This window comes from Vicia villosa, linkage group LG3 (genome assembly GCF_029867415.1).
Source record: "Vicia villosa cultivar HV-30 ecotype Madison, WI linkage group LG3, Vvil1.0, whole genome shotgun sequence".
NCBI lineage: Eukaryota > Viridiplantae > Streptophyta > Magnoliopsida > Fabales > Fabaceae > Vicia > Vicia villosa.
In genome coordinates, this window is record NC_081182.1 from 17,545,310 (window position 1) to 17,617,398 (window position 72,089).

Below are 72,089 nucleotides of genomic sequence, written 5' to 3' on the forward strand. Positions count from 1 at the left end.
AAAGCTTCTCCCATAAGTTGAAATAGTTTTTCTATTAGATTGTGGTTTGTTTCCCTTTGTCTTTTGAAAACAAGCTTGTGTGCATTGATGGTAAGGATTTGAAGCATTTCCACAATTACTACCGTTAGTTGACATCACCTGAACATCGATAATAATTATGTGTTCAATCTAATAAGTAATCCAGATGAAAAAATAAGCAATAAAAAGAAATAATAAAAAGCAATAAACTCACATCCATAGGAATTATGATAAGAAGAATGAGAGAAAGTGAAAGCAGCAATGAATGAGAAAAGAGAATTGAGAAAGATTGAAAAGGATGAAGCGTCCATTTATTGGACTGTGTGGGGGGGTAGGCGTGGCGGGTCTCACATTGCAGCAACGTTGACGAATGGAGTTTCCATGGTGACCATTTGACAAGTTTAGACTTTTGAATTTTTGTATGAAATGAATCATCATGGTATACGTATACTTGTCAAACTTCTTTGTCTTCTAGACACCCGTGTGAATCTCTTCTTTTTATAGCTGAATATTCCTTACAAACGGGTACTACTAGAAACCGTTGAATCAAAATAACCAACCAACATCACTTGAACTTCGTAATCTTGTTGCTTCTATTTTACTAGATCAGAATTCAAGCATGGAGAGATGAGAATCAATCTAATACAAAAGAGACCAACATATTCTTGCATTGATTTTGTATTAAGTGGCCCAACCAATCAACCAAAAGATTTCCTTCTAATTTTAAAAAGTATAATTTAATAATTAAAAATAAAACATAAAAAATATAATCATATATTAATAAAAAAAATTAATTATAATTATTTTGATTTTTAATCAATTTTATTTTTTAATGTATTGAATTTTTATCATAGTATTTTTTCAATTTATTAAATTTTTATTATAATATTTTTATATCTATTAATATTAATAAAAAAATTAGACTTTTCAAAACTTTATGCGTCTCAAAATTTGGGGCATGTACGGTAGAGTTTGTTGTTCTTGCACAGGGATCAGAGAGTTATGATTTAGAGACACGGAGGTGTTGTCAGATGAATTGGAGACTCCCTTTAAAAAGGAAGATCAATTGGCGCCTCCTCTAGGCCTAGCCAATCCAATTCACCCCTGGGTTTACAGAAGAAGAGTTGGTGCTAATTCTTCTAGTGCCTCAGTGTTTTCCGAAGATAGGTATTTATACGACCTATGACAAACCACTTACACACAAGAAACTTCAATGTCTAATCCCCTATAAAATTACCAGACCACTTACTTACAACCCCCTATCCAATAAAATTATCGACCCACAAACACTTAAACCCACAACCAATACATGTCAGACACTCAAGCACAAAACCAAGAGCATATACTCCATACCACTACCGAAGATGCTTATTATCAAAACATCCAACATCAATATGCCCCCAACATATCATTCTATCATAGCCAAAATACGCAAGGAACATATAACAGCAACACTTTCTTCTACCATAGTCAAAACGCCCAAACATTACAACACCAAAACATGCAACAAACATATGCCTACCAAACACCGCAAAAACCATTTTTTCCTTTCCACGGCGAATCATTCACACCAACATCAACATTCAATTCACTAGACCGCTCACTAGTAACCCCATCAATACAACCAACTACATTGACATGGGTCACAAAATCAGTTACAACAGCGCGTCAATGCATTCACAAAACTACTTAGAAATGTAAAGATTTATTAGGGAATATGGTGATGATGATGTTCCTGGGACCTCAAATCCTTAAACACCTGGGGTGAATCAACGACTCAAACAAGTTAGGGTACTTAGAGGGTGTGAAACATGTGGCATGTATGACAATCTAGGTCGTCATCATTAATGTTAAAAATATTATCGTATGTAATCATATTTAAATTAAATATTTTTATTTTTATTCATTTTATCATATAATTTATTATTTTAATTAAAAAAATGCACTAAGGCGCCAAATGAAATGGAACCATCTTTTCTTCTTTAAACCCATGCGCCAATTGAATTGGCTAGGCCAATATAAGGCACCAATTGGATTTGCTAGGCCTATAGGAGGCCCCAATTCGATTGGCGTCAACTCTTCTTTTTTAAGATAGTCGCCAATTCATATGGCAACACCTCTATGTTCCAATTTTTTATATTTGAAAGTGGGTTACTTTGGGAATTATTTTGGAAAGTTGGTTACTTGGGGAAAATTATTGTTAAAAACTAGGTTATTTAGATAAAAAAAATCCATGATTTACATTTATACTAGTTAGCTTGAGTAGTTAGTTACATTCCTCTAACTTCCTAAATAGCTTTATTAACTTCCTAATAACCTTTCCAAATTTAGTATAATTAACTTTGGTTGAGACTTCTCTAATACTCCCCTACAAACTCATTGGGATTAGAGTACAATAACTTTGAGTTTAGATCAAAAACCAGTAAACAAATTAGTAGGAAATAACTTAGTGAGCATGCTTGAGATCTAAGCATATTCCATAGCATGTTGGATATGCAGCTTGCTTGCTACTATTCTCTCATGAACAAAATATATCTCAAGTTCGATATGTTTAGTTCTAGCATGTAAAACTCGATTATGTGATAACAAAACCGCACTAAGATAATCACAAAGTAATGTGGGGTGAGATAGTTGATGTGAAGTTTAAAGAAGATGGATTTGAGCCACAAAATTTCAGAGGTTGTGTGTGCCAAGACCAAGTATTCAACTTTAGTTCACTACCTTGCTACAAGAGACTACTTCTTTTAGTTCCAAGCAACCAAGTTAGGGCTAGAGTATACACGGGAACCTAAGGTTGATCTCATATCATATGGATTTCTCACCTAATCAAAGTCACAATAGGCTCTAAAGGAGACTTGTTGCAACGCATTGATAGGTGCAAGCAATAGACCATATGTGATTATCCCACTTAGATACCTTAGTATTATTTTAACCAAGCTCCAACGAAATTCAATTAAATTAGCCATAAAATGGCAAGCTTTGTTTATGCAAAAAGCCATGTCTGGTCGTGTCAAAGTAACATAATACAAAGCTTATAGTGTTGATATGTACATGGTTGGATTAGGTAACACGTCAGTACCATGTTTGCTTAACTTGTAGTGACAGGACATATGGGTGTTCACACCACTAGCACTATCATATTGACTTTACCAAGCAAATCCTTGATATAGTTTGTATGTGTTAGCAGCCTTGAGCCATTAGGTTGACAATGCACTTTTATGCCAAGAAAATATTTTGAGGTACTAAGCTTTTTCAAAGCAAATTCGTCATGCAATTTGGTGGGGAGATCATGGATTAATGTAAAGAATGTTCTAGTCAGTAGGATATCATCAACATATACTAAAGTAGACAAACTAATCCCTTGATGGTTGTATACAAAGAGATGAAGGCCACACTTACTAGATGAGAACCCAAACTGAACCAAAATTGATGTAACTTCTAATACCAAGCCCTTGGTGCCTATTTTAGACCATAGATGGACCTTGAATCTATTTTTTATAGGTAGATATACCAATACAAATGGGCACTAGAAACCATTAAATGAAAATAATAATATAAGCAACTAACAAGAGTTTGATTTCGTACAATGGATTATCTCATGCAAGGTGAACAATATTTTGAAATTTGCAGTCTTGGTCATGACTCATCGTTGGCGAGGTATAATCTCAATTTCACTTCAAGAACATTTAATGTTCATCGTAGGGCCACAATGAAATTACTCTTTGTCACACTTAGCTTACAATCAATAGTCCCCACATCCTAATGACAAGAATGAAATCCTCACTAAAACTCATTTCGTTGTACAAGACTTGTGACATTAGAACGACACTCTGCAATCACAGGTACCCACTATTCAAGTAGATCGACACATCTTAGAAGATTATGTTATTAGTTTAGAAGACGCTCGACCTTTTTTGTCATAACATTTTAGATCGTTCAAACCTTCATCCCTTTTCATTATCTTTATTTGCTTATTATTAGACTCATCAATCCTTGACAAGTTAGTATCACACTTGTCTCCTTGAACATCAACTCCAACATGCATAATAAATTTTATGATTACATCATTATAGGGTAACCATGAGTCATTTCTTCGAGAGTCTAAAATATGTCGAGTTACACCACTAACCTAATTAGTTTGGACATTTCTCTGTCGAAGTCATAAGACCATAACATCTTATTATAGTAATCGATTGTGATTGAACTTCTTTAAAAAGGGAACATTTGTGATGATATAGAGGAGTAGACGACAACTCACGGTTAGTTAACCAATAATTAGAGGTACTTTATGACCAATAGAAAGATCCACCAAAAAAAATACTGAGTAGTAGATTGAATATCAAACTCATCCTCCAAGTTATTAGGACCATTAGAAAAAAATAGATTATTTCACTTGGCAGATCAAGAATATCACCAAAATCATCAACACAAAGTGAGGTGGGAGTTTTGCATACCAGTGATGAAATGACCACATATTTATATCTGAGGTTGATGTAAAAGACTTTCACTAGCTTAGGATAGACAACTTCAGGCTTATTATAGATGAAACCTACTTCATCAAAAAAATCATGAACTTGAACCACTCATCATTAAAAATGTCTTATTGATAAACTTTGGCTTAAGGAAAGAGCGGTCACAGAAGTGCACATCATAGGTTTTTTTCTTAAGCAGAGAGGTTGAGAAGTAAAAAAATATGTAGCTTGTTGAAGCAGAATAATCAATTTGAATACGCTTTAAATCCATTAGAACTTTAGAATGGATGATGATTTGGATGCAAGAATAGAGTAAAAGGAGATAGTAGAAGAAAGAGATTCGAATGAAGAGAAAGGTGAATAAAATTATCTTTTGTAAACACTTAGTAATTGATTATGATGGAGCAAATATTACTATTATGTAATCAATTAAGGGCTACTTCTAATTGATTATGCCTTTTTCAAACTGCAATCGATTATCATGGAGGATGAAATCAATTATTTTGCTCGCTCATCTAATTTGAACTCATGTAATTGATTATGTTTAGGGCATAAACGACTATGAGGCAAGATCTTATGAATTTCATATATTATGGCTTGTTTTGTGCACTTTGGCCCAATTTATTTATGCACACCCTTTTTATTTTATGTATAATATTTTATCTTAATAAAACTTGTAGAAACATTATTAATTTCAAACGAAAAAAATATTTTACTTAAAAGAAAAAAATTAAATGGAACAAATAACATTTGTCGAAGGGACATAAGAATATTACACTTTGATTTTTCCTTAACAAATTATTTATATATTCTTATCTATGTTTTAAGTAAAGAAAATTCTTTGGATTACATATTTTCTCCCCTTTCTATCTATCCTTTTGTTTGCTTTTTAATGAGACATTGAATCTTTTTTATTTTATTTTTCTTTTCTGAGAAATATTTTGAAAGTATCATCATAAGAGATGTTGAAGTATATATGTCATAAAACTTTAAGTGATGAAGAGATAAAAAATATGTTTCGAGATAGGCAAAATCATAAAATCGAAAAAAATAGTCCGATGTGAACGGTTCACGGATATCAGATTTAGTCGATTAGGTTTGCAGATCCATTAATTAATTTTAAAATATTGAATATATATTTTATATCAATTTATAGATACTATAAATTAATATAAAGATATTATAAAATATTTTGAATATTTTAAAATATATTCTAAGATATACTATATGATTATTATAATATTTTTTATTCTAACAATTATTGAGATATATTTGGAATTTGTTATGGATCAGTTGAATTTTAGGAATTATAAATATGTATCTCTTTTGTTATTGTATTGTGACAATTTTAGAAATTTAGAGCAAAAGAGAGAAATAAGGATTTAAGGAAACATTTAGAGTTATCTAGGAGGACTAAACAATACTTCTAAATATTTTAGGTTAATGTGATTATTATATTGAGAGTTAGAGAGATCGAGAAATATTTGGATAGAAAATAGAGTTTGTTCTTGAGAACTTTGAAGGCTATTTTCTTGTAGTTCATTTGTAGTCTCTTGTAACAACTTTTGAAGTATAGTGAACGAGAGAGTTGTTCTCTACCCCAGACGTAGTTCATTTGATCGAACTAGGTAAACAAACCTTTTGTGTTTCTTGCATAATTTTATCTTCTTTTGCCAAGTTAATTCACTCTATTATTGCATTGAGAGTTATTATTGTTGAAGGCCGTTATTTTGGTTGTCATTATTTTTTGCCTCAAACATCAAACTTCTCTATAAAAGATGCATCTACTTTGTTATTATTTTTATTTCTAGGTGCCTTCTTCTTATAATTCTTTTGAAAATTTCTCTATAAAAGACGCATTCTCCCCTTTTTAGCTCATGCAAAATTTCTTATTAACTTCATTTTTTAACCTACCAAAAACATGTTTATTCCAATATTTCTTGTAGTTCATTTGTAGTTTCTTGTAACAACTTTTGGAGTATAGTGAATGGGAGAGTTGTTTTCTCCCCCAGACGTAGATCATTTGATCGAACTAGGTAATCAAACCTTTTGTTTCTTGCATTATTTTGTCTTCTTCTGCCAAGTTAATTCACTGTATTATTGCATTGAGAGTTATTATTGTTGAAGGCCATTATTTTGGTTGTCATTATTCTTTGTCTCAAACATCAAAGTTCTCTATAAAAGATGCATATACTTTCTTATTATTTTTACTTCTAGGTGCCTTTTTCTTAGAATTATTTTGAAAAATTCTCTATAAAAGACACATTCTCCCCTTTTTAGCTCATGCAAAATTTCCTATTAACTTCATTTTTTAACCTACTAAAAACATTTTTATTCTAATATTTTTATGACCACTTTGAGGGCTTTAAGCCTATCCAATAGAACAAAAGCTTTCCAACCATGAAACTCAGTAGTGTTTCGGAAAGTAGTTACTAACTCGTGAAGAATATTGTGAGCTAACTAGTGATTATTAAATCTAAAAGATTTGAGACCCCACAACTGATTACCATACTTCACGATAATAGGACAATGATTACAAACATCCATCTGGAAAGCCCATCGAGATGCCTCCCCTAATTGTCCCACTTCCTATTGGAAATCAAAATACAATCAATCCTACTACCTGCCCTCCTTTAGATTAAAACCAACTAAAATTTCTACCAAAGAGAGGTAAATCCATAATCTCCATTTCAGAGATAAAAATTGAAAAATCTAGACAATCCAATCTCTCATAAAACTAAAAGAAACCCGCACACCTTTTCTGTCAATAAAAGAACATATGGAATTAAAACCCCTCACAATACATCTAATAGTACCTCAAAAATTGCTTTTCCTAGTATACGAGTCTATCCATATGGCTCTTTTATCAGCTATAGAACATTTTGAGTACATGTTAACCACAAGACACATTGAATCAAACGACCCCCACTCTAAAAAGAGCCATAAGAATCTTAATTCCCACCCTTTTCTTAAAAGCATAAAAAACCTACTAAATATGGAACTAGAGTCACAAAGATAGGAGAAAGCAGAAAAGAAAAGTCATGAAGACCTTCAGATAAAGAAAATCTCTTTGAACTCAAGCCTCATTCTGGTAAGGGCATAGGAACACTATCCTACAAACAAAAACCAATAGAGGTACAAGGTTTCACAATACCTGTTTCAAGGGGAGTAAAGGAGAAAACTGACGAGACCTAATCCAGAAGAAAATCTAATTTAAAGTCTGGCGCCCAAACTTTACAAGGAGAAACTAAAGCAGTAAGGTTCATATCATGAAGATCTAATGAAGATTGAGAAACAATTCCAATAGGCATAAATTCCACATGATAATGTTCTAGCATATTAGAAACAAAAGAGATAGTGATAATCCCCAAACGTTGAGGTAAGAATGCCAAACTACTTCCAATAACTAAGAAAAGGTAAGGGAGATGTCCATCCTATTTTAGAATCTCTTATAAAAACTGAAGATACTAAAAAAGCAATCAGGAGAACCAAAAGAGTTACCGACAATTATAGAAAAAGACTTACAATCTAAGGGGGTGGCAATATACAAATCGAGGGGATGGGGTCATTAAGTAATTATTATCCAAAGGGGGGAAGAAATAACACGACCCAAAGGAATATCTAAATCCATACACTTTAAAAGATGATGATCCAAGGGTGATGAGACAACAGAGCGACCCAAATCAAAATAAGTCTACTTAAAACCACCCTTAAACCTTTTTTATTAGACTCTCAAACATAACATGGACTGTGTCGCACGCTCGCGAAAAATAAACAGAGTCGCCACCAATATACTTATCCCATAAGGGAAAGGAATATCAGAAAACCTAACAAAGAATAAGAACAAGGTCTTGCGACCAGAGATCAAGGTACGGGAGTCGGTTACGCAAGGGGAAGGTATTAGCACCCCTCGCGCCCATCGTACTCGATGGTATCCACCTATGTTTGTTTCTATCTAAAGGGTGTGTACTATGTCTGAACCTAAATGTGAATGAATGCAAAAGAAATACGGGGAAAAGAAGGAATTATTTACAAGTGTGCTCGTTCAAGCCCCGCGACTTGATGCCCACGTATCCTTTTCAGGAATCAGAGCGTCGTAGTTCGGCTCAAGATTTTCTGTTTGTTTTTGTGTTTTTTAGTTGGGAGGAGTTAACGCTCGTGCTCTTGCATAAGGGGACAGCCTAGGATGCAATGGAGCGGAGATAACAATGCCCTTAAGAAAAGAGAGAAGAGAGAGAGAGTTTGAGTGTTTCGAGGAAATCCCTAAAGCAAGGGAAGCTCGAGTTACTCATTAGTTTGTATTTTTTAAGAGTGGGAACTTACGCCCGAATGGTTCCCTAAAGCAAGGGAGATCCAAGCACTCGAATGATTCCCTAAAGCAAGGGAGATTCAAGCTTCCATTCCCTTTTTAATGATTTTCACTTTTTTATTAATGTTTTTAAGTGTTTTCTTTGTATTTTTTAAAGGGGATTTTATTTGAGTATTTATTAGATGTTTTATGTTGTAAAAGAACAAGAATGAAAAGGTGGGGGACTAGCCTAATCTCTAAGCCTAATTGTTGATTACTTCTAATAGAAATGAGGAAGAAGTTATTTAAGTTGATTAAAATCAACTTTAACAACTAGGGGTATTTTTGTCATTTCACAAGATATTGAAAATATTCACAAAAATAAAAGAAATAAAATCTAAACTATTCATGAAAATTATTCACAAGCAATTTCATTTTTATCATGTATTAGAAACTATTTTGGAGTATTAACAAAGAAAACAACTATTTATTTTTTATGAGTTATCAACCAATTAGAAATCAAGAAAAATACCAATTAAAATTCAATTAAAAGAAAACAAAAGTTCAAAAAGAAAAATTCTAATTGGATGCAAAAATGTTTTTTTGTCATTTTTTATTTGCATGGAAATCGAATTAATAAGCAAAAGGTAAAAAGGAAAACTATTTTTATTGTTTTTTATTAGCGGGGGGGCGAAAGTATTTTCATGTGAACTAGAAATCAGTTAAAGGTAAAACAGGGCCTAAAATGGGGGTGTGGGAATAGCAAGGCGTCCAGGCCTGGTCCAATAACGAGTGGTGCATTAGCAAAACAAAGGTGTAGCGTGGAAGAGAGGAGAAGGCCCAAAGGGGCGTGGCCCAACTAGCAAAACCAACCATTTCCATTCTTTTATTATTCCAGATTTTATTATGACTCAGCATGTGGTTTGCTTTCTTTGATTTTACTATATGTTTTTTTATTTGAATAAAACGTAACAGCAAAAGAAATATATGTGGAATGTGATATCAGTTGGGTCAAGTGTGTTTAAGTGAGATAAGACAAAAAATTGCATGGCCCAATCATACGCTGCCAACACATGATCTAATGATTTGGATATTAACAAAATAGGGATATTTGCATGGACAAGAAGCCACTAGGGTTGTGCCACGTATGCGGTCTGGAATGTCATCACAAAAATCAGTCCGGCGCCAGATATGCTCCGGTCATCTCCCTCGGCCGTGACAGCCGCCGGCACAAAAAAATTCGCCCAGAAAAATGAAGATTCACCACTACTCCACTCGGATTTTCGTGCTGAGCACGAATCCGGGCTCCGTTTTTGCTAAAACTCCCTCTAATCTCGAAACCGAGCACAAATACGAAGCCCTAATCTACCAAAACTTCCGTGAAATCACAAGCCATGGCATCGAGAAAATCCTTATGCCACGTAGAACTCGATTATGCAATTCAAACTCACAAAAAGCAATTATATCATACAAACCAGATCAAATTTTAAAGAGCTACGAATTAAAGGCATACACCATACATCAGAATGCTCTTATCATATCACTATCATGCTAAGAGAGTTTCTTAGGCTTACTTGCTCATATTTTGAATGGAGAAAGGTTAAAGAAGCTCCATGGATCTTGAAGTCCCGTGATGATGATGATGACGTGCGTTGATGAAGATTGATAGAGATGCTTGATGATGATGATGGATTCGTAAAGAGCTTGCTGATGATGATCGATTCAGATAAGAGTGGAGGTTGGAGAGGTCTGGGGCCGAGGATGAAGGTTGAAAGATGTTTGAGATTGTCGCTCAAGATGAGAGAGGAGATTGAAGTTGTGTTGTGAAGATGATAGACGGAGGTGGTTATGGTGGTTAGTGGTGGCCGGAGTTTGTTACATGGTAGTTAGGGAAACGGTTATGGTGGAGAGAGGAACGGTTAGGAATGAGAAAGGTGATTGGGAAGAAGAGAGAATGACGAGAGTGATGAGAGGAGAAAGGGAGAGTGAATGAAGAAAAATGAAGTGGAAGTGGATTTGTGAAAAGTGGAAGTGTGTGTTCATGGAGGGAGGTTGTGGCTGCTCCTATTTATATGGTTAGTGTGAGATGAATGGAGGTGATTTCTTGAATATGGGACTTGGAGCATAGGCTTGCAACGAGTTCTTTTAGTTTTTCTTGGTGTGGGACATGGCTTATGGTGTGGTTTTAAATGAATGAAGTGCTGCAACAAGTTCCTCTTCCTTTGCATGGATATGCATGGAGTTTTGGCAAGCAAACTGGCCCCATATACTCTCTTCATGCATAGATATCTCTTGCCATGGGTCATCAATGGACTTGTTCTTGGGCTCATTAAGAAGTGCACATGGAGTGGATGAGGTTTGATGTTGGGAGGATTGATAGACAAAGCCTATAACTCATTCAAAAGCTGCTGGCAAGATGATGAGATGCCCTTGAGTACTATCTGCGCGCATGCCTCATGCTTTTGGCGAAAGTGCAGTCTTGGTGGTGGAGTGACTTTGCAGCTTTGTAAGTTGCTCCACACATGTCCAAAATTAATGATACTGGGCTCAATAGATAGAGGACATGGCAAAGAGTACCTCAATACCGAGCTCATGCAAAATGAAGACTTGTGGGGGAAGAAAAATGCCTTGAGGTTTGGCACACCATGTGTTTGCTGAAATGCATGCGTGTGCCCTGGAAATCTGCCTTGGCTGCATGCAGGATTTGGTCAGTGTTGGGGCACAACTTTGGAAGTTTGCATCTCACTCAATATTTGTTCAATTGTCCCAATTCTTGTTTCAATGGATAGAGGAGATGGCAAAGAAGGGAATGATACCAAGTTTGCATTCATGGCACTTTTGTAGAGCTCTAAAATTGGCTTGAGATTTGGCATGCCACATGTTTGATGAAATGCCAGGTCATGACCTGGCCCATGACCTGAATTGTGACTTGGCTCAAATGACTTTCCAGCAACTTCAAACCATTTTAACTCTTCAACCAAGCTTCAAATGAAAAAGTTTCCAACTACAAAGTTATTCTCCACCATGAGAGGAACAACTTTGATGTTGGAAATTTCTTCAAAAAATGTCATTTGCCACGTGTAAGCTAGGGCTGAAGTGGACTGCTCATCAAGATTTTAAGAGCCAAAATTTTTCTAAGTGTTGGAAATTTCCAATTTTGTCTTTTTGCTATTTTTGGCAACTTTTTGTCAAACTCCTGATTTTATCCATTCTTTGACTTTTCTTGACTGATTTTCCACCAAAAGTCCATATTTGAATAATTCTCCTGATTTTGACCCAAAAGTCAACTGTCCTGATTTTCCTGATTATTGATGGAATTCTTGATTAAATCTCCTCCAGTCAAATCCAGTCAAATGAGCACAGCCACATAGCCAGTATGAAAGCTTCTCACTCATAAAATCCCTCCCTGATTAAATGTTGACCAGAAAGTCAATTGGTTGACTTTGGTCAAAGAAACCCTGTTTAAGAGGATCAGGTAACTTCTAAGCTTGTACATTCTTGCCAATGCTATGAACTGGATGAAAACCTTGATTTCAAGAGGTCTTGGGCAAGATGATGACACCCCACATTAGGCTTCAAGTCTCTCTTTCTGACCAAGGACCAATGATACAGATGCATGTAATGATATGACCTAGATGGATGTATGTTTATGAGTTGCAAGCCAGATGAATAGGGTAGGACAAATTTGGGGTATGACAGCTGCCCCTATTTAATCGTCTTATACTCGAAGGTGAGATTGGCGCCATCCTTTCGAACATTCGAAGTAGAAGAAGATTAAATACCAAAGACCTGAAATTTGTCCCGAGGAGATGGAGTGGTGTAAGTGTTATCCTTATTTTTGGTTTTGATATCTGCTGGGGAAAGAGAATTTTTGTTTTTTCTGGTGGAAAAGTTTATGGTAAGCAATGGTTGAATGGTGATAGCTTGTAACGTAGCCAAGGTGCCAATACAAGGTTCTCAAAGGGAATGGTTGTATGAAACAATGACTGAAAAGATAAGATCTCGTACGATCTATGACTCGACATCGGGAGAAGATCTCGTACGAACTTCAGGACTGAAAGGAAAAAGATCTCGTGCGATCTATGACTCAACATCGGGAGAAGATCTCGTACGAACTTCAGGACTGAAAGGAAAAAGATCTCGTGCGATCTATGACTCAACAACAACTTGACATCAGGAGAGGATCTCGTACGATCTTCAGGACTGAAAGGAAAAGATCTCGTGCGATCTATGACTCAACATCGGGAGAAGATCTCGTACGAACTTCAGGACTGAAGGGAAAAAGATCTCGTGCGATCTATGACTCAACATCGGGAGAAGATCTCGTACGAACTTCAGGACTGAAAGGAAAAAGATCTCATGCGATCTATGACTCAACATCGGGAGAAGATCTCGTACAAACTTCAGGACTGAAAGGAAAAAGATCTCGTGCGATCTATGACTCAACATCGGGAGAAGATCTCGTACGAACTTCAGGACTGAAAGGAAAAAGATCTCGTGCGATCTATGACTCAACAACAACTCGACATCAGGAGAGGATCTCGTACGATCTTCAGGACTGAAAGGAAAAGATCTCGTGCGATCTATGACTCAACATCGAGGTTTGGAGAAGGAAATTGGTTCTGAAATGGCTTGCCAGGTTGGAAACTGGGCTTTGAAAGGGTTTGCCAGGTTGGGAACTGGGCTTTGAAAGGGTTTGCCAGGTTGGAAACTGGGCTTTGAAAGGGTTTGCTAGGTTGGGAACTGGGCTTTGAAAGGGTTTGCCAGGTTGGGAACTGGGCTTTGAAAGGGTTCGAAGGTCGGAAGGCGAATGATTCACAACACGGGGGTTGAACCTGAAAAGTTTTCCCATACGGGGGAAGGGACCACGGAGACTAGTGACGACTAGACTCGATCAAAAGACATAATCACGAAGATGTTGATGCTTGCGAAGCATAAGAATTACATTAATCCCTCAGGCCAAAGGCGGGGTGTAACTCTTCAAGAGTGGCAATCGTTCGAATTGCCACACACCAAGTATGGTTATCCAAACGATTGAAAAATGAGATGGGTTGAATGCCCACCCTCATTCGCACTCTAATTTGCACGCAACACGCGAGAAATAACCACGACAAGACTAGTAACGACTAGACTCGACAAGAAGATGATAGTAACCATTGGAGATTACGGAGATATTGATGTTCGCGAAGCATAAGAATTACATTGATCCCTCAGGCCAAAGGCGGGGTGTAACTCTTCAAGAGCGGCAATCGTTCGAATTGCCACACACCAAGTATGGTTATTCAAACGATTGAAAAATGAGATGGGTTGAATGCCCACCCTCATTCACGCTCTAATCTGCACGCAGCATACGGGAAATATCCTCGGAGACAACGATTCTGACGAAGAAATACATTGCATCTGATCCATGTTGGAGAGAGAAAACGAGACTTCTTTTGGAGATTTAGGACACCGGGTATCGGCACCGTGGCTGGAGGAGATTTGTAATGTAGTAGGAGATGTCAATCGGAGTTTGTAAGGACAACTTTTTTATGTGGGGAAGTATCATCGTCTTGATTGAGTGCTGATTTGTATTATCTGGCTTATGCTTTGTATGCATGTTTGAATTTTTCTATGGCGTAATGATCCGCTTTGACGGATATGCTACGCTTTTGAGGATGCAATGTTATATGCAGTGAACACTATATGCAGGATGCCAAATAAAGGCATTGGTGAGGTAAACACCAGGGAGAATCCCCTTAGTGTTAAGGACCATGTGGAGGTGCCAATAAATATTGGACTTTGACTTGCAGGATGCCCCTTCTGGTTGTTGGCTTGTAGAGTGTAGAATAACTTCTGACCTCTCACCATGTGCCACTGCTTGGAAGATTTTCAACTTGAGGAGATTCCCTTGATTCACCATGTTGGGGATGAGAGATCCTGATAAGGAGCCTTGATTAGGGAAGTAGAACCTCTCCTAGGAGAAATAAACTCCTACGCTTGAGGAATGGAATATACTCTCAGGAGAAATAAACTCCTATGCTTGGGGAGAGACCAAGGTTCCAGGAGAAATAAACTCCTATGATTGGGGAGAGAACGAAATAACTCAAGAGATTGTGCCCCAAGCTTCACGACCCATGAAGGAATTTGCACTAAAGGATTCTGGGAGAGATTTGTCGAATCTCGACGTAACTGCCCCAGATTGGTTGAACTCAAGAGAGATTCCTCGACATGATTGCCCCAGATTGATCAAAGTTTGAAGAGATTTATCGACATGATTGCCCCAGATATGTTGAATTTGAGAGGTCAAACCTCGATTCAATTGCCCCTGATTAGGTACATCTTACTAGAATCCTCAGGCTTTCTTTGTTTTGAAGTCAAACAATCATGGGACAACTTTACCACACTCAACGGAGTCTTCAGACTCTTCCCCTCGGGGTAATCAAAGAAAGCATTAACTGTTCATGCCCAACGGAGTTTTTAGAGAACCTGCCCCTTAATGGTCAACACTTGAAATGATTATCTTTTACTCCTCAGAGTTCTCAAGTCTCTCGTACTTTGACATGATCAAGTTACTCACTGATTCTCATCATGGTAACTTCCTTGATGTTAAGCACATATTATGTATGCAAAAGAATGTTAATTCTAAGAATGATAATTCTAATGCAAAGCCTATGTTAGTCTTGAAGTTGTAAAAACTTTTTTTTTTGTGAAATGAGGTTGCGACCTTTTGCGACTGAGTCACTAGTTGACACAACCTTGATTTTGCATATGGAAGATAAAGCAAACGTACGATACCGACATGGATATGAGTCTCGCTTCATTGGGAGTCAGTTACATGCTATCTCATCGAAGTGCGCTTTCAAAATAAACCCCACTTCAATTAGGACTTTTAAGGGTTGTAATTTGGCTAGGTTCACGGTTTTCAGAAGACAAAGGATTTTTAGGCTCAAAATTATTTGTACCCATCCCCTTCGTGGTGTTCTCCATTCCTATATTCAGTTAACTCGACGCGAGTGTTCATCCCTCACAAGGAATTTGAAATGGTTGAGGAATCAATGAGGTTCTTTGGACATGGCGGTCGCTCACCTTTTATTCTTCTGATTCATTGTCACACGACTTTGTTCTTGCTTGGAAATTTCATCGTCCTTTTTTTTTCATGCTTCTTTTGTCATTTTTCTTTTCATCCTTTTCTTCTTATTATTTTTTGCCATTTCTTTTTTTTTTAACAAGTCGTGTGACCTCACATTATCTTTGATTCATTGGAGGTGATTGCGACCGCCTCACTCATTTGATTTGTTGAAGGATTACCATTGTGGTATCGTCATCTCTTGATCTTTCGATAAAATAAGGATAATCATTGCGGTTTTGTCATTCCTCAACTGTTTGAAGGATAACCATTGTTGTATCCTTAGATGCATACCCTTTTGGTGAGTTTTGAACACTCGATCAAGTTAAATGAACGCTACCCTGCCCCAAGGTTAAAATAAGGGTCTTTATGATTAAAAAAGAAACTCCTACTTCAAGGCTCAAAGGGGTTATCGAGGGTCTATCTCCCTTATATCTCCAGTGTTTAGGGATTTGAAACAATGCCTGTACATCCTCAGTAGGGTTTTTTATTCAAAAACACATGATTAGAGATTTTTGCGTTTTTTATTTTTCATCATTCTCCCTCAGCTTTTTGCCTAAGCAAACAATTAGTAAAGTTGGTATCGTAATGCCAAAACATTTTATGAGTGGAAACAAATGAGTTTCTTCAAGACAAACATAAACAATGTATTTTTATTCTCATTCAAAAATTAACAAGCTTTTACATGCTATAAATGCTTAAACAAACAATGAAATGTTGCGAATGAGAATGCAATGAAGAACTGAATGGCTGCCATTGTTGAGGAGACTTGACTCCGTCTGGACTTATTGATCTTGAATACTTTTTGCAGTTCCTTCCAAATACTTCAGATTACTTCAAAAGAAAACTCCAACGAAGTCACCCAAGAGTCGTAAACTTTTGCCTTGCTTTAGGGATTCGAGCAATGCGAGTGATGCAATGCTCAAGATAAGAGTATGTCTTGCTTATCCCTCGTGCGGGAGCCCCAAGCATAGTTGCTAGAATAGTAATTGCCATCATAAGTGGAAAGAATCTTGTATGGTCATCAAGCTCAGAAAAGCCATTTGTTGTAAGGAGAGCTCAAACACCAACTGAAATGCCAACCTCCACGGATACAACTGAGCACAAGAACCTTGAAAATGAGAGATGTTTCTACAGAACAATCTTGATTACCCTTTTCGAAAAAGATTCTGACAAAGTTGCACAAGGACTTGTGGTGTTTTTATTATTATCCTACCAACGAGTTTAAACAGGGAATTTGTTGATTTTGGAGATTTTCTGAAATCTGAGCTTTCACTCTAGCAAAGGAATTCCATTCACCCACATGTTTCCTCCTTGAAGGATTACATGCCTCTCATCAATCAACTGTTGTACTTTGGCTTTGAAAGCGTTGCAGTCCTCAGTTGAGTGCCCTACTGATCCAGCGTGATACCCACATTGCACATTAGGGTCATACCCAGGTGGAAACGGACGTGGTGGAGGCTTCAGAGATTTGGGAACCACCAATGAGCTTTGAACTAGATATGGCAGAAGTTTACTGTATGTCATAGGAATTTGGTCCAGAGGAGCATTTCTTCGTCCCAAATTACTTCTAGGTGGACACTGATTCATATGGCCTTGTTGATGTGGAACATATTGCTTTTGTGGCGAATACTGAATCGGTTGTGGTTGGATCATGTGGGGTTGTTGATGATTCAAATACTCAATCTGCTCAGGTGTTTTCCCCTTTTGACTTGGTTGTGAAACAATCAAAGACTGATAAAATGGAGAATTCGGAATCCAAGATAGTGTGTTGTGCTTCTGACTTGAAGTAGATCCGACATAGAAGTATGAATCAACCTTTTCTTCCGCCCCAGGTGGAACTCTATTTCCTTGAACACTCATACCCTTGGGGGTAAACAAAATCACTTTTGAGTCAATGAGATCTTGAATTTGATGCTTTAGCGCCCTACAATTCTCAATATCATGGCCAGGTGCCCCAGAATGGAACTCGCATCGAGCGTTGGCATCAAAATTGGGGGGAAGCTTTTCAGGCATGGATAAATCGCGTAGCTCAACCAACCGAAGTTCCAGCAAGCGGGGAAGTAACTGAGCATAAGGCATGGGGATCAGATCAAGAACCCTCTGAGGCATCTTAGGTTTTTTCCCACACATTTGGCCTCCTTGATTCATTCTAGGGACATGAACAGATTGACGTAGAGGTAATGGCACTTGAAGTTGAGGGAGATCTCCCTGAGGCATCCCATGAATGGAGAGAGATCCTATTGAAGAGAATGAGTCAACAATTTCTGTTGCAGCAGCAGGGACAACATCACCTTCTTTTCTTAGTACCGTCTTCAGAACTTCCATGACCAGGCTCAACTGAGTCTTCAACTGATTGTTTTCCTCTTTTAGTGCACCCTGATTATGGATCAAGTCTTGCATCTCCAACATAAGATGACCCATTTGTTCCCTCATCTCATCCATTTCCTCACGGAGTTGTTCCATAGTTGATCTTGGAGTTGTGGCAGTGAGAAGTCAAATCTGTTGTTGATCTTGAAATCTGAATAGGAAGGGTCCCATAAGTCTTTGAAAGAACCATGAAATGCATGATAGTATGAATGCATGTTCCATTTATGAGAGATCCTAAAGTCTTTTCATACACTTTTGTTCTTCTTTTTTTTCTCTTTTGGAATCTAAGCTTTATTTTGTATAGAGTATCTTTTCTTTATTTTTTTCGCTCTTCTATTTCCCTTTTTTTTTTTAAATATACTTTAGGATCCCCATAAATGAAGTGGATAGAACAATGATGTTATGCAATGCAACAACATGGGATCAAGGTCCATATAATCTTAGTAGCATATGTACAATCCTCTGAATGACTGATATAAAACCTCCTTGCAGGCCAAATGTCACAGGATCAAAGGTTCGACGCCTTTTTGAATACCAGAATATCAAGCACTATGAGAACAGACCAAATAAAGGTCCGACCTCAAATATGAAGAAGCAATGGTATGTAGGAGTCAAGGTTTCCTGTCCCACCCCAATCTCACGGGTATGTAGTCTAGACACGGACAAGTGGTCCCTAGTGGTCACTAGGGTCTACAGTTCCCATGGGGTACAAAGTGTTTGAGGCAACAAGCGTGCCAGACACAGTGTTCCATGAAAGAACCTCGCCCAGTTGTGGTACCCCATGTCAAGCTCGATCGTAGCAAGAGCCACAGGAGTCAACATGAGCATCCACGCTAATCCTATGTGTCACTGGCCTGGGTAGTGGGCCTTTTACCTCACAAAAACCCCCCACCTGCAAAACAAAGCAGAAAAATATGTGGCCCCCACGGGGACCCATAATATAGTCCAGATGCATGCGGAAAGTAAACATGATATGCAAGCAGGAAAATAAACATGATATGCAAACATATATACAAGATGTAAACATATAAACAAATAAATAAACACCCAATAAAAGAAACAACAAACAAAGGCTAGGATCGACTTGCTTAGGTATCCCCAGCAGAGTCGCCAGCTGTCGCACGCTCGCGAAAAATGAACAGAGTCGCCACCAATATATTTATCCCATAAGGGAAAGGAATATCAGAAAACCTAACAAAGAATAAGAACAAGGTCTTGCGACCAGAGATCAAGGTACGAGAGTCGGTTACGCAAGGGGAAGGTATTAGCACCCCTCGCGCCCATCGTACTCGATGGTATCCACCTATGTTTGTTTCTATCTAAAGGGTGTGTACTATGTCTGAACCTAAATGTGAATGAATGCAAAAGAAATACGGGGAAAAGAAGGAATTATTTACAAGTGTGCTCGTTCAAGCCCCGCGACTTGATGCCTACGTATCCTTTTCAGGAATCAGAGCGTCGTAGTTCGGCTCAAGATTTTCTGTTTGTTTTTGTGTTTTTTAGTTGGGAGGAGTTAACGCTCGTGCTCTTGCATAAGGGGACAGCCTAGGATGCAATGGAGCGGAGATAACAATGCCCTTAAGAAAAGAGAGAAGAGAGAGAGTTTGAGTGTTTCGAGGAAATCCCTAAAGCAAGGGAAGCTCGAGTTACTCATTGGTTTGTATTTTTTAAGAGTGGGAACTTACGCCCGAATGGTTCCCTAAAGCAAGGGAGATCCAAGCACTCGAATGATTCCCTAAAGCAAGGGAGATTCAAGCTTCCATTCCCTTTTTAATGATTTTCACTTTTTTATTAATGTTTTTAAGTGTTTTCTTTGTATTTTTTAAAGGGGATTTTATTTGAGTATTTATTAGATGTTTTATGTTGTAAAAGAACAAGAATGAAAAGGTGGGGGACTAGCCTAATCTCTAAGCCTAATTGTTGATTACTTCTAATAGAAATGAGGAAGAAGTTATTTAAGTTGATTAAAATCAACTTTAACAACTAGGGGTATTTTTGTCATTTCACAAGATATTGAAAATATTCACAAAAATAAAAGAAATAAAATCTAAACTATTCATGAAAATTATTCACAAGCAATTTCATTTTTATCATGTATTAGAAACTATTTTGGAGTATTAACAAAGAAAACAACTATTTATTTTTTATGAGTTATCAACCAATTAGAAATCAAGAAAAATACCAATTAAAATTCAATTAAAAGAAAACAAAAGTTCAAAAAGAAAAATTCTAATTGGATGCAAAAATGTTTTTTTGTCATTTTTTATTTGCATGGAAATCGAATTAATAAGCAAAAGGTAAAAAGGAAAACTATTTTTATTGTTTTTTATTAGCGGGGGGGCGAAAGTATTTTCATGTGAACTAGAAATCAGTTAAAGGTAAAACAGGGCCTAAAATGGGGGTGTGGGAATAGCAAGGCGTCCAGGCCTGGTCCAATAACGAGTGGTGCATTAGCAAAACAAAGGTGTAGCGTGGAAGAGAGGAGAAGGCCCAAAGGGGCGTGGCCCAACTAGCAAAACCAACCATTTCCATTCTTTTATTATTCCAGATTTTATTATGACTCAGCATGTGGTTTGCTTTCTTTGATTTTACTATATGTTTTTTTATTTGAATAAAACGTAACAGCAAAAGAAATATATGTGGAATGTGATATCAGTTGGGTCAAGTGTGTTTAAGTGAGATAAGACAAAAAATTGCATGGCCCAATCATACGCTGCCAACACATGATCTAATGATTTGGATATTAACAAAATAGGGATATTTGCATGGACAAGAAGCCACTAGGGTTGTGCCACGTATGCGGTCTGGAATGTCATCACAAAAATCAGTCCGGCGCCAGATATGCTCCGGTCATCTCCCTCGGCCGTGACAGCCGCCGGCACAAAAAAATTCGCCCAGAAAAACGAAGATTCACCACTACTCCACTCGGATTTTCGTGCTGAGCACGAATCCGGGCTCCGTTTTTGCTAAAACTCCCTCTAATCTCGAAACCGAGCACAAATACGAAGCCCTAATCTACCAAAACTTCCGTGAAATCACAAGCCATGGCATCGAGAAAATCCTTATGCCACGTAGAACTCGATTATGCAATTCAAACTCACAAAAAGCAATTATATCATACAAACCAGATCAAATTTTAAAGAGCTACGAATTAAAGGCATACACCATACATCAGAATGCTCTTATCATATCACTATCATGCTAAGAGAGTTTCTTAGGCTTACTTGCTCATATTTTGAATGGAGAAAGGTTAAAGAAGCTCCATGGATCTTGAAGTCCCGTGATGATGATGATGACGTGCGTTGATGAAGATTGATAGAGATGCTTGATGATGATGATGGATTCGTAAAGAGCTTGCTGATGATGATCGATTCAGATAAGAGTGGAGGTTGGAGAGGTCTGGGGCCGAGGATGAAGGTTGAAAGATGTTTGAGATTGTCGCTCAAGATGAGAGAGGAGATTGAAGTTGTGTTGTGAAGATGATAGACGGAGGTGGTTATGGTGGTTAGTGGTGGCCGGAGTTTGTTACATGGTAGTTAGGGAAACGGTTATGGTGGAGAGAGGAACGGTTAGGAATGAGAGAGGTGATTGGGAAGAAGAGAGAATGACGAGAGTGATGAGAGGAGAAAGGGAGAGTGAATGAAGAAAAATGAAGTGGAAGTGGATTTGTGAAAAGTGGAAGTGTGTGTTCATGGAGGGAGGTTGTGGCTGCTCCTATTTATATGGTTAGTGTGAGATGAATGGAGGTGATTTCTTGAATATGGGACTTGGAGCATAGGCTTGCAACGAGTTCTTTTAGTTTTTCTTGGTGTGGGACATGGCTTATGGTGTGGTTTTAAATGAATGAAGTGCTGCAACAAGTTCCTCTTCCTTTGCATGGATATGCATGGAGTTTTGGCAAGCAAACTGGCCCCATATACTCTCTTCATGCATAGATATCTCTTGCCATGGGTCATCAATGGACTTGTTCTTGGGCTCATTAAGAAGTGCACATGGAGTGGATGAGGTTTGATGTTGGGAGGATTGATAGACAAAGCCTATAACTCATTCAAAAGCTGCTGGCAAGATGATGAGATGCCCTTGAGTACTATCTGCGCGCATGCCTCATGCTTTTGGCGAAAGTGCAGTCTTGGTGGTGGAGTGACTTTGCAGCTTTGTAATTTGCTCCACACATGTCCAAAATTAATGATACTGGGCTCAATAGATAGAGGACATGGCAAAGAGTACCTCAATACCGAGCTCATGCAAAATGAAGACTTGTGGGGGAAGAAAAATGCCTTGAGATTTGGCACACCATGTGTTTGCTGAAATGCATGCGTGTGCCCTGGAAATCTGCCTTGGCTGCATGCAGGATTTGGTCAGTGTTGGGGCACAACTTTGGAAGCTTGCATCTCACTCAATATTTGTTCAATTGTCCCAATTCTTGTTTCAATGGATAGAGGAGATGGCAAAGAAGGGAATGATACCAAGTTTGCATTCATGGCACTTTTGTAGAGCTCTAAAATTGGCTTGAGATTTTAAATGCCACATGTTTGATGAAATGCCAGGTCATGACCTGGCCCATGACCTGAATTGTGACTTGGCTCAAATGACTTTCCAGCAACTTCAAACCATTTTAACTCTTCAACCAAGCTTCAAATGAAAAAGTTTTCAACTACAAAGTTGTTCTCCTCCATGAGAGGAACAACTTTGATGTTGGAAATTTCTTCAAAAAATGTCATTTGCCACGTGTAAACTAGGGCTGAAGTAGACTGCTCATCAAGATTTTAAGAGCCAAAATTTTTCTAAGTGTTGGAAATTTCCAATTTTGTCTTTTTGCTATTTTTGGCAACTTTTTGTCAAACTCCTGATTTTATCCATTCTTTGACTTTTCTTGACTGATTTTCCACCAAAAGTCCATATTTGAATAATTCTCCTGATTTTGACCCAAAAGTCAACTGTCCTGATTTTCCTGATTATTGATGGAATTCTTGATTAAATCTCCTCCAGTCAAATCCAGTCAAATGAGCACAGCCACATAGCCAGTATGAAAGCTTCTCACTCATAAAATCCCTCCCTGATTAAATGTTGACCAGAAAGTCAACTGGTTGACTTTGGTCAAAGAAACCCTGATTAAGAGGATCAGGTAACTTCTAAGCTTGTACATTCTTGCCAATGCTATGAACTAGATGAAAACCTTGATTTCAAGAGGTCTTGGGCAAGATGATGACACCCCACATTAGGCTTCAAGTCTCTCTTTCTGACCAAGGACCAATGATACAGATGCATGTAATGATATGACCTAGATGGATGTATGTTTATGAGTTGCAAGCCAGATGAATAGGGTAGGACAAATTTGGGGTATGACAGATTGGAATTTAAATTAAACACAAACTTCATAACATTCCTCTGTCCAAGAGACATCGATTGGTATAATTGGGAACATATTTGATGTCATTCTTGTGATTTTGGAAGACATAGTAAGTGTACAACTTCTATTGAAAAAAATAAAACCCTTCAATGACCTTAACACACTGAAAAATGACAACATGAATAACTTTTCAAAGGCTTGACATGAAATGATCTTTTTTTTTTCTTTCCATTTTTCTTCCTTCTACCTTACACGTGTCTAACACCAAAGAGGATTTGACTTGCAATGATATTGCATCATTTTTCGCATTTTCCTCTACCAAAGAAAAATGACAAGGACTTGTCAATTGAACTTGTACTTTATCACCTGCACCCTAAACCTCTAAATAGGGGATTCTATCATTTCTAATCACACATAGGTACGTATAAATATCTATCTACCCTTTTGCAAGTGGAAACATTTTTCGCACTTCTTCTTCCTCTTTCCCATCATCTTCATCATCTTTTTCTATGAAACCACACACTGCCACCATTGATGAGGTCACCGCTATAAAGACTCGATCTGAAATAAGGATTGGAAAAGTTCATACTCCACAAATCTGATCTTGATTCAACCACTCCCATACATTCAAGTACATTTGATTATTCAACATGACAATAACAATTGATCTCTTCGACCACCCAGACATCAAACATAAAAAATCCAATATCCAATTATATTTTTCACATGTTAGTGGTTTTATATCAAGAAAAGCTTTCACCTCCCTTTATCGAAATGTAAAGATGATCCCAATTACTGTAAAGATTTCACTTATCCAAGCATGAATAGGGATATCAGAACAAGTGTGCCAAACCTTATTCTTAAAGAAGAATAAGGAATAAGGACGGAAACCAAACATAGAGACAGAGAGAGGGAAAGAAAGAGAGAGAAAGAAAGAAAGTTAACTACAAAACATTTCTTCATTTTTCTTAAACTCATCCAAGCTCTCCCCATTTGAAGCACTCAAGATTATATAATCTCCACCTAACTTAGATAGCTTGAGATGTGAGAAACCAAATATGAAGAAATTATGCGTTGAACTAATTTTCTTATTTTCATATTTAACAACAACCACTATTTCGTTTATTATTTCCTTATTTTTCTACTATAAAAAGATTCTCATCCTTATTCATCATTTTAAAGAGAATGAAATTCATTTTTCTATTCTAACCTACTTTATATTTTTTATTCAGTACAATTATTATTTAAGTTAGTTTAATTAATACCCATTTTATTTTGTTATTATTTCTCTTATTTTTGTGTCACACAAGCATTAATGGTTCATAAATATTGGATTCCTCATCATTGAATGATCCACATAACTAATTATCCATTCTATTAACATCTTCATTATTAATCACTGTCGATTCTTGATCACCAGTCATATTTTCGTTAGAGAATCTTCGGCGATATGTTTCACTATCTTGATATACAACATTGACACTCCATTTTCCCAAATTTGTTCCATATTCATTACAATGTTCATACTTTTTCTCACACAAGCAGCAACTTTATGGCCATCCTAACCACAAAAAACATATTAGGTGCAAGCCCTCATACCCCAAGTTTAAAATTTATCCTCTAATCAAGGTTTGAGGAACAATATTCTTGTCCACGCCCATTTACAAAAATATTCTTGCAAACTAACCTTTAGAATATAACGATGATAAACGATCAACGATGATAAACGATCAACGCTAAACACATTATTTGCCCACCTTTTGCCAATGGTATGCCTTTGTAAACTTTCAAATAAAAAGATACAAAATAATTTTTTGAGCAATTAAGTAACAAAATTCTCTCATATTTTTAGTGCATTATACTAAGCAAGTTTCGAAAATAAATTTCAAGACACATTCATATAAAAAAATTTCTTTACATAAATAAATATTTTGTTTATTTCAAAATTAAATTTATGATTTTTTTTTATAAATAACAAAAAAGAAAAGGAAGGTGAAAACGGAAAAACAACACAAAAAACTAATCTCTTGTAAACTATCACAATTGCATTCACACGAAAATATTAGTCGGGAATAACACATAAAGAAGCACGAAGCAGAAACAAAATAAAAAAAGAAACCAATATTTTGAAGTTATCATAATTGTGTTCACACGAAAATATTAATCGGGGGTAACAAATAAAGAAGCACAAAGCAGAAACAAAATAAAAAAAAAGAGAAACCAATATTTTGAAGTTATCATAATTGCATTCACACAAAAAAAAGTTCGCCGAAATAACACAAAGAAGCGCGAAACATAAATAAAACAAAAAAAGTGACTAATCTTTTGAAGTCATCACAATTGTGTTCACACGAAAAAAATTCACCGAAATAACATATAAAAAAGTGCGAAACAGAAACAAAATAAAATAAAAAGTAACATTGTAAAGTTATCACAACTACGTCCACACAAAAAAGTTCGCCAAAATAACTCATAAAAAAGCGCGAAACAAAAATAAAATAAAAATTTTAATATTTCAAATTCAACTTTTACAATTATAGAAACCGATTATATCTCACAAAATCTACACTAAAAAAAAATCAACTTTTCAAAAAACATTTTATCTCAAAACTTTTCTTTACATAATTTTTACAAACTTTAACGGTATACAAATCTAATAAATATACAAAATATTTTTTATTTACATAATTAACTTGTATAAATAACTTTGGTTTTAGAAGATTTGATTTGATTTGTTAAAAGATATCAATTTGTTTTACAATGATTAGATTTTGGTTGAACGTTTATTATTTAAGGTGAAGTAATATTTGTTCTTTCAAGGTCAATTCATGGCATTGTAAAATTAAAAAAAAAAAAAAAAGTAAAAAATAATTACACGGCCTTTGAAGAAAAGAAAAGAAAAAAAAACCTCGAGAGCATATTTATATAGGCTATTTTGACGAGGGGCGCATTACACAGACTAGAAGTGGAAAATGCAAAAATCGTCTCAACCAAGAAAAACAAATTGAAGAAAGCGATTGTGAAAACCTAGATAGATCAACAACGCCAATTTTCTTATTCTCTATTGCCATTGCGATTCGAGAACCGAATCACCGTCGTCGTCTCGCGGCCACCACCGCCTTGCTGTTCTGTTCCAATCGCGATTGTAATCGGTAGTTTGTTGAGCGATGGAGTTGGCGCAACTGGAAGCATTGTGTGAGAGGCTTTACAATTCTCAGGACTCAGTTGAACGTGCTCATGCGGAGAATACACTGAAATGCTTCTCTATGAACACTGAATACATTTCTCAATGCCAATATATTCTTGATCATGCTTTGACACCTTATGCATTGATGCTTGCTAGTTCTAGTTTGTTGAAACAAGTTACCGAACATAGTCTTGATTTGAAGCTCCGTCTCGATATATGTAATCTCTTTTTTTTTTAATTCTCTTTTCATTCTTCATCGATGACTCTTAAGTATCTGAATTCATGGATTTTGTTGTTGTTGTTGTTGTTGTAATGCATATCTTAGGGACCTACCTGATCAACTATCTAGGGACCAGAGGACCTGAGTTACAGCCGTTTGTGACTGCTTCTCTGATCCAACTTTTGTGTCGAGTAACGAAATTCGGATGGTTTGATGATGATAGATTTCGGGACTTGGTCAAAGAATCAATGAACTTCTTGAGTCAGGTGATTTTAATGGATTTGATCTTAATTGATTTACCGGACTTAAATATAAGAATGATTTGCGGCAGGTTGTTTCACACTTTGTTGTTGTTGCTGTTGTTGTAATCTAGGCAACACCGGGTCATTATGCCATTGGTTTGAGGATATTGAATCAGCTTATTTCTGAGATGAATCAGGTTAGACATTACTTTATGCCACTTGAATATGTTTGATGCCGGAGTTGATATCACATTATTCTGATGGGAGAGTTATTATCTTGAGTAGTTCAGTGGTCTGTATGCTACTTGATTATGTTCACGGAAGCCATCGAATAGTTGAATTCTTTCAGTATGGTAGAAAAATGGGTTGTGGTTTGATGCTTCTGTGGCAGGGAGGGGGATAGAAAAATAAGGGAAGGTTTAGTTTGCATGTTTTGTATAAATCGAACAGATCGAATATTGCCTAACCTAGCAATTAGATATTTTGAGTAGGTTCTGTATTTTGTACGTCGTGCTGTGTTTTGGAACTATGTTCTGTTTGTTTGACTTTTGTGTCCTGCCTCAGGCTAATGCTGGGTTACCTGCAACAAAGCATCGAAGAGTAGCTTGCTCCTTCAGGGATCAATCTCTATTTCAAATATTTCAGATATCTCTAACATCGTTGAGTCAGTTGAAGAATGATGGTAAAATGGCTACACCCATGTTTAATTTTTTTCTGTCTGTTTAATACTTCTGATGATCATTAGTTTGAGAATTGTGATAATGTATTTTTCAGCAATCAGTCAGTTGCAAGAATTGGCACTTTCTCTCTCTTTGAAATGTTTATCATTTGATTTTGTGGGGACATCTGTGGATGAAAGTTCCGATGAGTTTGGCACAGTTCAGGTATCTGCGTGTTTTTGTTTTATCGTAAACTTTTAATGTTCGGAGGTCATGCCTTATTCCTTTACACTGGTTCGATAATTATCCTGTAAATATTGTGGTTTGCAGATTCCATCACCCTGGAAATCAGTCTTGGAGGATTCTTCAACGTTACAACTATTTTTTGATCACTATGCCATTACAAAGCCTCCTCTTTCGAAGGAAGTCCGTACATACATTTCTTTCTTTGACTGTGTACTTAATAGTCAAACCGAGTCTTGAAAATTGAATTCCGCTATAAAATACTATTAAAAAATTAATTTGTATTTTGCTTTAGACGGCCGACCCCACTCAGTGGGAGAATAATTGGTCGTTGTTTGCCTTAGACGATGATTTCTTTTATTAATGGAGGCGTTTTAATAAGTTGACAAATAAGTCTTTTATTGATTATTTTCCTTTCCAGGCACTGGAGTGCTTAGTGCGACTAGCGTCTGTAAGACGTTCTTTGTTTACAAATGATGCTACCCGGTCCAAGTTTTTGGCCCATTTAATGACAGGAACCAAAGTAATCCTGCAAACAGGGCAAGGTATTGTATGCTTGTTACCTCTTTTTTTCTATTGTGTTGTAATGCCTAACTGGAAATATTATTTCTGTAAGAAAAAAACATTTACTCAGCATTGTTTTGGTAATATTTTGTTATGCAAAGCTCTCTCTCACACACACACATACAAACATATTTATATGACAATATGCAATGCGGACGTTTAAGTTATTTAATTGTACCATATTAGCTCCTTAAGTTTTTTCCTTAAAAGGTTTTTTAAGTCTCATATCGTGCATGGCGTTGTCCTTTTTTGGTATAAAAAAGTCCACATGACTGTTATAGTGCTGAAGCGTCTATATCGGTGTTGACGTGGCAAGTCCAAATAAAATTTTACTTAAAAAGTTATATATTTTAAATAATTTTCTTTAAAATAAAAAGCTCCAAATTAAAATTAACTAGAGTTTTCCTCCTCCTCCTTCTTTAATTGAAGAGGAAGACCTTGAATTGCGGGCATAGGATTGATGTGAAGGTGAACCCATGGGGATGCCGGTGTTGGTGGCATAGTTGAAGATTTGTCACCATGGTGAGAGTCCCTTGAAAGACACTGCATAGTTGAGGTCATGGGGCTGTTACATGTTGGTGTTTGGTGCACGTCATAAGCAGTTTGTTTTGGTGATCTAGGTGATGATTGGCCAAAGCCCGTGACATCAAAATCGATTTTTACACGCACATTGAAATTAAACGGAAAAACACCCTAATGAGAAAAATGCAAGCTTTTGCCTTTTGCTTTGATTGTTCGTGGATTAGGGATGAAAATTTGGTATCTGATGTAGTAAATGTCGAATTCAAAGCATGGATGTCAAGATCTCGATCTAGATCTTAAAATCTTAAGATTTTACGATCTCACTCACCCCAACGAACCCGATCTTAAGTAGAATCTTGTGTTGTAGCCAAATTGTGAAAAAAAAATCGTAAAATCATTGATTTTGTGTGATCTTTGCCAGTTTCGGCCATGATTGGCCGTTATTTGGCCATCACCATTAAAAGGTGAGAAGGATGACAAGATGCAGCGGCGCAACAATTTCGGTACGGTTCGGCGAGGACAAATGCCTGCCTTTTGAAATGAAGTTTTAAATTTAAGGTTTAGAGAATATACATCTCACTTGTAGGGTTATTGACTTCATAGTTTTTTAAGTGTGTGTAGTTAGACTTTTATTTTATTCGCGATGCTTCCAACATAGGCGGGAATGTTCTGTCTTTTTCTATGTTGAATTTTTACTCACTTCCATAATCTGTCAGTGATGACACCGCGTGGATGATTCATTGATCACTGTTCAGGAAATTTAGTAGTTGAATTTAAGATCCATTGATACTTTATTTTTAAGAAGCATTGAAAGGGGAAATCCCACTTAAAGCCCTCCTGGTTTAGCAAATTAAAAAAAAGTTATCAATATAGAAGCTGAACATAAGAAATATTGACCGTCCTGCCTACTTGTTTTCAAGCAATATTTTTGTTATTTATATTTATTAGAATTTGGATTGGCCTAACTCATCCCTACCAAACTGACTTGTAAGGTGAGGAATGGCATTCTTTATAAACTCTTTTCAAACTCTATCTTTAATCAATGTGGGATTTTTTTTTTTAATACATTCTCTCACACCCAACGCTATTTGGATTTGATACGTGGATATAAACGGTGGGTGACCCGAAATTTCGATGAGACTTGGTTTTTCCAATACACCCCTCATGCCCAACACTGTCGGGCTTGATGCGTGAATATAAATGGTAGGTGGCACGATCGATTGGCTTTGGTACCCGATTAAAATTGTGGATCTTACAAAACCGGCTTGTAAGGTGAGGATTGAGGATTGCCACCACTTGTAAACATATTTCAAACCATATATTATTAGATGGGGGACTCTTTAACACATCCTCTCACGCCCAACAGAATTGGGCTTGATGCGTGAATATAACTGGTGAGTGGCCCGATAGGTGGCCCAACGGATCTTGAACTAGACACTGATACATTCTTAGAATCGTGGTTGTGCCTAATTCAACCTAACAAAACCAACCTGTAAGGTTTGGAGTGCCACTATTTATTAACCTCTTTTCAGGCTCCTATCTTTTATCAATTAGGGACTTGGGTTTTTCCTAGTACTCCTACCCCTCACGCCCATCATTATAGGGCTTGATGCGTGGAGATAAATAGTGGGTGGCCTGAATTTGTCGATATGTGACACTTGGTTTTTCTAATAATATATTTTTCATTTCTTTATTTTTCCTTTTTGTTGGCCATGGATTTATAATATTGACTGTTTTGGAGAAGCAGGTCTTGCAGATCATAATAATTACCATGAGTTTTGCCGTCTTCTTGGTCGGTTCAGAGTGAATTACCAGGTAGGTTTTTGTGCACTTTTGCTCCTTTTGTGTCACGTCAATTTTTTTATTTTATTTACTATTACACATTAATATCACACAAACATCCAATCACATTTCACCATCATGATGGATAATTTTTTAGTGTTTAGAAAAGTAATATTATGATGTGGCTAGATGGTGCAATATGATCGAGCTGTGTAAAACCTGTTTAAGTTTTGGACCTTACTACACATCATAATAAGAGTGTAAAATCACATATTCACAGTTTTTATTTAAATTTGCCACTATTTATTAGTGAAAAATTTATTTATTGTTAGTAGCATCCAAATCTGATAGTCATTTAGTTAGCGTTTGAAAAATCTTATTTGAACTTATCTCATGATATAAATGTAAACATGTGTTTTGTCAATGATTTATTTTCAGCTTATTTGCTTAAGCTCTCTAAGATAACCTACAGAAATAGCTTATGCAGAGTTAGTTTTTGTTTCATCTTCAATTGTAGATAGATGCATTTTATGCATAAGCTCTCATGTGATAAACACTTACTAAATAAACGCCTAATTATGCTATTTAAAAGCCTTCTTAATGCACCTGGAAACTAATCTTGTACGCAATAACTCACCTCCAAAATTGTAGCCTTAAAATGCCCTATGTTATGGCCAATTATTTACTAGTTTTTGTTTGTTTTATAGATTTGGTAGTTTGCTTTAGCTTGTTATACATTGACAGTTTTGTTGATAATGTTTGGTGGAGTATTAAGTATTTTCATATTCTTTTGTTTATTCTATCTAAATTTGTAAAATAAATGCTGCAGTTGTCAGAGCTAGTTAATGTGGAAGGTTATAGCGATTGGATACGTTTGGTTGCAGAGTTCACTCTTAAATCTTTGCAGTCATGGCAGGTTAATTTATGTGTCACTTTTAAGAATTTTCCTCAGAATACATGACTTATTCTTCAAAAATCGCATATTTCATGTCTTTTTAAGCCATTTATCTTTGAAATAATGCCATTGCTACCTCCCCTTTTGAAAACAAAATTCAGGATTGCCATCATGGGAGAATTTTAATAACATAAATTTTAGTAGTTATCAAAATTTCAACTTAGGTTATTCTAGTGATATGAAATACTGATTAAATTGATACCTTCTTGTCAGTGGGCCAGCAACAGTGTCTACTACCTGTTAGGGTTGTGGTCTAGATTGGTGGCTTCTGTTCCATATTTGAAGGGTGATGCACCAAGCTTACTCGGTGAATATGTTCCTAAGATTACTGAAAGTTTCATCACATCAAGATTCAATTCCGTGCAGGTGTTTCCCTATTATCTGTGCATGCTTTACTGATTGCCTGCCTTCCGGGCTGTATGCATTTAGTTTAACACTTCTCTTAATGAAACTACTGTCAAATATAATTGGTCTTTTTTTACAGGCTGGATTACCTGATGATCTTGAGAACCCCTTAGACAATGCTGAACTTCTTCAGGATCAATTAGATTGCCTTCCAAATTTATGCAGATTTCAGGTAAATCATATATATTTTATATTATCATTCTTATTTTTTTTATGAATGATATAGTTAACTGAGAAGGCAATAAGGATTCCAAAGGAGGATGGATAAAGCAGCAGAAGAAGATAGAGCTAAAATAAACAGGAACTAGAAGTGAAAACTTCTTTCATCTTTTGAGCTTGTTTAAAATGCAATAAATAATTGATATAGTCCTACTGATTAGGTGCCTATCTCTCAGCATAAAAAATTTAATATTTGATGGGAACAGGGAAATGCTATATTGCCTTTTCAAGGAGTTTGTTTCTTTCGATTTAAGTTTTTGTGAAAAAACATGCATCTTGATAAGAAACTGTGAAGGAGAGGAAAATCCTCCATAAAGCAAACAACTTTCCTCCCAAGACCCTTTGAAAATTCAACTCCATGACTAGCCACACATTTTTGAAAAAGCTTGTGGTCTAAAAGAGACTTGTTTGTCAGTGTAGAAAGAGAGAAGTAATGACTCTCATATTTATATTAATAGGTTAAAAAGTAATACATAAGAAAGACAAATGGACAAATGGGCCAAATCCATATACTTAATACTATACCCTAGTAATATATTATTATACTATAACTCTTAATACTCAGAAATGGGCTTCTTTGGATTGGAGTGCATTCCAGAATTTGTTGGCATCACATGCATTATGGATTAAAAGGAAGTGATATTTAGTTAGTCAACTAAAGCAATTCTTTGGCATCGATTTTCCTAGATCTAATACATTCCCTCTTGTAATCTTGTTTGTGCTCACAACAAACAAACCAAATAATCCTTTATTATTTTTTTCCATCATTGATAAAAAAATGTCTCATTTTTCTTTCGATCTACTTGAAACCCAAGTGGAAGCTAAAAGAAAGATAAGTAATCAGGTGGATAACGGACAATAAGTGTGGATGGGTTGGCCCCCAATGAAAAATGAGACACCATTCAGAAAAAAACACTTTTGAGAAATTCATCACAATCGTCTATTCACAGTGCATATTAATATATGCTAAGTTTCTGCGCTAAATTGAGTTTCAGGGAAAATACAACCCAAAAATATTATAAGTACGGGTGATCATTAATTTATGTTGATCTCCATCAACAATTTGCCAGGGGAAATTCCCAACTTCTACATGTATGCCATCAACAAATTGCAAGTGGGAATTCAGAGCTTCTACGTTGTATGTTACTAAAGGTTCTATACTAACTGACCTCCCTAATCCCTAAAATCTAGGAAACCTATCCCTAGATTCTAGGAACTCTAACTGAATTAGTTAGTCACACGAGTCTATAAAATAGCAGTTCTACCTTCCTTGCAGATATGCAGATTAGTGTCTTATATCTTTGGTAGGGTTGTTTATTTTTTCCGTTTTGTTTTGCTGCCTCGTGCCCTTGTCAAGGAGGACACTTTACTCTGTTCTATAGTTGTACTTTTTGTCTCTAACTTTCTATTTATTCAAAATAAAATCTCCTGCAATTCATTGTACTAAATAAAAAAACCAGCCACCGAGCTAAACATAAAATGGTAAATTGGACCTTCCTATTTCAACAACTTCGACTTTGAATCCTAAACTTAAGGCCAAATAGTTACCATTTAGAAACAACTTTGGTTTAATTCCTTCAACTTCATCCAACGCTTTTGTTTTGATGGAGGAATAGGGGTATCCTCAGAAGCCTAGGTACTTGATGGTGAAGTTCCCGTATTGGTACTTGTTGGACCTCCCTTTTTCCTCATTGTTCTGTTGCAAGTGAAATTTGTGACATTTATGTATATTAATTTAATAGTATATAATGATATAATGTTATTTGTGTATTTAAGTTTCTCTTGTAACTTGTAACCAAAAAAAGAAACCACAGTTTTGACTTATTAATCTTTATTGTGAATGGAATAATTTATCTCTTTCATGTTATATTATATTATATAAAAAAAGTCTCGTGTTTCTTATTGTCATACCCGTACATTGATCTTTTTAAAAATGATGTATCTCGTACCATGCATTCCTGGGAATATCTATTGTTTCTTAAATTGTTTTTATCTATAGAAGACTCTTTCTTAAACTATTTTCTGCTGCCGTTTTTTAAACAGTTATGGCTGTTTGACTCCTTTGCATTCATTTTGCAGTATGAAAGCAGTAGTTTATTTATAATAAACATAACGGAGCCTGTCCTGCAAATATACACGGTGTGGTTATAACTTGAGCTGATTGCTACCCTTTTATCTTTTTGTACTGATTTGTTGGGAAACATGAGTTTGTAATTGATGCTTGGCTGTTTCCAATGACTGGAATAGGAAAGGGCAAGATTACAGATTAGTGATAGCAATGACCTCTCTGTGATTGAAGACAAGCTTGCTTGGATTGTTCATATTGCTGCAGCAATTCTCAAGACAAAACAATGTAATGGTTGCAGGTAAAAGTTTTTTGGCCTTTGCCTTTTCATCTTTTGGAATATTGTGGGTTGTCAAAGAAACTCAGGGCAGTGTTCATTAAAATGTCAACCTGTTTTTAATTATATGTTTCACCATAATATTTCTGTATGTAGTGTGGAATCTCAGGAAGTGCTAGATGCCGAAATTGCAGCTCGAGTTCTGCAGTTGATTAATGTAACTGACAGTGGAGTGCACAGTCAGGTATACCTGCACAAACATTAGTTTATATGCTTGGCTTGATCTCTCTCTGTTTTCTTCTTTTAATAGTTTCAGTTCTTTTAATAGTGCGCTGGTGCCAAATATTTTACTAACAAGATAAATAGTTTGTAATTTATAATCTATACTTTACACTTCTAAACACAAAAATACTAGATTCTTTACCAATTTTTAATTAATAAAAAAAATATAAACCAGCAAACAGAGATGAAATTCACTTTGAACCGGCAAGAGTGGGGGATGAACACAATATTGAAAAACAAGAGAGCCCTTGAGATGGGCAAAAGTAGTGTACTGAGTTGCATGAGGATTCCTTCAGTACAATCAGTTAAGTTTTTAAGAACATTAAAATGTTTTCAAAAAATATTTTGTTGAATTATGAAATAAACAAACACATATATTAAATACGTAATGGTTTAACATTGAAGTATATTTTAAAATTAGTAGACATACATTTTTGTAAATTAATATATATATATATATATATATATATATATATATATATATATATATATATATATATATATATATATATATATATATATATATATATATATATATATATATATATATATATATATATATATAGTGGGGCGGGTTGGATACTAAACTGACCACACCCGCACCCATACCCGCTTACTTTAGTGGGTAATTATCCTAGCCCATGTCCGTACTCATTTTTCGCAGATTTTTACCCTATCCATTGTGGGTATGTTTTGCGGGTGTCCACTGGGGATGAGTCAAATTGCCATCCCTAGATGTGAATTTAAAGAGATCAAATGGATAAAATTAATGCATCTTCCAGGGGCTAAAACATTGCTATTTTTTACTTTAAGATGCTTCTGTGACATATGAGGTCATCTTTTCCCTTTAAATGAATAGGTATAGATTACTTAGTATTTTGGATAACTACCATCACTTATAGACTCACTTGTCCTCATACCCATCACCAAAATGACTCAGTTGAGAGAGATCACAACACATAGTTGAAACTTGCTTAACTCTCCTTGCTCAGGCCAAATGTCCTCTTTTCTTTTTCGACCTTGCTTTTCTTAGTCCCACTCATCTCATTAACATACTTTGCTCTACCGATAATTCCCCTTCTATCTCTCTCTTAAGTTTACATTTCCCTGGCTTCAAATTCCTTAATTCATTTGGTTGTGCTTGTTTATGTCAAATTCAGAGATATTTTGAAAAACTGTATCTTCTCTCTTGGAAAATTCTCATATAAATACACTTTAAATTAAGAGTTAAGGGGCTGACCCAGCTTCATAAATCTGCGACTGCCCTATATACATTTATGCAGTTTAATATACTAATAAATAGTATTAATCCTAGCCCAATAAATCTGCTACAGTAATATATACATTTATATTTATGCACTTTATTATCCTAATGAATAGCAAATAGGAATATTTTAATTAGCAAATAGCAGTTAGAAATCCAAACATTAAACCTACTGACAGTTTACCCTTTCTAAGACCCTACGATTCATACAAACTAGATATGCACTCAAGAGAATGTGTGTTTCCACGTTATTCACCTATTCGCAAGGGCTACAAATGTCTTGATCCTAGTGGAGGAATCTTTATTTCTAAGGACGTCTTCTTTAATGAAATAAGGTTTCTGTTAAGAAACGTGGTTGGGCCTAACTCAACCCTACTAAACCGGCTTGTAGGGTGAGGATTGCCCCCACTTATAAGGACATGTTCAGGCTATATATTGTCTGATGTGAGACTCTTTAACAGTTTCCTTACTCAGACTTGTTCCTCTTATCCCATTCACCTTATGAGCGTCCTGCTATATCCCATCAGGAATCAACCACATCTAATCCTTCTTCCGCTCTATCCCATCACGATTCTGATCACCCTCTCCTTTAATACCTGCCATATACACACTATCTCATAACCCTTTACCTTTTAAGTTACCATCCCTTATCACTTTACCTATTGCTTCCTCCACTATGCCAAAAATGTATCCTCAAAACTGCCACTACATGCAAACTAGAACAAAAAATGGCATTGTCCTCCAACCCAGACTAAATTGCACCCTTCCACTCATACATCTAACTAATTTACAATACTTTATTATTGTTATTAGTAATTATGTTTGGACATTTAGTCAAACCCTTTGGATGTCATTACTTTATATAAAGAGACTAGTGCGTGTATATAATATTCAGTTTCCACAATAATATTTTGCATTTGTATTTTTACCATGTAAAATTTAGCTTGTGTTTTTAAGATAAAAATCTTGTTAATGATATCCTTAGAAGACTATATTGCTTATTCGCTCCAATTATTGGCATTTTGCAGAGGTATGGTGAAGTAAGCAAACAAAGACTTGATAGGGCAATACTTATTTTTTTTCAGCATTTCCGAAAATCTTATATAGGAGATCAAGCAATTCATTCTTCCAAGGTAATATGATGTTTCAATTATTGATACAAACATATCTTTAACTTTCCACACATCTTCATGTGTGTTATTTCTTCAATTATGTTGCAGCAGTTATATGCCCGGCTATCAGAGCTTCTTGGCCTACACGATCATCTATTACTGTTGAATATGATTGTTGGCAAGATAGCAACTAACCTGAAGTGTTACATTGAGGTGCGGATTTAGCTTGTTCTTCTTGTTTTCACAAATTATTTGCTGGTCTAACATAATAGTTGTATTTGCACTACTTTCAGAGTGAAGAGGTCATTGATCACACTTTAAGTTTGTTCTTGGAGCTTGCAACTGGGTTAGTTTAGATGAATCAATGAATATGAGCCACCTTTTGTTTTTGTTTTTTTGGTGTTAGGACAATCCACATTCACATTTACCGATTTCTGTAACAGCTTCATGACTGGGAAGCTACTTATGAAGTTGGATACAGTGAAGTTTATCATTGCCAATCATACGGTAGAGTATTTTTTTGTCAATTGTTCATAAATTTTCCTAGGGAGTTGGTTATTGTTCTCTTATATTATATTGAATTTTCAGCAATTTATAATTGAATTTTTTTTGGTAAAAAATTTAATTGGATGGGAACTATTGAAAGACTATCTCACCTAGTTTAAAACATCCCACTTTAGTTTGTCAAGAATTCCAGAATACAGAGCTGTTTTATAGGATATTTGTCTAACTATCGAGATGAATTACCTTTGAATTAGAATCATTTAGCGATATGATTTAAGTTGCTAAAAAAGATAGTGGCCCAACTTTCTCTTTGTAATTGAATATTGTTAGCTTATAGGAATGGGAGTGTATCCAATTTTAATGTAAATGGGTGAAAACTGAAAAGTTAAGAGGTATATTCCAATAGGTGAAGGACTTGACTCTTGGCGAACTTCACTATCATAAAGAGATATCAGTTGGAGAGGTGAGACAATTAATGTTCACTAAGTTACATTTATGAATGGAAGTCATGTCCTTTCACTATAAGGGATCATCTAAGGAAAGAAGAGTTTATCAGAGAAGATAACATGTCTGGGTGATCACTTGTAGTGGTGTGAGTCTCTTTTCATGTGAGTGAGTTGGTGTATGTTATTCCCTGTAACTCTTGAATGGAGTACTTGGGTTTGTAAGGTGATACATAGCTTGAGTGGGTTGCAATCTTGTAATCTTGTTTGCGATATCAAATTAGTTTGTTGACGGTTTCATGGACTTGGGCATGAGGCGCCATAATTCTTGTGGTGTGCTGTTTATTACCTTCTTTGTGGTGTGTTGCAACAAATATCATTCAAGGGATCTCCATTACAATTTGCAAATATATATAAGAACCATTTTGCCATTTTTACTTTCTGAATTTGTATGTAGTTTGTACATTCCCAACATTTGTTTGGCCTCCGCCTCCCTTTGGATATCTGCAAATGTTGTTTCAAGATGTCTTCATTACAAATACATTAAATCGTCTTTGCCATTTATACTTTCTGAATTTGTATGTACTTTGCACAATCCCAACATTTATTTGGCCTCTGCCTGTCTTTGAAGTTCTGCAAATGTTATTTCAAGGGGTCTCCATTTTAAATATATAAGCTCCTTTTTGCCATATATACTTTCTTAATTTGTATGTACTCTGCACAGTCTAATTTTGAGGGATTACATTGCTTACATCGTTCACTAATCTTTCTAATAAAGTTCTATTTCTGTAAATAAAGTTGATGATAATTGACTTTAACCTTTCAGAAAATGGGACAGCAAAGTTGTCTTCCCTCATCTCCCCCCTTGTAGGAGGTCGCCACCCTCCCCCTAGTATTTTCCGCTTCTCTTTTTATTGTTGTTCTTAGAATTGTGGTTGGGCCTAACTCTACATTACAAAACCGCCTTGCAAGGTGAATATTGCCCTGCCACTTATAAACACATCTTCAAACCATATTCCCATGTGATACTTTTTAACACACCCCTCACGTCCAACACTATTGGGCTTGGTGTGTGTATATAAACGGTAGGTTGCCCAACGGATCAAGAATCTAACTTTGATATAATCTTGGAAAGTGTGGGTTGGGCTTAACAGGTGGCCCATCAAATCATGAACCTGACTCTGACACCATCTTAAAATGTGTGGGTTGGGCCTAACTCATCCCTACAATACCGGGTTGTAAGGTGAGGGCTGCCCAAGCTTTATAAAATCTACAACGGCCATATGTCTCTAAGCAATGTGGGGCTAAATTCACCCCTTCAAACCCAACACAATATAGGTGTTGGAGGCTACAATTAAGGCAAGCCAATTGGCACAATTAGGCAACTAGGAGCATACCGCAATAAAGTCGGAAATTACAACTCACACTCAGACCTCAATGAGCATGAAGCCTGGACGATGCAGGAAATCAAACAACAGATCTAGGATAGGTTCTGATATCATCTTAGAATCATGATTGAGTCTAATCTAACTTTAAAAAACCGGCTTACAAGGTGAGGATTGCTCCCATTTATTAACTTATCTTCCGGCCATATCTCATCTGATGTGAGATTTTTTAACATACATAAACTCTTATGCATCATTGTCCTTATTCATTTCTTTCACTAAAATTAATCTCAGAGGGAACATTTTCCATTTTTGGATGCAAAGAAGTGCTCCCGCAGCAGAACGATTTTCTATTACACAATTGGCTGGTTGATATTCATGGAGGATTGTCCTGTTAAATTTAAATCTTCAATGGATCCACTCCAGCAGGTACTTTACTACTCATCTAGATGACCGTTTTGCTTAAGCTGAAAGTAGTTTTAAAGTCATGTAAAAAATGATTTTGTTTTTTATGGATTGTATATAATGTAAAGTCAATTTTTTGTTGGGTTACATCACTTTTTATTTAAAAAGGTAGTTACAATTGTAGTTTTTTCTAGAAGCTACTCAGTAATCACAAAACTGATTTTTTTTTCTTCTAGATTCATTTTATTTTCAAAAGCTTGGCCGACATTCAAAATTTGAGGAGGAATCTTTTCCAGAAAAAAGCTTTAATAAATGCATTTTTTTTATTGGGGTTTCTATTGTTTTCCTTTTGGTTTTCTGTTGTTTAATAATCAGTTCAGGGGAACCTGGTTTCAAAAAATAAAATCAAAATTTACATTACATATTAGTTTTCTGTTGTTTAATAATCAGTTAAGGGGAAACTGTTTTCAAAAAATAAAATCAAAATTTACATTACATAAGTATATTTATACATTAACTTTTGTACCTACTTCTATGTTATATCTTCAAGTGAAAGATAGGAACTAGCAATTTTTATTTTATTGTGTTAATAATGGCATCTAGATGGATTTTTTTCCTTATCAATAGTTTGTTAATCTTTTGGTTTTGGATTTAGCAAGCATATTACTTTTTCTCTGTCTTAGGTTTTCTTCTATGTTATATCTTCAAGTGAAAGATAGGAAATAGCAATTTTTATTTTATTGTGTTTATAATGGCATCTAGATGGATTTTTTTCTTCTTCTTATCATTAGTTTGTTAATCTTTTGGTTTTGGATTTAGCAAGCATGTTACTTTTTCTCTGTCTTAGGTTTTCCTCAATTTGGAATCAACTCCCGATTCAGTGTTTCGAACAGATGCCGTTAAATATGCACTTGTTGGTTTGATGAGAGACCTTAGAGGAATTGCAATGTCCACAAATAGGTTAGTATTTTTGTACAGTTTCTCCTCTGAAAAAAATGAAAATGAGGAAAGCAGTTATCCTGACCTCCCTGTTTTCCATGTTTGTATTTCTTAGCCGCCGAACTTATGGCTTTTTATTTGACTGGTTGTATCCCGCACACATGCCTCTAATCTTAAAAGGAATCTCACATTGGACTGACACCCCAGAGGTATTGGATCTTGTGGAAATTTTTTAATGCATAACATATTCATTTAAATGGTTAGTTCATTTGATTATTCGCTACTCAGAAATTCTTAAATCGAGGAGCTGTAATATCAAAATGTCATCTTGCAGATACTAGCACAGGACTTGAATTACCCCATAGTATCATATAATGTGAATAATTTACACTATGCAGTCCTGCTAACAGCAACTAGGTTTTCTAATTTTCCTAAATATCCTCAGCTATATCTTGTAGTAATTTTTAACTCGCCGTGAGTTTAGCATTGTTATCAGAAAATAGTAACTATAAGTTCGTAGAAAGGCATGGAGATGAGATTTGATGATTCTAATTTGTGGGGCTGCGTCACATCTTGCTGTGGAAATGCTTCCTCAAGCCCTTTGAAAACGACAATTAAAAGAAAACAAAAATTCTAAAAAAGGACACTTAAAGGAACCAAGGGAGTATCTTTCTAACCGAACCATCAGAGCTGACTTAACTGTAAATACACGCTTACTGGCCTCAGTTCTATTTCGAGCTAGTAAAGTCATAAACTCTGTATTATTCTTCTCATGCGCTTTCATCTTCTCAAATACAACTTCCTTTCACTTTGGAACATTTATAACTTCATGTACATTCTTTGAAATTTCTATGCAAGAGAAGTGATAGGTAAATGCGGAAAATGAAGAAGATAACTTGGAATATATTTACATTTTCTAAAACAATGGATTCTCAAAAAAATAAAACAAAGCAGGCAAAGAATGCTGGTGATATTTTGCAAGTTCACAATTCTCACATTGGAAAACAAACTAGACTTCTTAACATGATATGCTTTAAAATTGTGGTTGAGCCTACCACAACCTTACAAAATCGACTACTTAGCATGTGAAGAAAACAAACTAGACTCTCTTGGCCACGGTCTACGGTAACCACCATCTTAGCCACCACCATAGCCATCACTGTGATAATTGCTGGGAACCCCTGTCATAACCTGATCCATTACCAGTTTAGTTATGAAATACTTTATAGGAGAACCGTAACCTACGGCTCGTGATACTATGTTGAAAATATTCTATAATTTCAGATTTTGTTTATTCCGATAAAAGTGTGCTCCTTTTATAAGAGAGTACATAAAGACACTCCACATATTAAAGAGCGATTGATTTAAGGAATTAAAATAAAATACAAAAAACATGAGATTAAAATTAAATAGTATTGAGACTAATAATGATTAAATATTTCTACAATTAGAGATTTAACAATCCTTATACAAGGATTTTCACTTTATACTTGAGTTCTAATTTTTCAATCAAGGTAGGATGGGCTTGGTTTTGGTTGTCTCCTGCCCTCTTTTCGAATAATAGACTTGCGGTATTTTATCTTTTAATGAGGGTTTAATCTGAGGCCTAACACATTGTCATTCATTTATACTAGAAATTGCTTCTAATCCATTTATTATGACGCATGCTCCTCATTCCTCACTTATGGTTTTGTTTAACTGTGCAGGTTACGACCCCATTGTTGAAGTTCATGGCTGAGTTTGTGCTAAATAAATCTCAACGTTTGACATTTGACTCGTCTTCTCCAAATGGGATACTTCTCTTCAGAGAAGTCAGCAAACTGATTGTCGCCTATGGATCTAGAATTTTGACTTTTCCAAATGCTGCGGATGTATATACATACAAGTACAAAGGAATATGGATATGTTTAACAATACTATCAAGAGGTGAAATCCTACCTATGTCTGGTTATTTCTTTTGTGTTGCATATTTTAATGTACAAGTACAAAGGAATATGGATATGTTTAACAATACTGTCTAGAGGTGAAACCCTACCCATGTCTGGTTAATTCTATCTGCGTTGCTTAGTTTAATGTCAAGTGTGGTTCTTTTACAATAGCAAGTATGCACATACATCTCCTGTGTAGTTTTCGTTTGTTGTTTTTTTAGTGGATTATTGTTAGAATATAAAACAATATCTTAGAATATCTTGGCGTATCTCCTAGGATCAGTTGTCAATCTCTATGCACCAACTTGCCTACAAAAGGCTCGTACTTAGGTCTAGCCAGGCTTTTTGGTGAGGATGTCTGCAGTTTATTGACTTGAAGTGACGGTCTATTTCAATGTGGTTGGTCCTATCATGTTGAACTAGATTATCAGCTATGCAGATGGGCTGCTCTAAAGGTGGCCTCTCTATAGAATAGATAAAGTGACACCCTGATATTCCCTTGCAATCTAGCAGGATGTATTAAGCTTTCTTTGGTGGCAGTTTGAGTAGTCTGTAACATCTACCCAGGAATGTCGTCTATGCTTACGTACATTTCATGTTTTTTATCATTACTATATGGTTTTTTTAGTTGTTTTGGTTTCAATCTGAACTGAGATCCTAAGTCCTCAGTGGTATAATGACGCGTGGTAATTTTTGTGATCATCTTGGATCTTATCTTTCAATTTATTTACCAACAAGATTTTGTGTCACAGCCCTTTCAGGAAACTATGTCAACTTTGGTGTGTTTGAGTTATACGGTGACAGAGCTCTATCCGATGCACTTGATGCTGCTCTAAAGATGACACTGTCAATTCCCATGTCTGATATATTGGCTTATCGAAAGGTGCGCAAACAAGTTTCTTGTTACACACTATTACATATATATTCTTTTTTCTTCATTTGCAATCATATAATAAAGAAAGAAAAATATATAGTAAATGATTCCTTCAACTAAAGCTTTTAAAAGGATACATTATTTTCCTGTTAGATTCTTTATGAAAACCTCAGTTAAGTGGGCATAAAACCTTTGAGCAGAAGAAGTTACCATATTTTCATGTAAATAGTTCCCCAATAAGATATTTTAGTTCACATTTGTGGCGCTTCCGATTAGGATCACTTGGTGTACATGAAGGAACTTGTTTAGCTGGGAAAAAAGTAACTGAAAAAAAGTTTGTTTGGAAATTGAATGCATGTGTGCATTCAATGTTTTGAGCTTACTTTGCAACAGAAATTCTACCTGAACTGGGAGTGGAAATAACGTTTCTCAGAAGAGATTACAATTGCTTCATTTCTTAGACCTTCTTGAAATTGGGCTGGTGGTATTGTAGAGCAGTTTTGTACAACTAAAAAATGAAAAGGATGAATTGAACATTAATGAACAGTAGAAGAAATAATATATCAATTGTTTCCTTGAAATATATGAATTTCAAATATTACATGATTATATATTCATTGTCGATATTATATTGTAGAATAATGCTAGTAGCACACTCTTTTATTGGTTAAAGTTCATATGGGTCGCACCAAATTTATATGGGACCTACGTAATTTGGTAGGCCCATATGATTTTTTAAACAATAAAAGAGTATGTTAGAAAGTTTGTGTTTGAGAATGTATTGCTTGCACTCTTCTATGTTGTGAGAAAAAAAGGATTGATTTAATCATAGTAGAGATTTGTATCCTTATCTTTGGCTATACTTATTAGTATATGTTAACGATACATATTGAGAGTCAATCTCTAAAGTCATTCAGAACCTATGATGCCTACGTACAATTACGGGTATATGTTGTCAATAGCAAGCTATAGTGACATTATAGCGGAATATTGTAGTGGTTGTAGGGTTCAACACGAAGAGTTTGTCATTAAATCCTTTTTTCATACCCGTCTTTTTTTATAAGGGTGTTAAAGTCAATTTGATTCTTTTTAAGGGTAACATTTTGTTCTTCATTCTATTATGTTTATGTTCTTTCTCACAAACAATTGTTTTCTTCTTTCTATTTTTAACTCAGTTTTGTTATGTTCTTCTCTGTTTAAGTTATGTACTTTAGGTTCTTTACTATAAAGTATGATGGTCTCTTCAATTTTGTGTTTTTTAATTTTTGGGTATTGTTTGCTGTGTATGCTGATTGTTAGTCTTTGCAATTGCGGCTATCCTACTACCCACTATACCACTACAACATTTTAAGAGATCGGGGCTACTCGATGCTATATGAGATTAACCATCTGAAATGTGATTTGGTGGGAATATATTTCTTCCAATGACAATGAACATCAAAATCAAAAGACTATTTCTTCCAAAATCACACACTAAAAGTATCAAATATCACTATTTTACTGCCCATTATTTTGATAAAAAGAACTGCCTCTTCGTCTGGTTTATGAAGAAATTTAGGGATGGCAATGGGCAGGGTACTATAGTACCCGTCCCCGTACCCGTAGTTTAAAAAAATCCCCGTACCCGAGCCCAAACCCGCGTGGGTATCAATATTCATGCCCGTACCCGTTTACCCGCATTTATAGTAAAATTAAATCGTTTAATTACAAAATATCATATAGTTTAAGTCTTTTTAACAATATTAAAAAAATTATGTATGTTATTGTTGAGTTAAGAAACAAATAAACACTTTTATTAAAACGTGTAATGATTTAATAGCGATAAATTCTTAAAAAAATTTAGAATCATGCATTTTTATATAATAATATAAATGACATTATAAAAATATGTAGTGTGGGTATGGGGCGGGTTGGGTAGTAAGGTACCCGTGCCCGCACCCATACCCGCATATTTTAATGGGTAATTACCCGTGCCCATACCCATTTTTATGGGTATTTACCCTACCCGATGTGGGGTTTTTTGTGGGTACCCATTGGGGATGGGCCAAATTGCCATCCCTATGAAGAATAAGACTGGCAACTTCAAATATATTGTTATACTTCTTCTAAAGGCAGTTACGGGAAGTTATTATGGCAGTTATATTGTTTAATTTTAGGAATAAAAAGTGACAGGGATACGAAAACTGATTATAGGTAGTTATTGAGTGCTTTTGATTGTGAGAGACCAAGCTCTCGGATTTTTGGAGGGAGAGGCCAATACTCTCAAATTTCTTGGATAGGATTTGCTTTATATCTATTATATCATTGTCTCTTTAAACTTTCTCCGATGTACCAGTGTTAATCCTGTATTAATAATATAAACTGTTGTTCTAGACAAATTATGCAGAGGATTGTTCTATCATTTTTGTTTTCCTTTCTATAACTCATTCACTATAGGTACTAGTTTCTATCTTATATCAGTCCTGTCAAATAAATCTCATTCATCTCCTCCAATTTTCCCAAATTCCTGTCTCCCTCATTATAATTCTTACTCTCATGAAAGAAGACAAACATTTGAATGAATAAAAACTAAATCTTCAGGTCTCTTGGGATTGATCCTATTTCTCATCAATGATTGGATAAACAAATATTTAGCATTACTATCGTTGCATGTCTTGTTACTATCTATATCTATATATTACTTGGAGGAAAACTAAATCTCCTTTTGAATAATTGAAATAAACTTAGATATTGCTTATTCAGACGCAGGTCTTATTATCATGCCCAATTCATAACATGTAATCTGTGTATTTTCATCTTCCGTGTACCAGAGCCGCACTCCGACTTACTGAACAGTACCCGTGCTGCATATCCAGTTCAAATAAAAAGGGATACGGGATGGGTACTTACCCTACGCTTACCCGCATATTCGATACGTACCCGATATGGGTTCTTAATGTTTGGATTTAGCTTTCCAAATTCTTTTCTCTAGACTTACTAAAGCATTCCCGCATTTTTTAGTTTTTGAGAGAGAGGGAGAATGTATGTGAGATAAGAGACCACATCTACGGTATGTACATATTGTCAATGCTTCAAACCCTATAGGTTCTTGCGTGGAGTGTCTTAGATATAAAATTATTCACATCCCTTAATTTAACAACTTATCTAGGTCTTAATTTATCTAGGTAGGTCGTGAATTATGTGTCGGACTAGTTTTTTGCCAGCTTGCCAGATACTAGTTAAGGTGAATACTCACCCGTCTTTCATTTTTATGCAGCTAACAAAGGCTTATTTTGCATTCTTGGAGGTTTTGTTCTACAGCCACCTCACTTTCATCTTGAGCTTGGACACAAACACCTTTGTGCATTTAGTTGGCTCCCTCGAATCTGGTCTAAAAGGCTTGGATACAAGTATATCATCACAGGTTATGGTTGCATATCATTTGGATCTTCCTTTCTTGAAACTAATTCACATTTTTTCAGATAGCTTTTTTCAGAGAATTCTTCTGTCGTAAGTATTATGTATTTAGTTTCTTGTTGTAACGGTGCTGTTGTCCAACTCCTTTAATTTCTGATTACAGTGTGCATCTGCTGTTGATAACTTGGTTGCTTTCTATTTTAACAACATCAAATTGGGAGAGAATCCAAATTTACCTGCATCGGTCAATCTTGCTCGTCATATTGCAGAGTGTCCCACTCTCTTCCCAGAAGTAAATATATCTAAATTTTACGGCTCACTACTCATACAAACATTCATCCATAATTTTCCTCTAAGATTTTTTTAAAACTATTTCTGTAATCTGGAAATATTCTGTTGTTGATAATCTTAATTCCTTCTTTTTGCTCCAAGTTACATATTAATGCAGTGCAAACCTTCAAATCATAGAATATAAGTTGTATAACTGATTTACATTTTTATACACATGGTGTATTCTAAATTGTCTCCTAGCTCCAGCAGCAAAACTGCCATTTTAGTCTATTCATTTTACTTGTCGGAATCGGTTTTCCTCTTGGGATGGAGAGTGGAGTGGGGGTTATTTTTTTGACATCACATAACTTGGGTGTCTTCTTCATTTCTAGATTTTGAAGACTCTGTTTGAGATCTTATTGTTTGAAGACTGTAGCAACCAATGGAGCCTGAGCAGGCCAATGTTAAGCTTGATACTCATTAATGAGAAGGTAATGTACCTTGGTATCCTTTTTTCTTTAGTCATGAAATTTACTGCAATATCTTCCAGCTTGAATTTTAGTTTTAATATACTTGATGTATATATATTTACTGTCTGACTAGTAACACAATATACATACATATATGCATCCTTATAAGCTGATTTAGTAACACAATTCCAATTATACTTTATTTGATTGTCAAACTGAGAGTTGTCATTTACTTGCAGACATTCTCTGATTTGAAAGCTCAAATCTTGTCATCACAGGTATTTTCCTTCTCATCCTTTTTCTTAATTGTCATTTCTTATCTAGCTAAGGTTTTTAACATAATAGACACAGACCCTTTAAGTTGACATCTTTCTTCGTATAACCTTGTCATGTGAAAAACTCAGTAGGATCTAGTGCCGAATGTCTATGAAGCATGAACACGTCTAGAAATTGGTGTCATGGTATCCGACACCTGTACGGCACGTATCAGAAAAGTCAAACCAGTGCCTGACAGTGTCCCTAAATCAGTGTCTGACACTTATACGACACTCTTACAACACGTGCCGAACAATTCAGACAAGTATTTCATAGAAAATGTTTTTTCTTTCCTTTACACACCTTGTACATTTCTTGAACAAATCTCATACATATTTTAAAGGGATAAACATGTATTAAAGCAATGTTATCAATGAAGAATTAGAGACGCTATTTTTTATTAGAATATTTTTAACTCTTTAAATAATAGATGGATTAATGAAACCCAAATGTTATCATATATAATGTAGTGGTGTCCTATAATTTTTACAATATGAGTGTCTGTGTACGTGTCTGTGACCGGGTGTTTGTGTTGGAGTCTATGCTTCATAGGTTGACTGTTTATAAATTTACAAATTCTTTGGTTAGGCAATACATCAAAGTGATAATGATAACTTGCTAATAGTTGATAGTGGTTCAGTTTCTGTAGCTTTGAAAATACATGTTATTCCTCTATCATTATGTTGCGTAACTCCGTGGTTATCTTTTGCAGCCAATAAATCGTCAAAAGCAGCTCTCTCTATGTTTTGATAAACTTATGGCAGACATAACTGAAAAATTAGACTCAAAAAACAGGGATAGGTTTACTCAAAACCTCACCATATTTCGGCATGACTTCCGTGCCAAATAATTTGAATTTTTATGAATTTTTAATGAGAGAGAATGATTGGTGTTTGTATATTGTCTGGAGAATCTGTCACCCTGTGTTTTGGTGGCATCTTGGAATCCTATCATTGGAAGAAGCAACCACATTTTGCAATTTCTTCATTTCGCTCTTGTGTGAATGAAATGTATTCTTTGTAGTTGTAGTTCATGGAGTGTGCAAGTCCCAGTGTATACTTGTGGTGGTACTGTACCCAGCTGTAGGTTTTTCAAAGTTTATTGGTGATACAGAAAAGATTTTAAGGTTTAAGTGGTCGGGACAAGAAGGGACTTGATTAGAAAATGGAGGGAGGGATGAAATTGGAACCTCCTGAAGGGTAGGGTTGTTGAGTTAGATAAATTCTTTTTATAACTCATGTACATTATCTATGATTTTCATTTCGAAACTCCTTAGATATTATTTGATATTTTTGTATAATAATAGATTCCTCTGTACTCCTAGTGAAAATTAGAAAAGAAAGAGGTAGAAGAAATTCTGTTTGGATTGTGATAGAATCATAGAAGAGAAAAGCTCATAACACACTTGTTTTCTTCTCTTATTCTTTAAAATTTGTTGTATTTTGAATGTTTTGTTCGGATGTCCTATGTAAAGTTAGTGTTGTAAATAATAGGATATGCAATTTTTTTTTCTTTCATTTTTGATAGGTCAGAGCTTATTTGAAGGAACCCAGTTCTATTTCTATGTATTTTATCATAAGCTAACATACTACGAGTCATTCTCTCAAGTCATTGGTATCACTGTGATAAAACCCAGTCCCAAGACTGAAGCATTAAAAGTTCTAATTTAAAAACCCAACCAAACGTTCTAGTTCTCCTGATGACAAGCCATAGTAAATAACCTCTTTGTTCTTTGATGTGTAAAGTAAATGTGCCACCATATGTAATCGCTAGTCCTAGTCTTATTCTTAGCATACAATTAAAGCATGGCAAAAAAATTTTAGACCCGGCCATTCCTGTCCTGTATCTAACAGAAAAAAATCAATTTAATTGGGTGTATGGGCAGAGTGGAAGAAACCCAATTTTTGATTCGGGAAACGAGGATGCTAGTAACTGCTTCGCACCTACCTCTTGTCTGCCCTGCTGTCATGTCTATATACAATTGGAACTGTGGTAGAATGACAAATATTGTGTCCCAATATCTTCCTTCAGAATGGTGAATTGAAGTTGTGGGATAGACTTGCGTTTTTATACGGCCACTGTAAAAACAAATAGACATTTAGTTAATATGTTTTTTTCTGTTTAGTTTTCTAATTTTGCACTATCAACACTATTCTCTATACGGAGTTTGAGGAGGTTTGTGATCATATGCTCCAATGAATTCGTACAAAGACATCTAAATTGGGGTTTGATGTTCTAATTGGAAGGTCCGATAATATTTCAGATAGAAGACTTGCATTTGTGACACTGAGATGTGAAAGAAGTGACAGGTACACAATTCTTTTCGAAAGTTGAAACGAGATGACACCGGTTCAAGGAAATGTGAGTGTCACTTTAAGTTGCGTGGTTATCTTTAGGCAAATAATAAATAGAGATTTAATGTGTTCACGTTAGACACCTTAGAAATACAACAACTAACCGAGTTGAGTGTGCATGGGCTTTACTGAAGAATTGGTTGAGAAATTGTAAGGGTGAGATTGAGATTATATGAACCAAATGATTCAAAATCAGCATAATGAGATACAAACATCACTTGGTCGCAATATCATAGTGTTGTAACACATATTCAAAGACAACAATATCTATTCACAATTGGTCGGCAACATATCTCGAACAGGATTGAATTTTATTTTTCACGAAGTCAAACGAGTTAAAAAAGTAGGTTCTGATAGTTCAAAGTGTGGTTGCACATTTAGAAAACCCATTGTCTCCCATGTGCTTGTCTAATTTCAAAGAAGGTGAAACATGATAACTTAATGATGTGATGAAGTTTGCACTCATTGAAAAAAGCTCATGCTTGATGATGATGATGATGATGAGGATGATGATGTGATGAAGAACATAAATCGAATCTCTCTATCTTGGCCGAATGGGAAGTGATACAAGATTTTTAAAAGTCGATGACAACATGAAACTCCACATCAAAGAGCAAATTCGAAATATTACTTATCAAGAAATCACATGTTTGAAACCACCGTCTAAATAGTAAAAACAAAAGGTGCTCCTAATAAATCAACACCGAGTGACAATTCAACGATGCAGTCTCCTTCCTATTTTAAACATGTTAACAGATTTTTTTTAGAATTCTCCGATTTCAAAATCTCAAAAAAAAAAAAGATCATAGTTTTTTTGGAAATACATTTCTTGATGTACCCTAACTTCACAAATTTTACTCAACAAAATAGGATGTATCTAGAAGTGCATCTTCGAAATATCTCCTAGGACTTTATTGAATTTCTAAGGTCCTTATTGGCCTAAAACTTGTATAAATATGAGTCTCTCTATTCATATTTTTAACAAAATCACATCACACTAGAATGAGCATATATTAACATGCCGCATTTGTCTACTTCAACAGAGTGATTGCCTCATTTGAATTTAGGGTCATAGAGTACACCTGTCTTGTAGATCTAAAATCCATGTTGGAGAATCTCTTAGAATATTCAAACAATCAAAAAGTTATCAAGCTCGAGTACCGTTCACCCTCGATTGACAGCGAATGAAAAATTCATTTCATCAAGTTTGAGATGAAGACAAGTGAATATTTCAGGGTTATGTGGAGTATATTTCACCATTTCAAAACAAAATGTTTGGTTGAGCTGGATGTAAAAATTGCGAGATCAACCGAAGATATTCTGAAGATGTTGAAATGCCCTACTTAACGAGGAAATGTATTGTTTGATCTACTTTACAATTATCTATATAATATTTTGTTTTTTATGTATGTCATAACAATTATCGATGTTAAATTGTCTTTGTTTCTGCACCTGTTTTATTTTTGCATTTGTTTGTGGTTCAGTGGTTTCCAGAAATACACCTTCATAAGGTATACAAAGATGCATTTCTATATTATATTTTGTCATAAACTTAGGGACTAGCTCAAAAATGGATGGATTGTGTGTGAATGTGGTGCATTCGGAGATGTATTTTTGGATTCTAAGGGTAGTTTTGGTTTTTCACTAGGGTGGGAAACAATGCTTAGGATGGAAAAACAGTCCCCTTTCCCTTTTCCCTAGTCTTCGATTGATTTTGCTCTTGATGGCCCAATCTCAAATTGTGTTCACCAAGAGAATTTTACCTGACACCTCTATTAGACCTCTCACACCATATTACCAACAATATTACCATAATAATTTCATAGTTAAAAAATACTAATTTTCACTATCGATAATAATGTTTCTTGGAGTTTTTGATAAAGCTTATATTTCTAATGACAATTTTGATAGGAGACCAGATATTAAGTAAAAAAAAATTTTTTACCAAATTTTTTGAAATTGCTAAAATTATACTGAGAATTTAAAAATGTCCAGTAAAATTTAAAAGGCTTAAATGCACCCTTGGTCCCTCTAAGTTAGCGAGTTTTTGATTTTCGTCCCTGTTAATTTTTTTTGTTGGATATGAGTCCCTATATCTTACTTTTTGCTTGCGGTTTAGTCCCTAAAGCCAAAATCCGCAGGAAAATCTGCAGGTTTTCCTATGAATTTTCTTGCGGATTTTGATTTTAGGGACTAAAACAAACGCGAAAGTGAAATATAGGGACTCAGACCCAGAAAAAAAACTTACAGGGACGAAAATCAAAAAGTCGCTAACTTACAGGGACCAAAGGTGCATTTAAGCCAATTTAAAATTTTGTTTGCATTTTTACCAGTAATTTAGAAATATATGGTATGCGCGTATGAGTTTTAACTGGTAGTTTTGAAATTGTCGAGGAAAATGCATATATGCATTTTTGTCACCAATTTGAAATTACCAGTAAGAATTCATATATTTATACCGAATTTTTAGAATTGTTTGTATATGTAGGGGTGTGATAGAATATTCTTAAAAAGTCTATAAGTCAATTTTTTTTGAATTTTTTTTTTGTAGGTAGGATGTGACTGCTTAAAAATAACACTACTACATTTTTAAGGGCTCTGACAGTTTAATATAAAACACTACAAGATATTTAAAGGTTGTGAGGAAATATCCAGTATGTTGAATTTTTTGAAACATCTAATAAATCATTTTTTTTGTGGAGAGAGAGAGCCTTAGCCCAAGAAGAAACAACTAAATAGAAATAACTCTAGGAGTATTAATCCTAAAAACATCATGGAGGAGCAACGATAAGACCTCAGCTAGACAATCATCATAAAACCTCAAACCATAGTCGTGATTCATACTCAAATTTTCCTTAACATGTGCAAAAAAATTGGCTTCACAATGAACATGGATAATGCGAACTTCCCAATATATATTTAACCAAAACTTGACTTATTGGATGAGCCTTGGGCCAAAACCAAGGAAATGTCCCTTAGAGTTAATTACATTAGTTACCATTCCCCAGAACTTAGAGATTATGGCATTGTACGTGCCTTTTTTTTTTTGAAAAACCACCAAGCCACTTCCTTGCATTGTCATGAAGCAAGCCTCCACAACTAGCTTTGTTATTCCTTTTTGCAGTACCATCCACGCTTAGTTGACACCAATCAGTCAAGGGAGGCTTCCGATTAATTTGGCAAATATTCGTTTTCCTTGGTTTGACCCGTTATTGTAAGCTAAAACTAGACTTGTATTAGTTGAATATACTCTTTATATCACCTACTAAGTCAACAGGAATCACAAAATCTTCATCATGTGCCCTCTTGTTTCTCCAATACCATAAGGAGTGGCATGTAGTGGCCCATAAGTCTTCCTAGTTTCCCTTCTCGCAATGACAAAATTTGTTGTTTAGATTCTTGTGGATCCAATCCTGCAACCTTGCACCAAAGAAAATTTTCAAACAATTGTCTATAACCAAGGAACGCCATACATATTTAGCATATTCATAATCACGAACAACATGAATCATTGACTCGATAAAGTCACAACTATCTTTACAATAAGGATTAATCAAATTCATTTCATTGGGTATGAGTTTGGTGGAAAGTTTATCATGTTTAACCAACCAGATAAAGAATTTAACTCTCTCAGGAGTTTTTAAGCTCTAAATACTCTTTCAGTCTTTGTCATTATCATCAGTCATGTTAATTGTTTGCAGGACATCATAACCACTCAAACCGAGAATTCACCATTCCTGGTTCCTCTCCACATGCACACATCATCTCCATTGTTAGGACTAGGACGATAAATAGCAAGAATCTCAGTAGTGATGCTTTGGGGGAAAATACTCAAGATCATATATATGTTCCACTCACAATTGTATTTAATTTAATTTGTGGCTTGGTCAATATGGATTCCATTCGGAAGAATTTTTTCAACCTCACCGAGAAGAATTCCTGATGGCAACCAGTGATCTATCTGCACGTTAGTTCTTGTTCCATTACCAATGTCCTAGAAAGAGGGCACTTTCATGGTAGTCTAGTCTTTGGCAATTGTCTTCCAAAGGTTAGAATCAGTATTCTTCATAATGGCGTTTTTAACCCTATCATACTTTCCTTTTAGGACTTGGCACCAAAGTTTACTTTCGCCTCTGATAAGTCTCCACCCAAGCTTTAGAACACAAGCATTGTTTGTTGCAACTAGTCTTTCATTCACGGTCCTCCCATGCTTCTTGGTTTATAAATGGAATTCCAATTCACTAAATGCATATGTTTCTCACCTTCAGAGTCACCCTAGATAAAGTTTCTTTTAACTCACCGAATCTCTTTGAGGCTTTCTTTGGGCATACCACAGGACATCATAGTATAAGTTGGAATAGCCTTGATAACAAATTTTACCAATGTAGTTATTCCTACAAAGGGCAAATGATTCGCTTCCCTACTGGAAAGTTTGGATTTAACACTCTCCATGATATACCTGAACTCCTTATGTCTAGGAGCCTTGCCTGTTAGAGGGACTCATAGGTATTTCCCTAAATCAGAAGTTTCCTTGTAGTTAGGCAGCTGGAGCAACTCTTTCTTTATGGTATTAGTGGTTTTCTTGGAGAAAAGGGTGTGAGTTTTCTCATTACTTACTCTCTGCCTTGAGATCTTGCAAACAAATTCCAAAACATCGTTGACACAGTTCATCTGATTTTTGGTTGCCTTGCCAAATAAGAGAAGGTCATCAACAAACATTAAATGGGAAATATTTGGAAATTTTCTTCTTGCCTTGATGCCTACCCAATCACTTTTTTTACAACCTAAATTATCATATCTTATTCATACAATAGACAAACAGGTAAGGCGAAATATGATTTCCCAACCTAATCCAGTAAACATTTTAATTAACACTGGATATATCAATTAATTCGTGAAAAACCTATTATGAATTTTTGTATGACCTACTAAATTTTTTGAGACAGAGAAATTATTCTGCAAAATATTGTTGATGAAAAAATTTAAAAAAAGTATTTTTAATAATAAAATTATTTAGAGGGTGCGAAATTCAAATGAGGGGTGTTAGATAAAATTCTCGTTTTCCAACTATTACATTGGAGATATTTGCAGCAAAGAATGGAGAATTTATCTTGCCACCCCCAATTTTATACATGTCACTAGGGGTGGAAATAGGCTAGGCTAGGCTAGGCTTTAGAAGGCCTGAGCCTGGCCTACGATAAACTTAAAAGGCCTAAGCCTGGCCTACGGCCTATCATAAGCTCAGTTTTTTGGCCTGGCCTGGCCTTTTTAAAAGTCTGGCCTGGCCTGAAAGCCTATTTAAAAAGCCTGTATCTCATTAAAGTTTTCAATTAATCTATATAACTTAAGAAGTCTTGTAGATCATATATAAGTAAACCTATTTAGCATTTGTTATATATATATATATATATAAATATATATATATATATATATATATATATATATATATATATATATATATATATATATATATATATATATATATATATATATATATATATATGGTATTTAACTTTTTTTTTCCTAATATATATACATACAAGAACCAACTTATTTAATATATTTCTAATATATATATAAATATAGGCCGGCCTATAAGGCTTCATAGGCTTTTTTTAATAGCCTAAGCCTGGCCTATTTAATAAAATAGGCTTTTAAAAAAGCCTAAGCCTGGTCTCTTTATTAAATAGGTCTGGCCTGGCCTAAGCCTATGTAGGCTAGGCCATAGGCCCCTGTAGGCCGGCCTGGCCTATTCCCACCCCTACATGTCACCCCCCAAGTAGGGTGTTTTTACCAAATTATCCTTTTAAAATACCGGATTTTTTGAAATTTCTAATACAGTACCGGAAATTTCATATAAATACCAGAAATTTTGTTGAATTTACCAATTTACCGTGCCTGATGCTACATAGCAAAAATTCAAAATTATCGGTACCAGATATTTCATAATTCCGGTATGTAGCAGTAGTTAAAATTGAAACCGGAAATTTGAAATATCCGGTACTGGAAAATTTCAATTTCTGGTGTGACTTTAGTTCATAAAATTACCGGAATTTTAAAATTCCGGTATAAGAAAAACACCAGAAATTTCAAATTTTCGGTAATACAGGGAGTTATTTTTTTCTCCTTTTTTTAAAACTTGAATAAAATACACGGTGAAATAATGAACCGTCTTATTATATAAATAGAATAAATTTCATACATAGATGCATTACAAAAAAATTACAATCACGTCCTAGACAATTGTTCCCAATGTCTAAACCGACCCGCATATGCTGATTCTCATGCTTTAGCATCATTAAAAAAATCTTCCTCCAACAATTAGTGACGGGGGGGAGTGGACAATCGGGTCTCAACTTTACCTGAACCCAATAATTATCGTTGACAAAACCAATAACAATGATTGTATGTCGACTCGTGTATGGGGGTGAGCTATGAGAAGCAGGAAAAATGTCATGTTCATTCTCATGGAAAGAGAAACAAATACAACACTATATCTAGAAGCAATAGGGTAAACCATATCTGGAATCGACATCCATTTATCCTTACCCTGAACACCCGAGTGTTTTACGAGTAATGAATTCCTAACACATAAGAGACAGTGTCATAGAATAACTTGGAAAACAATTCTTCGTGTTAATGGATTGGAGTATCCAACTACATCCGAACATCATAACATGCATCTTGCCTCCATCCTAATGCAGATGAAATACAACGGAAACCACAGCTTCCATCTAGTTCAACATCAATAATCCAATCGATTTATGGATGAAAGATAGCAGGAAACTGTGACAAGTACTCGCCTTTTGCAGAATTGGTGAAAGGTTGCTTGCCAATTCGCATGGTTGACGATTGACTTCCACTTGGTTGTGTGCATGATCTCTTTGTTGTCTGACTCTCATATGAAGCATCAGCATATTCCCACTGACTTGGATCACGATGCACATCACTTTCCTCACCTTTTCTACTCTTCTTAACTCCTCTCTTAGGCTTGTATTTCACCGACGGTGGACACATTGAAGTTGTGGATGGATAGGAGAGATCACGAACTTTTTTCTTCAAAACCCTTTGACCCACAATATCCAGAGTACTGAATTGCCTCTTCAACTCTTCGCACTCCTCATCTAAATCCTACTTGCTCTCGTCAGGACTCACATCATGTTCTAAAATTTACAATTTCGTCCAGAACACATGAATTGTTTCCAAAGGTATAGGTATGCTTAAAATCTGTTAACTGGCAAGATGACACGCACACGGTAACCCATGTGTTGCTCTAATGTAACAACCACACCTCTCCTTTCTTGCACCAACAAATTTGACTCTTTCTAGTTCCTTTCCAATGAGTTGTATACACTGTCTTGAAACAAAACTGTGCAATTTAGAATAGAATGGGGTGTAATACTGATACTCAATATTTACTATACTTTTTTGAAACGATACTCTTAAGGCTCAATGATATTTGCATTTTTTTCATTGCACCTCTCTTACCCAGTCTGTATGTTGCTCTAGCTCGATATATCTAGGTAATACTCGTGAGATTTTTTTGGCTCGTTGTCTTTCAAAGCACACACGATGTACCTTGGTGCCATATTGTACTTCGTCATGTCATTCACAAACTTTCTTTCATCATCTTTTAGACGGCCCAAGATGTCATGACCTACCGAATTCTTATCTATTCTATGATTTTGTATCCCACATGTAACCATCACCTTCCACTACCACTCGGAACAGATCTCAACCTAAATGGGCATCTAACCTTCATAGTATAATTTCCATCAGATCCCACATTTTTCGTTTTGTAATTTCCTCCTCTGTCACAACCCATAATTATTTTATCCTTCCTCCCTCGCAGTCCATTAGCAGAATCTGATCAAATAGTAACAACAACAATACCATGAGTTTTTCCAATTCACCGTGCTCATTCTAGAACCTTATCTCAGATTCAAAAATCTGACAATCACAAAAATGTATAATTAGATAACTTCATCAATTTATAAAAACAAAAAAAAATGTGTTTGGAGTCAAGTAAACATGTCGTATTTGTGATGAAGTACTGCGTAAGATCAGTACATGAATTCGTCGAAAAAGCTAAAGTTGTCAGCTCATGACCGCAAAGATATAAAACTTCATCTGCCATACCGGAAATTTTAGGTTCTAAAGAAATTCTTGGTACACACCAGAAATTTGGAATTTTCAGTACTGGTTTTCCACCGGAAATTCGTGAAATTTCCAGGACGACGTAATGTTTTGTAAATCGCACCAAAAATTATGAAATTTTCGTTAAATGGATACCGGAATTTTGTAAATACAAACAATTTCCGGTATCGGCGAAAAAGAGGTACCATAAATTTGCTCTACGGTACCTGAAATTTATTTTTTAATAATTTTAGCCACAATAATTTTTTTTAAAAAAGATACAATTTTTGAATAAATAGTGTCAGAAGCATTTTAAAAATAATATAAAATGAAGGTGACATGTATAGATTGAGAGGTGGCATGTATAATTCTCCAAAGAATTGTATGAATTTGAGAAATAATGTTAAGCATATGTTAGATAAGGAGGTTTCTAATTATACTCCATACATTTTTCACATTGTAAAAATTTGAAATTGCCCTTTCCAAAGCTATCATTTGGATATACCTATATTTCAGTTGGTTTTGTTTCTTCAAAATGTAAAAAGGAGGAGTAAGAGCATTATCTTCATGTGAAGTAATTTTTTAGAACCTAAGTAATATTTTCGGAAAGATAACTTATGAATCATAATATTTTATACATGATTAATTTTTTAAACTTGTCACTCAAAATTCTATTTCATATTTTGTAAAACTCTTTAATACTCTATCCTTTCTTATTTAATTATTGTCTTTATAACACAATGAATTTGTATTTCGCTTTATGTACCCCTAGTTGCTTTTGGAACTTTTTAAACTTCTTTTGAAAGAAACATTTTGAAACAATGTAAGTTATTTAACTTTGTTCACGTTAGAAAAAAAATTGAAATAACCCGAATTTTAAAAAAAAAATACAAAAAATACCAATTTTTCAAAATATTTACCTAGATAACTAGGTTTGAAATGTGCCCTACACAAAGGAGCTATTCCATGGTACCGATGTGTATTTTTTTAACCTATGCCCCGCCTCAGATGTAGTCATAGTGCAAGTTCATATAGGACTGCCATGTGGGGTGACGCCAATGTGCTTTTAATTTTTTTTTTAAATTTTCTTTTTAAATTATATTAAATATTTAATAAATAATTAAAAAATACTTGAAATATATATTAATGATAAAACAACAAGATTACAAATTCTAAGAAAATACAAATATTCTAATGATGATCATCACCTTAACGGTCATCGGTTCCGCACCTAAGCGCTACCTGAACATGCCGACCCCTACCTCTTTGAGGTTCCTATTGTGTTTGGGTAGATGGGCCTTGTATTACCCCATCCATGCGCTCGTTGTCCATGTATTCTGATATCCTTATGTCAAAGAGTCGGTTCCCCATGCCATCATAGTTTTGTCGTGGTGGTGGGGTAACCACATATGGTTGGTAGCATTTCGCACTTGAATTGGCTTGGTAAAAAGACATTGTTGCTTAGGGGTGTTCTAGTCATATATTTGTTGTTCGGTGCTATGGTAAAGTGACGATTGCGGGATTATTGGGTCGCTTGATTCATGTTCCTCAGGTTGGCCCAAGTCAGGACTATGTTGGGATGTGGAGGGGCCCGCCTCTAGGTGTTGGGTGTATCGACTTTGTTGTTGGTATGGAGTTTGATAATCTTCTTGGTAAGGATATTGATATTGGTGTTCGGGTTGATGATGGTGTTGGTGTTATTCTTGGTACTAAGTTTGGTGTTGGTGTGTTGGGTTGGTTGTTGGTTGTATATTTGTTGGTGGGGGTCGTGTAAATAGTACAAGTCAGACACAAACGGTTCAGGGGTGGTAACCGATCTATACAACCTCATATATTCTTCAGTTGGTTTCAAAGGAATTGAGACAATGGGGAACCAGAGAACAAGTCGACGACGGTCCTTCCACATCTAACAAAATTATGGTGCGAAGTCTTTCTATTTTTGAACATTCCATTGGTGATTCACTCTTTTGAGATGTTATTCTCCCAAAGACGTCGGGGGAGCCGGGATTTCTTGACCCATGCCAAACTGGAGTTTCACACGCTCACTCTGGTGCATCTCCACAATGTTATACCGTATGATAGCTGTTCTTGCAGTCCAAACAGCTTCATCACCAGGGTTCGGCTCATGTTGAGGACCTCGATACGGTCTCTAATAAAACTGCTTAGGCAAAAATAATTTAATAAATTATTTGGAAGATGGCTGATATTACAAATATGATTCTTAAAAAATTTAGTAGTATTACATCCTCCGGTCGAAGGTGATCCAAAAGTTTCCAATATAGTAAGATATTTCCCCTCGGATTCTTGCTGTAATCCATCCCTTTAACACAGAACCTTAAATAAAATGAGAGAAAATAGATTATTTACAATATTTTTTAGAAAAGAGTGAGAAAATTGAAATAGAGTTATAAACTTACTTTGCTGCATATGGAAACATGTAGTGGTCGTTGTTTGCAGGGGCTAGTATGAGCATTCTCCACCAACCCCATACTTGGAGCAATAACACACATCCATAAAATGTGCAAGTATTGTTTTTTGTGTTCTTACAGAGGGAACTATAAAGCATAGCCAAAACGGCAGACCCCTAGCTATACATAAAATTTTATTGATGTTGTCAAACAAACTTAAATACATAAAATTGACAATGTTACATGTACTTTCTAGAAATAACAGGTTACCAAACAGTATCATAAGGTAACACTTAGTTTTAACGAATATTTGTTCCTTAGTCGAGTTCTCGTCCAATTTAAGAGACTCATAATACTCTTTAAGAGTCTTTAAGTTGATACCATGGCCCCTCGAATTCGCGTCTCCCTCAATCATATCCTTGCCCAAGACCTTCTCACATAGGGCTTTTCCATGTTGAACACACCCATTGACTGTTTTTCCCTCAATCGGGAGACCCAGCAACATGTGGATATCCTCCAATATGATCGTACACTCACCTGTTGGAAGATGAAACATGTAGGTTTCAGGTCTCTGTCATTCTAATAAGGCAAGTATGAATTTTAGATCAATGATGTTGTTGGAAATATTGATCACATGTCTGAAGCTAGTTGCTTCCATATACAGTACTATCATTGAGTCAGGAGCGACAAAACCGTGAGAACGACAAAGGAATCGCGATACATCCTAAAAAAAACAGTTATAAATTAATGAGTATGGACATCATATAATCTTGGATGTATGGAAGAATATATGTACGAACTTACAAATGTGTGGAGGTTCTCCCTAGTTCCTTTGTGCCTTTCACCCATGGTTAGAAGTTGAGACATGTTTGAAATCTCAGAGAGTTGCTTGGAAGATGAAACCTTAAAGTGTTTGTGAAGATGAGAGATGAAGAGTTTGTGTTCTGATGAAAAAATGAATTTATAGAATGGGGGTATTTATAGAAGGATGGTGGATGTTGATAACTTTTGCATGAATGGCATGTGGCTTTAATGTGACATGCATACAAACATAGGTATAGGTTACAGTGATAGGCGTGCATGCATGGACATGTAGTTGTAGGTTGCAGTATAGGCGTGCATGCATGGACATTCAGAATATGTTTGCTAATCATGAAAATTCTGGTTACGACTCTATAAAGTTGTATGCTACCCTACAAGAAATGCAACAATTATAGTTGGTTGAGTCACAAGTTATTGTTCCATTGGTCGACAAGCAAGCAGAGGTTGACGTTATGGACTAAGAAGAAGAAAAACCAGAAATAGAAGTTGATTACATGGTCAATGAGGAATCTGAAGATGAACAAGACGTTGTTGTGCCTCCAGCTCATGTGTACATGCCTCCTGCGCACTTGGGTAACTTGAACTTGGATGGGTATGAACCATTGTCTGATATTTTCTCCGACCAGTACATACAATCCGATGAGCTGTTAAAAGTTGGAGATAAATTTCGTTCGAAGGAGGCCTGTGTGCGAGCCATAAAAAAATTCACATGGCACATAATTTTGATTTTAAAGTGGATCGCACCAACATAGAGAGGTACAAAATTATGTGTGCAGACCCTGATTATGGATTCAGGATGTGTGCATCTTACAAGAAGATAAGTGATTCCTGGGTGATAGGATCTATTTCTCAAGAGCAGCTGTAACACCCCGATATCCGCTACACGCATCAACTGTGTCGGCCAACTGAGCATGTCACCAGCTTAATCAATACTCCCCCTAAGTCCTCTTATCGGCTGCCCAGGAAATATTATTTTTGCCTCCCGCGGGAATCGAACCATGTACCTAGGGGTTAAGTACATATTCATAGCAATTCCTGCTACCACTTGAGCTAGTAGCTCAAGTGGTAGCAGGAATTGCTATGAATATGTACTTAACCCCTAGGTACATGGTTCGATTCCCGCGGGAGGCAAAAATAATATTTCCTGGGCAGCCGATAAGAGGACCTAGGGGGAGTATTGATTAAGCTGGTGACATGCTCGGTTGGACGACACGGTTGATGCGTGTAGCGGATATCGGGGTGTTACAGCACGCATGTGTTAACACCATTTTGTCCCAAGATCATCGAAAGCTAAGTTATGATCTTATATGTCAAGAAATCTTATCTCTTGTGAGCAATGATCTGTCATTGAAGGTGAAAACGATAATCTCTCATATCGTTACAACATACAACTATACTTTATCTTATAGAAAGGTGTGGTTAGCAAAAACCAAGGTAATTGAAATCGTGTATGGAAACTGGGAGGACTCATACAAACAACTTCCACGTTTTTTAACTGTGCTTCAGACTTATGCTCCTGACACAATTTCTATTTTAGAAACATTGTCGGCGCATTCTCTCCACAGAAAGTGTGTACAAGGAAATAAGATATTTCATCGACTATTATGGGATTTTTTAACCTTGAATAAGATGATTTGCATATTGCAAACCAATTCTTCAAATAGATGGCACTTGGTTGTACGGTAAATACAGAGGAACCATATTGATGGTTGTTGGACAAGATGGAAACAATAATATTTTTCCAATTGCATTTGCTCTTGTGAAAGGTGAAACTGCTGGGGGGTTGGAGTTTCTTTCTCAAGAATATCCAAACATACGTTGCTCCCCCAATATGATCTCTGTTTGATTTCCAATAGGCATGCTTCCATTGAGAGTTCATACAACAATACAGCTATCGGTTGGCACGACCCACCTTTAACCCATTTCTACTGTATTCGACGTATCGCACAAAATTTCATGCGGGAATTCAAGGATAAGTTTCTTCGAAATACTCTTATCAATGCGAGATATGCATTAACTCAACCAACATTCCAACATTATCGCCGTGAAATCGTATTTTCAAATCTGGATGCAGGAGGGTGGATTGATAATCTAGCTAGAGAGAAATGGACTATGGCTTACGACAAGGGGCAACGATGGGGCCACATGACTACAAATCTTGTGGAGTCAATGAACGATGTTTTTAAGGGCTTCAGACACCGTCTGATTACTGTCTTGGTGAGATCAACCTACTTTAGGATGGCTTCCGTTTTTGCAAAAAGAGGTGAGCGGTGGAAGGCAGTTTCAGAATCAGGACAATTGTTCAGTGAAAGTTGCATGAAATTTATGAAAGAACAAACTGCCAAAGCCAACAACCATCATGTTACAACTTTCGAATGATTCAATCGTACCTTAAGTGTCAAAGAAATAGTTGACCATAATGAGGGTATGTCGAGACAATAGTACATGGTTCTGCTACAAGAAGGTTGGTGCGACTGCAGAATGTTCCAAGCCTTTCGCATGCCTTGCTCCCATGTCATAGCAGCATGTTCATATGCGCACCGAGATGTCTTAACCTTGCTCGATGTATACAATAACGCATTTCCAGTGATAGAAAAAGTGAATTACTAACCTGCATATGAGGGGAAAGTAGTTTGGCATAGGGGTGGCAAAATGGGTCGCCCTCCCCGCCAAAAAGCAAGCGGGACGGGCAAGCCCGCCAAGTAAAACGGACATAAAATTCATGTCTGCCCCGCCAAGGTGGCATGTTGGCGGCCCGCCTATCTTTTTATTTATTTATTTTTCATTTTTTTAATAGATTAATAGTCTTTTTTTACCTTTCAATTAAATTTTTCACTTATTTTTTAGAACAAATATTTATAAAGTATCTTTTAAATAAATTTTACCTAAAAAAATATTGCATATATTTACAAATAAATGTATAAAATAAAATCATCAATAATTTGAATTACTAGAATTAACTAAAAAATGGCGGGCTTAAGTCGATAGGAGCTTAAGTCGAATTTTTGGCTTTTGTTGATAGAAACCTAATCTTGTAATGTGAACATATATTTTAAACAACATTTAATGATAAATTCTTAAGGAATTATCACAAAAAAAGAAACAAATTCGTAAAAATTATTATAGCAATTCATGTTTATTTTGCTTGTAACTGATTTATGAAATGAATTGGAAAAGTGGATCCATCTGCATCAAGCGTCTTAAATAAGGCTATTGAAACGTAGACATCTATAAAAAGCCATTTTTAATTTCGTATCCTCTATGGCCGCACCAACACGCAACAGAATATGTCATGTTATTGTTAGTATATATTATTATTTAGAATTTGGAATAAATATTGTTCAAACAAAAAATGTGGAATAAATATAAAATAATTTATTTTGTTTTATTTTATTGGTAAGTTAAAATTGTGAATGTCACAAAGAAGATAAGTATTAAATAATTTATATTTAAAAATAATTAAATTATTAATCAAAAATAGAAAAGAACTAATTTTATAATTAGTTGAATTTCCTTCAATTCAGTGCAGAATTTGAAACAACTAAATACAATATAAATGCGTATTTTTCAAATCCATCAAAGTTTACACAAGTTGTAGGAGTGTTAGAAGGAATCAAAGTCATGTGAAAATTGACAATTCATCATTTGAATTGTGTTTCATATTAATGTCACTATAATACATAAACGTGTTATGAGGCCCTCATAGATTTTTTACAGGGTTATTTTTTATATTCACCTCATATGGCAGGGGAAATTGGATTGTATAGTGATATTTGTAAATGACCTAGTAAATGTGGGAGGGTTGTAGCCCAAAAGAGAGACGATGATCATATGTCGCCCTCTTGTTAGAATCATCTTGCCCTAAGTACCACTCACTCGTCTAGTGATTGGAAATGTGGAAAAAGACGTTTTTTTGGTCAGAGAAAAGTCGGAGTTACTAGTTGATCCATGTCTTTCTAAAAAGTAAGAATTCAATGGTCCACCATTGACTAAGTGAACGATTATCATTTTCAAAGAAACCCTAGACCCAAGTGCCTTTGTAAATACCTTTCCCCTAACGGTAGAAATGACATATTATTACCCCATAAGCATAACTCTTATACACGCACAATGCAAAGTTTTTCTCACATGAGCTGACATTTCTTACCATCATAAACACCATAAACATCATCAAATAATGCCTTTTATCGCCGCGGGCAAGCCCTAACCACCCTCATTTACTAAGGTCTCTGAGTACCCCTTACCTGTGTAAGGATACCATGTATAGCTATACCTTTTGATAAGTAGAGATATTAACCTTTAAAAAATTGAAAATAACGCGGAATTGGGATAAATATGTCAAACGTAGGACGGGCGCACATCCAACAATGAAAAAAACATGTGTTACTAGAATATATAGGTTAATGAGGTTGAATTCTATAAGCTATAAAGTTTTGGCCACTAAATGTTGTAATGTGTCAAGTGTGAGTTAAAGTCTAATATTGGATATAAAAATATATGTTAAGCACCTTATAAGTGAAAAAGCTCATACATCTAATACCCTAAGATTTTTGATGAAGATATGTCCAACTTATTCATCTGGTTCCTCTTAGTCCAACTCATGAATCCAACCAAGTAAGTCTAACCCTCAAATTCAAATAGTGGTATTAGAGTCTGAGCGACTTTGTGAGGGAAGTTGGGAAGATTTCTTGAAGATTCTTACACTTAGGGGACATATGTTGTGATGTGTCAAGTGTGAAATTCAAGATTGGAAACTTTCAAGATTTTGGATAAAATGTGATGTTCAATTCACTTATATAGTTATTTTTAACTTTACATGTTGATCCACCAATGAGGCTCTCACTAAAGTTCCAACCGTAAAATTAATTTTGCTCATGAATATTGTACTTATACACTTAACTGAACTGTTTTATTTTCACAAATTTATGATTTATTTTAATTTTATTTACATACATGTGTATATATATATATATATATATATATATATATATATATATATATATATATATATATATATATATATATATATATATATATATATATATATATATATATAAGAATTTTAAAAATTAAGAGTTGATAGACTTAGTTTATAAATCAACATAATCATTTAAAATCTTAAATCCTAATCTCTCTCACTCTCTATCTATCTATATATATTTATTCATATACATTTTAATTGTTATATTGTATTTTTCTTATTTTAGTTTATGTTTTAATAAAAAAATAAAAATACAAAACAAACAATTTGGTTTTTCATTGCTTTGATTTGTACAAATTTATTATTAAAAAAAGTAAAAAGTGAATTAATCTAAATTGAATATTTTAATTTTCTTTGAATTCTTTTCTACAAAAAAAAAAATTGAACTAAGTCTATGTATTGTACATGTTTTAATAAAAAATTAAAAATACAAATCAAACAAATTGGTTTTTCATTGCTTTGATTTGTACAAATTTATTATTAAAAAAAATAAAAAGTGAACTAAACTAAATAGAATATTTTAATTTTCTTCTTTGAATTCTTTTCTACAAAAAAAAAATAAAAATTGAACAAAGTCTATATATTACATCAAGTAGGAGAGTGTACCAAAGGTCTAACTAAAGGGGCATTGTCTGCATTAATAATAAAAGTGTAGAGAGAGAAAGTGAGATTTTGAGAATCTTATCATATCTGAAATGGCTGCTTCGGGTATCGCTGGAGCAGGACTTACCCTTCTCAACTGCTTCTCCTCCACCGCTTCTTCTTCTTCTTCAACTCGATGTCGTACTCGTTCTCTCACCATGGCCGTATCCACCGATCAGAAGCCCAAAACCACCGAAAGACTCACTCTCCGCAAGTCCGAAGAAGCTTTCGCCGCTGCAAAGGTTCTTTATCTTTTTCTTCCTTTAATAATTCTGAATATGTAATAATCGGATGGAATGTAATCGATTTGAATTGTTTGTATTAGGAATTGATGCCTGGAGGAGTTAACTCCCCCGTTCGTGCCTTCAAATCAGTTGGTGGACAACCCATCATCATTGACTCTGTTAAAGGCTCTCGGATGTGGGACATTGATGGTAACGAATATATTGACTACGTTGGTTCTTGGGGTCCTGCAATTATCGGTCACGCCGATGATCAGGTTTCTCTCTTTTTTTTCATTTGATTTTTGCTATTCTCTTGTTATTATGTATCTATTAGCCTAACCCTAATTGTTTTTTATACTTCAAACTTTATATTTTGAATTTTGTTTATAGGTGCTTGCGGCTCTGTCTGAAACAATGAAGAAAGGAACTAGTTTTGGTGCACCTTGTCTTTTGGAGAACACACTTGCAGAGATGGTTATCGCGGCCGTTCCCAGCATTGAAATGGTGAGATTTGTGAATTCGGGGACGGAAGCATGCATGGGCGCGCTCCGTCTGGCGCGTGCTTTTACTGGGAAGGAAAAGATCATCAAGTTTGAGGGATGTTATCACGGCCACGCTGATCCTTTTCTGGTTAAGGCTGGCAGTGGAGTTGCCACCCTCGGACTTCCTGATTCACCTGGTGTTCCTAAAGCTGCTACCAATGAAACACTTACGGCACCCTATAATGATATTGCTGCTGTTGAGAAGATCTTTGAGGACAACAAAGGAGATATAGCCGTTGTTTTTCTTGAACCTGTTGTTGGAAATGCTGGTTTCATTACACCGAAACCTGATTTCCTTAGTGCCTTGCGCAAAATTACTAAGGAAAATAATGCCCTTCTTGTGTTTGATGAAGTTATGACTGGATTTCGTTTGTCGTATGGAGGTGCTCAAGAATATTTTGGCATAACTCCTGATATAACAACTCTGGGGAAGATCATTGGAGGGGGTTTGCCTGTAGGTGCATATGGAGGTAGGAGGGATATTATGGAGACGGTGGCTCCAGCTGGACCTATGTATCAGGCTGGGACATTGAGTGGGAACCCATTGGCCATGACTGCAGGTATACAGACTCTGAAGCGTATTAAGGAGGCAGGAACATACGAGTACTTGGACAACATTACAGGTGAACTTGTTCAAGGAATTGTTGAAGCTGGGAAGAAGGCGGGGCATGCAATGTGTGGTGGGCATATAAATGGGATGTTTGGGTTTTTCTTTACAGAGGGACCCGTGTACAATTTTACAGATGCAAAAAAGAGTGACACTGAGAAGTTTGCTAAGTTTTTCTGGGGTATGTTAGCAGAAGGTGTTTATTTGGCACCTTCACAGTTTGAGGCGGGGTTCACTAGTTTGGCGCATACTTCTGATGACATCAAGAAGACTATTGCGGCTGCTGAGAGGGTCTTCAGGGAGATCTGAATGTTAAATTTTGTCTTACTGCTACTTGAGGTTTTGAAGCGTCAATTTTTATACTTTTGTAGGTTAAATTAGATCAATGCGTTATTACTACGACAGTTTTCATTATAACCTGCATCATTTTCTCTTCCTGTATCTAGTCAGTGTTTTGTTTAAAGCTGTTATGTAAGTCTCTTGTATTTGGAATTGTTGTAAGCATTTGAATCCATCGTTTAACATATATAAGGGTGTGTTTGAATTGGCGATGGACAGAATTGATTCTGGAAGAATTGAGTTTAGTAGAATTGATTTCAACAGAATTGAATTTAGAATAATTGATTTATGTTTGGATACAATGATATAGAAGTGATTGTCATCAATTAATGTTGTTTGTATAGTTTTAACAAAAGTGATTTTGAATTGGATAATTACCAAAATGGTAATAAATTCTAATACAAATAAAAAAGAAAAGAAGTAATTAAAGAGGGTAAAGAAGGAAAATTTAAAAGAGTTGTAATAAATAATATATAATATATGTAGAATTGATTCTACTAAACTCAAAAGCTAGAAATTGTAGCTTCTATTAGAATTGCTTTTGGAGTAGGAGAATTGATTTTGAAAAAGTATCCAAACAAGAAAAAAAAAAACCAATTTTCAAGTTGAGGTGCATTAGAAGTGCTTTTGGGGCTTGTAGAAGCTAATCCAAACATGCACTAAGTCTCTTGAATTTCGAAAGGTAAGCATTTGAATCCATCTTTTAACTTATATAAATCTCTTGAATATGGAATAGTAAGCATTTGAGTCCATAGTTTAACTTATAATAATAATTGCATCATCATGTTATATTCCTGCCATCGTTTAACTTATAATAATTGCATCTTCATGTTATATTACTGCCATTCATGCGTCAGATATACATATACCCTCTAGGACAATAACCATATATTTGATACTAAATTTAAGTTGAACTCCAATTGTAGTTTTTATTTTGTGCATTTAACACAACATTTCATGTTTGCAACATAAATTTAATACATTAATTATTTAATAAATTTAAAAATAATCTTTTTTCTTTTGCTTATAATACTGATCAAACCGGTGAGAGTATGTTATATAAATATGTTAACCGTGCTATTATCCGGTTGCAAGGTATACAATACATACATCTTAAGAGTAATAAGTACTTATTACAAAGAAAATCATACACCCATCTTCATCTTCTTGCAGCGGAAAATGTATAGTACAATTTTTGACATGTTAAGTTATGTTTGCATTTTTTTCCCGTTTCAGGATTTTTGGGGTACAGTTTCCCCAAATATTTTCTACAACAATGCTGCCTTTCCCAAAGCATATTAGAAATCAAACAAAATGACTAAGCAAACAACAAATATAGGGAAAAATCCTGAGTTATGTTGAACCTCTGATAACTATACAGCAAATACTAACAAAATTGTTAAATTACAATCTCAAATGTTTGACAACCTTCACACATAATGTATAACGCAGTTAAATTAAATTTTGTCTTTATACAAAATCTGGGCTTTAATTTGCAACCTCTGTCAAGATGCTCCATATGGACTTCAGCAAGCCGGTCTCGCAAAAAGTCCAAAGTAAGCTGAAATATCAGAAAAACAGAACTAGTAGTTAAAAAAATGTTAGTATCAACAGTGGTGCATATAACTTGTGTGTGATCCTTTAAACTTGTAAGAATTATATAAAGGTGTAAGTTACATAATATCTAAAATATTCTTGTCGAATATAAAACAGACATATCCAAAGAATACATAACAATCAACACGGGTCATCCAATGGAACCCAATGCCATATCCAAAGAATACAAAACAGACCTATAAGACATTGTGATTTCTCGAGAGAACAAGTTTGCGACACTCCTATCCTATGGATCCCAATGCCATATTCCTTCCAAGATAGAGTGGGCCTCTTTTATAGACCCAAAGAGGTATAAAAGATTAGTTGGAATACTAAATCTTACCGTAACTCATCTAGATATTCCCTTAGGTTGGTTTCTTAACCCTCCCAATAAAGAAAATTGGCTTAAGATGTTATAATTCCCTGGAATATATTTAAGGAGCATCAAGGAAAGGTCTCTTGTACGAAGGTAAAGATATTACACCAATCATGGGATATTCTAAGTATAGCAAAGGACCCATCGGGGACAAGTATCTTATGAGTAAAAGGTCCTATACAAATCATGGGACATTTAGATGCAAAATGGGCAAGCTCCCCAAAAAAAATAGGAGAACCACTTCTGGATATTGTCTCATTGTTGGTGATAATATAATTTCTAGGAAGAGCAAGAAATAATGTTATGACTAGTCAAGAGCAAAAGCAGATTATCAATTTGTGGCTTCAGCCATTTCTAAACTTGTATGGCTCAATCAATTGGTTAGAAAACTGGGGTTTGGGGATGTTTCAGAGGACGCTCGTTTGTGATAATCAGAATGCCTTGCATATTACCCTAATTTCATTATTCCACAAGGACCAAGCACAGATAGATTGCCACTTCATAAGGAGAAACTCTTATTGAAATGACA

The 72,089-nt window shown here is 35.4% G+C and overlaps 4 protein-coding genes across 6 annotated transcripts in view; 2 read left to right on the forward strand and 2 right to left on the reverse strand.

Annotated features, from left to right (window-relative positions):
* LOC131655028 (uncharacterized) overlaps window positions 1–624 on the reverse strand; it is a 2,504-nt gene extending 1,880 nt beyond the window's left edge. Inside the window, exons 1-2 of the mRNA XM_058924936.1 lie at window positions 233–624; window positions 1–138 (exon numbers count right to left, since the gene is read on the reverse strand). The exon at window positions 1–138 is cut by the window's left edge and continues 127 nt beyond it. Coding sequence (XP_058780919.1) covers window positions 1–138; window positions 233–238 — 144 coding nt within the window. The 5' untranslated portion in view covers window positions 239–624. The remainder of the gene's footprint in view (window positions 139–232) is intronic.
* Window positions 625–26,538: 25,914 nt separating this feature from the next.
* Window positions 26,539–50,023, forward strand: LOC131660474 (uncharacterized). Of its 2 annotated transcripts, none has more exons than XM_058929716.1 (28): window positions 26,539–27,011; window positions 27,119–27,279; window positions 27,387–27,452; window positions 27,820–27,937; window positions 28,030–28,139; window positions 28,245–28,340; window positions 28,579–28,702; window positions 30,991–31,058; window positions 31,855–31,941; window positions 32,194–32,346; window positions 32,465–32,557; window positions 34,684–34,743; window positions 34,852–34,970; window positions 35,103–35,190; window positions 37,521–37,625; window positions 37,713–37,817; window positions 37,898–37,950; window positions 38,048–38,111; window positions 40,231–40,365; window positions 41,189–41,301; window positions 41,396–41,489; window positions 42,987–43,206; window positions 43,961–44,091; window positions 47,339–47,485; window positions 47,642–47,770; window positions 48,141–48,239; window positions 48,458–48,496; window positions 49,246–50,023. In XM_058929716.1, the coding sequence occupies exons 1-28, from the start codon at window positions 26,774–26,776 to the stop codon at window positions 49,381–49,383; spliced, it is 3,153 nt and encodes a 1,050-aa protein (XP_058785699.1). In that variant the 5' UTR covers window positions 26,539–26,773; the 3' UTR covers window positions 49,384–50,023. The 2 variants fall into 2 exon arrangements, with proteins under 2 accessions (XP_058785699.1, XP_058785700.1); XM_058929717.1 differs by having other exon boundaries at window positions 37,716–37,817.
* A 17,812-nt stretch (window positions 50,024–67,835) lies between these two features.
* On the forward strand, window positions 67,836–69,793 carry LOC131660475 (glutamate-1-semialdehyde 2,1-aminomutase, chloroplastic-like). Its single transcript, XM_058929718.1, has 3 exons — window positions 67,836–68,118; window positions 68,202–68,375; window positions 68,491–69,793. Exons 1-3 carry the CDS (start codon window positions 67,930–67,932, stop codon window positions 69,556–69,558), a joined length of 1,431 nt encoding a protein of 476 aa, XP_058785701.1. The 5' UTR covers window positions 67,836–67,929; the 3' UTR covers window positions 69,559–69,793.
* Window positions 69,794–70,924: 1,131 nt separating this feature from the next.
* Window positions 70,925–72,089, reverse strand: part of LOC131660476 (uncharacterized) — a 3,000-nt gene continuing 1,835 nt past the window's right edge. For both annotated transcript variants that reach the window (XM_058929720.1, XM_058929719.1), the window contains exon 6: window positions 70,925–71,149. In XM_058929720.1, the coding sequence (XP_058785703.1) occupies window positions 70,988–71,149 (162 nt within the window). In that variant the 3' untranslated portion in view covers window positions 70,925–70,987. The remainder of the gene's footprint in view (window positions 71,150–72,089) is intronic.

What these genes read in the sequence shown, in the direction of transcription:
- LOC131660475 (XM_058929718.1), top strand. Translation starts at nt 67,930, where the DNA reads ATGGCTGCTTCGGGTATCGCTGGAGCAGGACTTACCCTTCTCAACTGC. An exon ending in AAGCTTTCGCCGCTGCAAAG is followed by an intron (nt 68,119 to 68,201) that starts GTTCTTTATCTT and finishes TGTTTGTATTAG; the next exon opens with GAATTGATGCCTGGAGGAGT. An exon ending in TCGGTCACGCCGATGATCAG is followed by an intron (nt 68,376 to 68,490) that starts GTTTCTCTCTTT and finishes TTTTGTTTATAG; the next exon opens with GTGCTTGCGGCTCTGTCTGA.
- LOC131660474 (XM_058929716.1), top strand. Translation starts at nt 26,774, where the DNA reads ATGGAGTTGGCGCAACTGGAAGCATTGTGTGAGAGGCTTTACAATTCT. An exon ending in TTATTTCTGAGATGAATCAG is followed by an intron (nt 27,453 to 27,819) that starts GTTAGACATTAC and finishes GTCCTGCCTCAG; the next exon opens with GCTAATGCTGGGTTACCTGC. An exon ending in TGATACTCATTAATGAGAAG is followed by an intron (nt 48,240 to 48,457) that starts GTAATGTACCTT and finishes ATTTACTTGCAG; the next exon opens with ACATTCTCTGATTTGAAAGC.